Source organism: Cupressus sempervirens, chromosome 3 (assembly GCF_028749045.1).
Source record: "Cupressus sempervirens isolate cs-2001-9-10 chromosome 3, ASM2874904v1, whole genome shotgun sequence".
Lineage (NCBI taxonomy): Eukaryota > Viridiplantae > Streptophyta > Pinopsida > Cupressales > Cupressaceae > Cupressus > Cupressus sempervirens.
The window spans coordinates 310,259,642-310,331,730 of record NC_143120.1 but is presented as its reverse complement, the minus strand read 5'-3'; positions in this window follow the sequence as shown (position 1 = coordinate 310,331,730).

Genomic DNA, 72,089 nt, shown 5'->3' with positions numbered 1-72,089 from the left:
ACATGATGAGAATCTTCCTTAGCTTTGATACCATGTAAGAATTTAGCTTAGGCCAGAATTCACCCAAGAACTAAAGAACTCAACACAAGCACACAGTAGACCAAAATAGATAGAGTATGATCAGAATGACGATATTCATTCAATAATTGGTTGAGAGTACACTAGGAGTGCCTGAATATAAAGGCCTTAGGAGAGCTTCTAGAATGAATAGAAGTTAGCATCATGATATGTCATACAACTAGGCACATGTCCACCAGATATGGGTTATCCTCCATTGAGTACGGGATTAAGTGCAATGATGTGAGGATAAGCCTACAATGGTGTAGCATGAAAATCAATGGTGTAGACAACATGTGTTAAATGAGGAGTGTGGATAACTGTGTTGTCATCATGACAACTCAGTGAATGATGCATACTCCTGTGTTGTAGACACCATGTGCATAAATAGAGTTGCGTAACTCAATGAGAGTACACAAACTCCTAAGTGTCACCGAAAAAAATAAAAAAATAATGCAAAATAATTAAATAATGCATAACCTAAGTAAACTTAAGTAAGTGTAATAAGTAGATACTTATTTACACCAACAATATTGAAACTTCTTGTAGTGGCATTGAGTTGTAAGGGATTGGAGATTGTAATCAATGGATAATAGTAATATTGGACTTGATATTGGTGGACGTAGCCCAAGGACTGGGTGACCACATTGAATCTTTGTGTCTTGTGTTCTCTTTTGTGTAATCTATTATTTTATGATATTAGTTATATTTTCATGTAATTGTTATTTCTTTCTATGGTTTATCCTAACATTGGGTATCTATTTTTTAATGTGATCTTATTCAATGATCTGTAATAAATATAGAGCCTCCATGTACCATCCTTTTTCTTTGAAAGAACAATTGGGCTACCGTAGGGAGTTGCACTTGGGTAGATGTTATCTCATCATTTTCTAGAAATTACCTCCTATATACTGGTTCATTAGGCAATGGGGTTTCAGGTATCAAATCAATAGAGTGTCTAACTTGACAATGTTAGGGTACCCCTGTTGGTAACTCAAACACATTATGATATTTTGTTAAAATTTGATCCATTGATATTTTTTGTTTTGTTGTGGTGGACACCATGGAATGAGAATCACACATATTTTTCTTTTGTTCCTTAGGATAGATCATTTATAACAAAAATGTACAAATTTGGGCTATTATCCTTCTATATTTTTTTGCACTAATCAAAGATGTCAAGCATGTATGACTTACCTCTGGAATCTAGTACTTTTATCCACCTAATTTGATTGTCATACTTTGTGGCCTTGAATCATACACTTTATGACATTGATGCATGTATGGCTGCCTAAACATAATATCGCCCACATCAAGAGGAGCTACATCATAGATCACATCATCTTTGAATGATTTTAAGGAATATGAAAGAAAAAATTGCTTATTTACTTGAATTTCTTGCCCTTGTCTCACCCAAACCATAGAATATGGTTGCAAGTGTGATGTTGTCTTCAGGTTCAATATTTTTAGTCTCAGAAGATATGAAATTATTTTGACCACCACTATCAAAAATAAAATGCAAATCTTTTTAGTCTTTCTACATCCAACTTCTACATCTAGCTTTTGCATCTAGCTTTTGCATTCAACTTTGGCTTTGACTTTGACTCCTATGCCCAAATCTAGCTCCAGCATCTGGCTTCGACTCTTTCATCCATTTGTATGGTGGTAGATTTGGCTTTTGCTCCTATGACTAGTTGTAAGGTGGTTGAATCAGCTTCTTCTTTTTGGGCTAGGGCTTCTCTTGATCCTGGAGGGATTTCTCATTTGCTTGGTGCTATGGTGGTTCAACCATTTCCTATACTGATGTGGCTACCTATGAGGCTAGGATTGGTGGTTAGATTGTGCATCTAGGGTTCTGAATGCATTTGGGGCTTTGAGATACTGTGCCGATTGCAATATGTAACCCATTTAGGTTTAATTTAAAATCTTCTCTAGTTGATAAGACTTCCAACAATAAGGTTGATTACTTGGCCACTGCTACTATTTTTCACTTTAAGAGTTTTTGGCCTTCTCTATCAGATCTCCATGCATGGATTTCTTTTGTTTGGAAGCCCATCCTTTCAGAAACTACCTAGATTTACCCTTTGGCTAGGGAATTTTTTATTATGAAATTTGAATCTGTTGAAGATAAAAATGCCATTTTCAACTATGGTTTCACTTGGGAAGGGAAGTTTCCCTTGACATTTAAACCTTGGCATAAGGATTTCAATTTGTTGTCAAAATATTTTAATAAGGTCCCTTTGTGGGTTAGGCTGTTGAATCTCCCCCTTCACTTTTGGGAAGATTATGTCTTGGAGGAGGTGGGGAAAGCCCTTGGTGGTTTCACGATGATTGATATAGCTGCAGCCAATGTGATTCAAATGATGTATGCTTGCATTTTGGTTGAGGTTGACATTACTAAGGGACTCTTAGAAATGATTTCATTAGATTCTCCACTTAGATCTTGGAATATTCTTCTTGACTATGAGGGTATCCCCTTTCGCTATAGGAAATGCCACCTGACTAGTCACCTGGCTGCCAATTGCTCTTCAAGTAAATCTAGAACAAAAATGCCCCCTTCGTGGTGGAAGGGGGTCTTGGATGACCACTACACAGTCCAAAAGGTCCCCTTTGTTGGGGATGGTGACTCTCCACAAGATACTTTGGTGGTGGATTCTTTTGCTAGCTCTAATAGATCATCTTCTCTTGATATCTTGTTGAAGGATCCTCCTTTGGCTCCTTCTGTGGTGGTAGCTAGTCCATCTCTAGATTCTACTATCCTAGTTTCAGGTGTGGATTCTAATGCTGTCTCTATTAGTCTATCCCCTCCTTTGGCTCCTTCTGTGGTGACAACTAGTCCATCTCTGGATTTTTCTATCCCAATTTATGTTTTGGTTTTTGCTGTTGCCTCTATTAGTCCATCCTTTGGTGGATTCGCCTTTAGCTCCTTCTAGTGTTTCCAAGATGGTTCTTCATGAGGTTCCTTTATTGGGTGCAGTTGTTCCATCCTGGGTTTCTACTATCACTTCCTTTATTACAACCTTTTCCCTAGCTTCAGAGGTTTCAAGTATTGGCTGTGATGGTGCTAATTTTCAATGGTAGAAGGCTACTGGTGTGGTGGAGGATGGATGGACCATAGTAAAAGGAAAAAAGGTCAATCCATCCAATCCCTCTTTTGATATGGCATTACAGTCTAAAAAGAAGGGTTCAAAAGGGAAAATTTGATGTGGTTGTCCTTTTTTGGCTCTCTTGGCTTTTGGCTTGTTGTTCTTTGTAGTGTCCCCTAGAGTATCAGGAGCCTGATCAAAACCTATTTTTGTGGTAGTAGTGTTTAGTACTATATGTGTTGCCACATTGGCCACCTTTTCTTTGGTGACCTATTTCACCTTGATTTGTTGTTGTTTGGGCTTTTTATAGGGTTTTAGGCACCCTTCAAAGCCTGTTTGCAGTTTCAAGTGCCCGTTCAAAACCTGTTTGTGTGGTTGAAGGGTACTATGTTATCTATGATGCCACCCTAGTCATTGCTCTTGTTGGGTGACCTATTTCACCTTTAGACTATTGTTTTGTTGGGTTTGGGCTTCTTTGATAATTCATGATTTATAAAGGGTTTTAGGCTCCCTTCAAAAACCTATTTTCTTATCAAAAAAATGCAAAGCTTTTCCTCCTACCCACATTTGTAAATGGAATAATCTCTCTTCATCATGATGAGAAAATACCTTTGTAGTGGCCATTATGGCATATGGGTTAGCGTCAATGATTTGTTCATCCTCCTTTTATTTTTCAAAAGTTGTCACCTTAGGTTCAATAGCTTCTTCATGGGTTTCCATAATTAAATTATTTATAGTTCTACAATCTTTAGTGTTATGAGAGGGACTTTTATGGACTTCACACTACATACCCAATTCTTGCCCTATTTTCTTTACCCCCCATGTCTTCTTTGCTGGTGAATTTGGAGATTGTTCCTTGGCTATTAGTTTTCCCATTGGATTATTACCTTCACCTTTTCATTTGTTGTTCTTTGGATTTTCCCTCCTCCCTTTTTGTTTGAACTTATCAATTTTTGATGTATATTTGAAAGCACTAGATAATGTTTCTATATTCAAGAAATCCATTTAAGTCTTAATGTATCTATGAAGACCACTCTTATACTTCAAAACTTGATGTTATTTGAGTCTTTGATGCCAAGATTTTTAGAGAGAGCATGCAATATGTTGGTATACTCTTGAACTAATTGGTCTTTCTTCTATCAAAATAATTGCCATTGTGTATGTTTTTCTTCATAGGTATCCTTGGGGTAATATTCTTCTTTTATATTCTCTACAAATTATTCCCATGTGGTTTTTCCATCAAATAGCATATAAAACTGATGTCCATCCCAAGTTTCTTGGGTTTATTATGTTGTTAAGTGTACCTCCCATGCCAACTTCACATGATTCTCAACTTTGAGGAGGGTGTAGGTTATCTTGTCAATATCTGAGAAATAAATAACACAAAAGTACCTCTCAAATTTGGACAACTAGTTGTCAACAACATCTGCATCAATTTTCCCTTGAAAAGTTGGAATACCAAAATTTACTTGCACCTTATATGGGGTTTTCTCATTGAATATTGAATTGCTTGGATTGGCCCATAGATCTTTTTTTTCAAGAATCCATGAAAATTGCTACATCATTTCTTCATGTTGTTTATTTAGTTCCTCTTCCACTAGTGTTTTAAAGTATTCATCCATCCCCTCAAGTAGTTATTTTTCCATCTATGACCGTGTGTATCTCAAAAGAGAATAATTTGAGAGATCTCTCATGGCCAATCCCAACATTTGATAAGTTGACTATGTTCCATGGGACATACAAGAGAGAACAAGCTCTAATACAACTAATCTAAATTAGGAATTCAAATTCAAATACCTGGTGTAGAACCTACAGTATTGTCACTTAATTGAAAGCAATTAAAATGCAACAATAAATGTTTTTGCAATCCAAAAAGTGATCCATTCATTTCAAAAATAGAGTTTATACAAGTTTAATGGATCCCAAGGGTCACCATTATCTCTTGGAAATAAAAACAAAAAGTCCACAAGCTAATTAAATATAAAATAAACTCTAACCACTATAAAAACTACAAAACTCTATATTAAAAAATATGTCTACTTGTAGAAGTCATAACCTTATACTTGTAGCTAAAAATCACAAACCATCAGAATTTATGGAAAGATCTTGTAAAGTTCTACATTCAATTTCTAAAGTTTTAAGTATAGCTACAACTCTTGTGCATTGTCAAAGCCCAAAAATGCCTCGGAAGCCTTCGAAAATGCAAAGTACTAGAACATAGAAAATAATTAAAAAATAAGTTTTAGAATTTCCCATTATTGCTTATGAAAACATCCTTAAAATATTTATGAACTATGTTTTGATAAATATCACCTTGAGTACTTGCACAAAACTAATCTATTAAACTCTATAATTTGCCAACTAATAAATAACTGGATTCTCAATCTATAATGTCATAACTTAACCATCTTATCTTTGGTATTATTACTTTTCCATTATAACCTCTACATTAACTCCTATGGTGCATGAATTCTCATCTTTGGTATTATTACTTTTCCATTCATCTAAACATCTTGCATCTCTGAAAAATTGCATATCTAACATCTAAACAATATGATAGTGATGACATATTGACATCAATGGAAACATATCCAAATTTGGAACAAGAAGTAAGTTCATAAATAATTTAAAGATACCAAATAACAAAGTCCCAAGAGTGACAATGATCCAAATCTATGACCATAATAGAGAAAGCATAGTAAATATTGGTGATTATAGACCGATTATTTGGGTTCATCATAACCTAATAAAATAATTACTCAGGTCGACACCATTTTTATTCTAAATTGGATAGGGATTGCCTATCCATATTTTTCCTCTTATTTTTTGACTCTTACTAGTTACTTCCACAAATTGGTTATTGTCTTCATCCCTCATGATAGTGTTAGGACAAAGGGGTCAAATTTCTCATCAAGGGAATCCTCAAAAAAGGAGTCTATGTATCAAGTGGAGGGCCATTATGTTCCAAGAGTATCATCTTTGAGTTTCTATGTAATCTTTCTCTCTCCTTAGAGTGTATAAAGTAAACTACTTCACATTCTTTTTGAGGGGCATATCATTATCATGAGGGGTGAAGGCTCGGCTAAAAAACATCTTGGGAAGTAGGAGGTTCCTTTTCTTTTCCATTTGTAGAAATAACTTCATAGTCATCTTGAAATAGAGGATTAGTCAAAGAAATGTTAGAATTAGAACCAAAATTATTGCCAGGATTCTTAGTGTCATGTTGATTTTCAATAGCCATATTTAGAATATTACTAGAATTATTTATATTCATATCCATATGTTTATCAATATTTACAACGAGGTTTACCCCAAAATTAGGGTTAGAAGCCATATTCAAATTGCCTTCCTATACATTTAAAAAGACACAAATTTTCTTCTCATATGCCCATTTAATTTACATTGAAAAAATATAAATCAATTACTAAGCAAAGAAAGGCCTCGAGTATACATATCCTTATGAAATTTTAAAAAAGATTTTTTTAGGTATAACAACTATAGGACTCAAAGATATCAAAATTCTTGCATTCAAATGAGGGAGGGTAGTGCTCAATTCTTCAACTTGAAGAACCAAGGGTTTCATAATCTATGGAATAAAAGGCCAAATTTTGGGTTTAAGTCATTTTAGTTTGATCCAATTAGGAGAGGAATGAGAAACAAAATTTTCAAGATCACCCCTCGATGACCATGGGAAGGCTTGGAAGAGGGATTGACCCAAATGCTAGAAACCTTCATCAAGGAATTTTTGTTGCATGTTATGAGTTTTATGAAAAATAACAAATGGTCCTTTCTGCATCATGTTGCCAAAAATTCACAAATGTTCCCTTTTTTCCTAGAACATTTTGCAATGAGTCAATTTTATTTTTTTTGGGCTGGAAAATAATTAATATCCATACAAAAAAAAATATTGCCACATTTCTCAAATGAGATTGATCAGTTTTAATGGTGTCAATCATATCCTTGTTTGGAGAAAGTGAAACAATGTTTGGAGAAAGAAGAGGGGACTTACAAATTGTTCCCCTTTTGAGGTCCCTAGCTTTGAAGATACTTCCATCTCAACCTTCATAGATGCTAGTCCTTAGTAATTTTCTTAACACCATTGTGGAATGCTCCAAGATTGTTCTATTGAAAGTTGTAGAGGGGGGAAGTTTGTTACAAAATTCTCAGAAATGACCACTTCAAAGAATGGTTTAGGAAGTCCCTTCGCTAATATATCAATATCTTTTGAATTCTTATCATCCCCATTATTATTAGTGTTAGATTGTACTTCATTAATGATATCCATAAAAATTTCAAACAAAATAAATGTAGAGTTAGGGTTAATGTGGGAGGACCACATAGAAAGTGATTGAGACAAAGGGTCATGCATACAAGCCTAATATGAGGAGCAAAGATAAAAAAGCTACAAAAAAAAGAAGAAAAAAGAAAATAAGAACATATATAATCAAACCCCAAGGAAGGAAACTAACATGGAACAAAGACACTAAGAGTAGTAAGAATGTGCCATGTAGAGAGGAGGTACATACTCCAATACATATAATGTTGCCTTTTACCTCTCATAACTTAGCATATTGTATTATTTTTCAATACTACACACAAAAAAAAGGTCGATATAAAATCATGTCCCTAGAACCTACATGAGGATAAATTTTTTAGTGTAAAAAAATACAAAACTATTAGGTGGCTAATATGAAAAGAAATGGGGAGGAGTGATCCAATCATCCAAATTTCTACATAGATCAATAAGGGTCTAAAGTATTTATGGGACGGTATGATTCATCATCATAATTTTTTTTTCTATTCTTCTTCTCAAGTTTCATAGGCTAGTGAAATAACAAGAGTTAACTAAAAATGACTTTTGGAATCAAGCCATCCAAAAGCACCATCTAGAGCTTCCTCCTAGAGGTGGTAGCAATGTAGAGCACCAACAAGCATGAAACAACCAACCTTATTAACTATTATCCCTTCTTGTAGTTGGGGAGAATATTATGAATGTTACTTTTACATACTTTGTGTAAAAAGATTCCTTTTGAGATGATGCCACTAAGGAGTTGAGAAACCCTTATAAGAGGAGAAAAATAGAGAAACTCGAGCAATCACACAAGTTGCATTGTCTTGTTTGAGGAACATTAATAAATGATCAATATCAAGTACAATACTTGAAGATATAATATGGAATAGCTTTAGAGAACATGGAAACCAACATAACAATGAACAAATAATCAAATTTTATAGATTTTGATATATTAAAGAGAATCTCCATCCCAAAAGTATGCTAGATGTAGTTAAATTTGTAAGGGATATGAGACTAATCAAAGAGCCATGCACCATTAAAAATGACTTTGGTCTAAAGGGCTTGAAACACTATAGACCCAAGTCCAAAATTTTTGGGTTTTAGAAATTAACCAAAATAGATGCTTAAAAGACTTCAATTGCTCATGGAAAGGGGAATGATGAAAGATAATGCCCAAATGAGATGATGTAGTGCCACAAGAAGACCTTGAAAAATAACATGTTATCCAAGGTGGCTAATTAAATTCATAAAACAACTAACCATATAGTACAAAAAATGTGCTACCAAACCTAGACAATCAAACACAAAATTATCATTAGTTTTATATAGGAATCATGGGCAAGTAGGAATAGAGCTAATGCTATAAATTTATAATTTAGAATTCAATGAGTAAAATGTTGATTATTTTCAACTATCCTTAGTCTAATTTGTGTTTATGTTGTGTAATATATTAAAGTGCTTGTTGTAATAATAAAATATTTATTTTTCATATATCAAAAGTGATAGGAATAATAATTATAACATACAAGTTTATTTCTATACTGGATTATGTAAATCTTAGATCGCATTTTGTGATCCATCTTTAGGATCAGGAAGTGTGATCCAAAATATTTATATGCTAAAAATGCACACAACCAAATCCATGAACAAACTTGTATTTTTATTTCCATTGCTACACTCTCTCATCCTAAAGATGGATTATGGAGTGTGATATAAAATGTTGATGCTAAAATAACACACACAATTGAATGTAGAAACAAACTTATATTAAAAATGGATTATGGAAATCTGATAATGTTAATTTAACTTACCTAACTAATTTAGTTCCTACATCCTATTCACAAGTTAGTTTAGTTAATTTTATTTGGGCTAAATGTTGATGCTAAAATAATTCCCAACAATTGAATCAAGAAATAAACTTGTATCAAAAATGGATTGTGGAAATCTGATAACGTTAATTTTACTTACCTAACTAGTTTATCTCTTAGATTCTATTCACAAGTTAGTTTAGTTAATATTACTTGGGTTACACATATATCACTTCATGTCACATTATAAAATTAAGAGGTTCTCCTTGTTCAAACCAATCCATATTCATTCTATTTGCATTCTTTGATAGGAAATGCAATGCATTATTTTCATATTGTTCTTCTCATTTCTTTATGGTTTTCTATAAACATCTAAATCTAGGGTGTATTGATAGAGTCAAGGTCTTAATATAAATAACCTTCTTATTATGAAGATAACAAGTTTTTTTGTCAAGGGTGTAAATACTTTTTATACAAAGCTACGATCCTATGAGGTTACAAATAAGGGACCTCATCCCCAATAAATATTCAACAATCACAAGCCAACAAAGTTTGAACCTTGATGGCAAGAGAAGCATCAACACAATTTAACCATCACAACTTATGAATACTATCAACCTTCAAGTTTGAACATGACAAGAGAAGCATCAATACAATTTAACTATCACAACTTATGAATACTATCAACCTTCTTATTAATATGATAGTCAATTAGTTTAGGATGATTGTATTTGTTTGCTTTACCAAAAAAAAGTTACTTGGTCCATGAAAACATGTTTTATCTATATACCAAGATCCTTGAGGGGATATAAATGACATGATGGAAGTTATCTTCCTATGAACCTTATGATAAACTAATTCTAATAACAAAATTGTCGATTGATTGGGAGAATTACATGTGCTTTTAAAGCTTTTTAACAATTAAAAAGAAATCACATTGACTAACATAATTGTTGATAAGTTCTAATATAATGATCAATTAGTTGAAATGAATATATTTTGAGTGACCTTCGCTACACAATACTAAAGATTTTAGTAGTTAAAAATGAGTAATGAGCATTGGTGACATCCCCTATTCTATATATGAAAACTTTAACAAACATCTCCTATTATTAGTTCCTGCAATGAACTTACATAATCCTTTAGTTCAAAAGTAATGAATAAAAACTTTCTATCAACCAATAAAATTAAAGAATTTTTGAATTTAAACTTCTTTCTAAAGTTTTCATTTTTTTCTATATTTATTAAAATAGAAAAATATTAATTTTATAGATCCTTATTATTTCCAAAAAAAATAAAAAATAAAAAATGCAAAAAAATTTAGAAAACAAACATTGATGGAAGTCTAAAAGCCACAAAATCTTTATATTAAAACTGTGTCCCATCAATATGTTGACATGGAAATGATAATATCAAATGATTACTATACCGAGGACAAGGAATTGTCCATAAATATTCCTTCATGATAATGGATGTTAAACGATTGAAATCCCAAGCCACTAAACCCAAATTACCTGCCACGATTAAGCTTCTACTTGCAGGGTTAATGGAGTCTGCGTAGGAAACTAAAATGCCGCAGCATCATGCAACAAGAGTTGCCATCTTAAATATTTTATAATTAATCATTAAAGTCTTATATAGTTGTTTACAAATTGCTTAAGCATGCTTTATAATTAGTATTATTTAAAAATTAATAATTCTTCATGGCTACTAAGGACAAACCGAAATGAAGGACCATGACATAGAGTGAGAGCTAGGGGAGAGGACCCAATAGTTGAGCGGGGTTCAATAGTCGATCACCCTATTGTGAACATAGAGTCCAATCTTCCAACATATTTTTACTATATATTGTAATTAATTGATCTATTTGTAAATATAAAAAATTCTAAATGTTGATAAAAAATATACCAATATTTGAACACATGAAAACTTATAAATGTTATAAAATAAATAAATAAATGAATTCATTAATGAGTGAAATAAATAACTTTTTGTTTCAAACAAAATATCATAGCTATCTAATATGTGTGTGTCACTTAAAACATAATATGCTCACTTAAATAAACATTGATATCTTAGTGTAAACATACTATTCTTATGTGTACAACTATTGGGGTAGCAATGTATATGCATAAAGTAAACCATATCAATAATATGTATCATCACAAATATAAAAGGTGAATACCAATAAATGCCTTGTATTTTCTTATGAAATGTGTGAGATTGTGAGAAAAAATTAGTGTTCAACTAATGGTCCCTTTGTGTTGGATATATGTTGTATTTTATATAATAATGTGTTATTTTTATAACAACAAATAATTTTTTTGTGTTAAAGTATGTGTCTTTTTGTGTTATTTATAAAATTTATATATAACAAATATTTATGATTAATAATAACTATTTGGTCCATTTAAGTTGCATATATGTTACATTTCATATAGTTATACAATATTCTATTAACAGCAAATGATAATTTTAAATTCAATTAGTAGAGATTTTTAGATTAAGCTTTGGTCGAATGTTCAAAAAGTCATTTTTTAGACACATTTCACTAGGTGCACTATTTTAACGAGTTGCATGATGAGTCACACCTTCAAACCTTAGTTGTAGGTAGTTCAATGTCCATTTTACATTTAAAAAAAAAATGAAGGTCTTACGACATCCCATGTAGCGGCTACATGTTGACGAAGTTAGCTATCACGACTATTGGTTCCTCTCCCCTAATGGTAAAGGAAAAATATATGTGAGCGTTTCTTTAAACAATAAAAAAATTAATAAAGAAAATATCAATTCATTCTATATATTTGTTTATTCATTTTCATTATTCTTTCGACAAAAAAGACTTTTTACTATAATTATTATTTTATCAAAAAAATTATAATTTATCTTTTATCTCTGTTTATTTATTTAAAAAATTTAATTATATTTAAAATTCTAATTATTAATATAATATTTTCTTAGATTTATAATTGGATTAGACTTTATATCTTGTATTAAAATATGTCAAAACATGTAAATATTTAATTTTCTAATTTCTTATAAAATATCATTTATTTTCTTATTTTTCGATAAATTTCATTTTATTTTTACTTGCTTGACTTAATTTAAAAATAATAATATTTTTTTCATATAACTTATTTTATATTTTTCATATTTTACTTGCCCTCAATATTAATTTGAATAAATTAGACCCTATTCTTGATTTGGTTCAACAAAAAAATAAGTTTTTATATTTGTTGTTTTACGAATGTTGAATCACATATTTATAAGTGTGTTTAATATCCATATGCTCATATTTGATTTTGCATTGAGTTTCATGTAACCAATCATTGATAAAACTCACAAAATAACCAAATTTAATCACACGAATTCTCATTCACAAATTCTTGATTTAAACTTAAACGTCGAGTCATTCAATTATGTGATTTTATGTAAGTTAGTTCAATAAGTAAAATTATGTGATTTTATGTAAGTTAGTTCAATAAGTAAAATTAATTGATGTCATTAATTGTCCTTATTCTATCATCTTAATGAATTTTGTTATTCTTTTAAATTAATGGTTGGTTGACATAATGACAAAACTGTGATTTTATGTAAGTTAGTTCAATGAATAAAATCAATTGATGTCCTAAGTTGTCTTTATTCTATCATTAAGCCGATAGGCTTCTCTTATGGAGTGAAGGCTCCAAAATTGATTTATTCCTTGTCTCACGCCCAGTCACCTGTCTCAGATAAAAAATATAAATTTTTTTTTAATGCCGACTTGGTGGCATTTTTGAATATGTTGTTTAATATAGTGGCTATGATGTGGAGTTTTTATCAAGAAACCATTTTAATTTGATAAATTCTTCAAAGATACAATCTCTATCTCTTGTCAGCTCCTGAGAGAAATGCTCTAAGTATACAACTGTGACAATTGTGAATTTGGATTGTCAGTGATTAATTGTGCCGACCTGGTGGCATTTCAAATTGATTGACCAGAGAAGAGTGATATTGCATTTTAAAAAATTTAATCACCGACTCAATCTTGCTTTATAATTAATGCATTGCCAAAGTATAAATGGAACCCACTGTAGTAATACGATACATCAATTCTTCTGAGTTTCTGCCAAAAGGAAAGGAAAATTAAAAAGAAATGGCATGCATTAAAATGTTCTCTATCTTACCATTTTTTTTGCCTTGGAAAATCTGTTTATGAAATGCACTCAAATTTTCTCTTTTTCCACCAATGACTTTTGCGAATACGAGATAATGTCGCATCTGTTGATTTGATCTAGGAACCACAAAGCCAGATCCAGTTAAATAGTGTTTGTAGTGTGCTTTTAAAATGTGTAGTTGAAACTCTTTTGGTCTTGCTAAATAATTTCTTATGTAATTACTCATAAATATTGTTGTCTTTATCGTTTAATACATTGGATAAGATGTGGAGTTTTTATTAAGAGTTCATTTTAATTGGATTACTTCTTAATAGATACAGTCTCAATATAAATGACATTAAGGAATCCAAATTTGTTTAGGAAACTATTACATATCATAATAAAAAAAATGTGGACAAAAGCTTGAAGAAGATTTGTAATAAAATGACTACTATTAGAGGTGGTGTTTACTCTCTACTTATGTTACATGTGTCATGCCAATAGTATTTTGCATTCAAGTATGAAGGCCTGGATGACATGTGGAGAACAGAAGTCTGTGGAGAAAAAGTATAACTAGCCCCCCCTTCTATGGATATAGATGCAACATTTCATCAAAAGCTCTTCATTACCTTTTGAATTCATCTACATTCATAGGTATTTATTTACTTGTATTTCAATGTTTTGCGATTTTGTTTTTACTTGAATTTCTTGTTGTAGTTATGATAGTTTGAGGATGCTTTTCCATAACTATTTTTCTACCTAATTGTTTTTTAGCTCTGTGTGCTGTTGTTGTAGCCAACCAACAATCTATCACCTTACCATGGAACGTTGTGTTCTTGCTATTATATGTTGATTTATCAGCTATGACTTCTCGATGTCTTTGATCTAATTTCCAAGAAAATAAAGGTATTTATTAAATTTGTAGCTATTATTTTTAGATTCAGACATTTTGTGCATATCTTGAATATATTTTAGTCCATCCACATACTAGACTACCGCTTGCCCTCCTTCACTCTTTATGATTTTGTTCAATTTTGAAGCTCACTATTTTCTCTATACTTTGTCCTTACTATTAATAAGCAATAAATTTTTTTGAAGTTTTTTTTGATCGAGGGCAAAATGTATATTCTTAGACACTCTTGCATAAGTTCATTTCCCTTTATTTTAGGATTATGTACCTTTTCGTACCTTAGAACTACCTATAGATTTAATTATGAGACAATGCTATTAATTTGGGGGATGTTTTCTATCTTTTTTCAATTTCAAATTTCTTTCCTCTTTTAATCTAGTTAAGTATTGTGGTTGTCTTTAAAATTCGAAGTACCCACTTATACTCTAGAATTTTGCTTCTTTAATACTTAACCGTGATCCAAAAAAACTATTGTACTGAAGGCATCTGCTCCTGCAAGTTAGATTTCAAAAAAATACGAATTCAGACAAATATGATAAATTTTAGTGCAAAAATTGTATATCTATTTTAGACATTGCAGAGTACACGATAACATTTTATAGTCATTCTGGACATGTAGCAAATAGAAGAATGTGTTATACAGTATTTAGATATCATACATAATAAAATATAGGTGTAACCATAATAGATATGGAAGAGGATTAAAAAATAACCATTTAAATAGGTCAAATATCAATAATAATAATAATAAATACATAAACAAATACTTTTTTAATCTTTTAAACAATTTTAAACTCAAGGCTCTAAAGAGGAATACATGTAGAGTTGATGTTCTTGTACGGATTGTCTTCATAAAACCTAAGGTTAGGAAGGTATGGCCTCTTTTTTATCATATGTTTATGGACATTAGAATAATCATATGTGATATTTTTGTATCTTTTTAATATGAAAAAACAATTATCTAAAAAAAAACCTTTTAATTCATTAATAATATTTTCTACGCAAAAAACTACTTGCTATTAAGTTAATAAATATAGTATTGGTGTTGTTGAGGTGTGAAAAGGAATAGAGATTATTTAGTTATGGGTTGAGGATGTCTTGATAGGAAGAAAGGTTGGTTAGGCATGCAAATCTTCATATTCTATGTTCAATAAGTTTTTATAATATCAACACTTCATTATGTAGATAACAAAAAATTAATCTTAATAATGATATTTTAACATTCTTGTATGTTCTTTTTCCATAACTAGATATAGAATTTAATCAATTTATTTATATTTTTTATGATTATCCATATATTGCACTCCATAAACCCAAAACAATGTATAGTTCGTATTACATCATATATTTAACATTTCAACTATTTTATAGGTCATGGCACATTATCCTCTTCAAGACTAGATTATAGATATATCAAGTAGCAAGTCTGAAGTATTCCACTTTTGTCAACTGCCTCAAACTCATCCATCGACTACCAAGGGTTTCCAAAAATAGAGATTGAGTATTATGCAAGTTCGCTTAATCTTGCTTGTGATATAAATGTTGAAAAACTGAAAGTAATAAGTGGGTGTACATGTGATGTCAAAGAATGTGAAGTTTTCGCTATATACGATATGCTTGAGAATTTTCATGCCAATTATGTTAAATTTGTTGGATTTTATACTTACCTGAGGGAAATGCATGTTGATGAATTTTATCATCAAGGCAATGATCTAGTCATTCATTATGCATTCCAGGACTACCTCAACCACACTTAGCAATGTGTTATGGATGTAATATAATATGCTTTACCCTATGCAGACTTGAAATAGACATTGGACATTGAAGAACTCATGACATAGTTTGGTTATTCACTTTTAAAAGTTGTCATTATTTTGGTCTAGAAGATGACCCTATTTCTCTTCTTACACCTTCTATAAAATCTCTGTACTCAGTTCATAAAGAAGGTATATCGATTATTAGAAACTCTTGGTAAAGAGTGTCATAAATAAATTATTTCCAAATATATTGAAAAAAATTCTACTCTATCAAATTTTGTCTTTATTTTTATACACTTTCTTTTTGACCAATAGGCCAAGGCCATCCTAGAACTAGATTTCATTACCAAAACAACCTAAATGACTAGATTCTATCAATATAGAAGAATAATTGGATGCTGTTGTTAACTTTCTTTCAAATTAAATTATAATATTATAATATATTATGTTGCATTTCTAAATTTAAAAAAATAGAAACTAAATCTTACTCTTCATATAATCCTATATGTTTTTTATAATACAATACACTATATTCAAATAGTCATATTATTATTTTTAAAATAATTTTGTTTAAGCTCATAAATTTTTTCATATCATATTTTTAAATTTTTTTTGCAATTATTTACAACTTTATCCTTCCCTTATTGTAAATCCTCCATAATAAAATTGGTCTACTAAAATAAATGCAATCTTTACTATTACTTATTAGACCATTCAAATTAATAGTCTTTACACCTCATTTTTTTCAACCATTCAAATAAATAGTTTTACCTTTTATTTTGTCATAATTATATGTTCTTAGTGGTTGTTCTATAATTTGTTTCATTTAAATCTTTACTTTTTTATAAAAAAATTACACTAGTGCATTAGTGATATGTTAATGTAAATTTATTCCATGCAAAATCTAGATATTTAGTAATAATTTTAATTGATGCTATGACAATTTCTTTGCTTTTACATTATTTCTTAACTAACAAATATTAATAAGCTAAATCACCATAGCCCAATTTCCACTACTGTGCATCTATTTACTTCAATTATTCAACTTCGTTTTCCCTCTTTTCGTATTTATAGGATTTATTGTAGTTACCATTTACAAGTTCTACATCATACTCTTATCCACTTGTTGCCTGAAGGTGCATCTTTCTATCTTTTTCTATATTTTTCCTTACAACTTATGTTAGCCCAACTTTTAACTTCTTTTTTATACATGTTTGCACAAGGAATATGTCCAATCATTTTTTATCCATGTTATTTTATATATGACAACCTAATAGTTTTCTATTATCTTTGCTTTAATAGTCTTATACTTCTACAATAGTGTGCTTCTGGTTCTATGTATATTACAAACATCTTATCCTTACATTACGTTCTTTGTTTCCATGCACCTTAGTCTTGAAAACATTTTGTTTCTCTTTCTATTCTAAACAATTCTTAGCACCTCTCCTCTAATAATAGTTTCACTATGAAACCATTTATTTATGGCTTTGTCTCTCACACAAGATGTTATTACACTTCTCAATAGTGACAACCTAGACACACATCTATTTCTTTAAGTGTTTTTGCTTGCACCAATTGGTTATACAATTCAATCAACAACTAGATAAAAGTTAGAGCTCTCTGATGGGGTCCACTTACAAAAAGCTACCTTGCCAAACAAGTATACTAGCCTTGTCACAATAGGAAAAATTCAAAAGGGCACTATAATCCAACTTACTACATTGACTATTCCTACCATTTGTTCCTCAAGATAAGCCACCTATTGTATATTCTTTCTGACAATACACCATTTTCATTGTTCCATCCAAGTACAATAAATACTTAATATACATATCTTCTCTTTTTTGTAGGTGGATTGTAGTTTCCAAACTATTGGTCTCCTCCACGACGCATGCAATAATTGGTCACCTCACCTTCTTCTTCAAAGAACTCGAGAAACTTGTAGATTGGGAACGACCTTCTTCATATACATTGACAAATTGAAAAGAACTTCTCACATCCATTCCACCAACTCCTCCAACATTGATATTTGGCTTGCATGCATCTCTACTGAAAAAACCTCCCCCACTACTATTTCTCCTATTCGAAGCTTGAATCCATTCCAACCAAAATGGATGATACAAGGTCATGTTACTACAAAGAAAGAGATCCACCACTTCAACAACAACAAAGGAAATGGGTACATGTTTAGCTTTGATATGATTGATAGTGAAAGAATTGAAGTTCATATGACTTGCTTCAATGTAATAACAAACCTCCATTTCTAACATATTCAACTTGGAATTGTTTATACATTGTCTCGTGGTACTATCAAATCTATGATTTTTTTATATAATAAGCTTAATAGTGATATAGAAATCAGATTGATTGATAATTCCAAGGTCAATTGTTGTGAAGATGATCACTTAATTCCAACACTATATTTCTCATTTATGCACATTCTAGATATCATGTCTCAAAATGTTAATTCTTCTCTTGATCTCATTGGAATCGTTATATGTGTTGATCCTTCCTCTATAATAAAATGCAAAAGTGATGTAACTAGGGTCCTTAGGCACAATATCAAACTTATCGATATGTCTTTGTCCACTATATTTATAACTTTGTGGGGTAAAACCAATCAAAAGGAAGGCAACAAATTGCAAGAAATGTACCATCTACAAAAAGGTTATTGTTCTTACTATAAAAAATGGCTGTGTCATTGAATATAATGGTAAGGTGGCAAATACATTGAAAACATCAAAATTGTTTATCAATCCTAATATCAATGAGACAAATCAACTATTATCTTGGTTTGCATCAAATGGGCTAGAAATCCTCTTATCCCAAAAAGACCTTGTAGGGCCATCCACCATCTTAAAGAAAAATACCATCTCATCTATCACTAAAGGACCTTCACACACATTACAACTAGTACAATGAATTGTTAGGGCAACCTTGGTTTTCATTAAGACCACAACTACTTGTTATCTACCTTGTTCCAATGAAATTGGAGGGAAACAATGTAAAACAAGAATAGAAAAAAATGTTGATAGACATTGGACTTGTTCAAAGTGTCTAGCTACTTTTCTTGGATGTAACCATAGATACATTCTTCAAGTCAAGATTAAAGACCCCATAAATGGACTTTGGGCAACTTCTTTTGATGAGGCTACAACTAAACTTGTTGGGATGCCTACAAAGGAACTATATATGCTACAATTTAACCATGATAATGAACATTCTGTTGAGTGTGTTATTAAAAATCTACAATACCATCAATTCCATTTTACCCTTTCAAACCACATGGAAACATACAACAATGAAATACGTTTGAAATCTATTGGAAATAATCAAGACTAGCTAGGTTACTAAGAGGGGAGGGGTGAATCAGTAACCTCAAAGGTATAAAAAATTCAACACTTAACAATATAAATCATTCACAATTAATTAAACTACTCTACTGCATGCATGCGAAACTGAAAGATAAACATTCATGATACATGAACACAGAATTTGGTGACCCAGAAATCTTCCAAATAGAAAGTAAAACTAGGGTGGGGATGATACCCAAAAAACTTCAATACTGCAATATAAAGTTGGTCGGTTAAGGCTTACATTGACCACTTCTGATGATTTTCCATGTTAAGAGAAATTTGGACTACTAGATCCACCTTGTTAGAGGTTTTACAAACATACAATGAAGCATGCACTAACTTGATTGTTGATTAGATCCTTGAAGTACATATCACCTCTTGTGATAGATATAACTTTACTACTGCTTATAAACCTTGTTGAATACTCTGCTCTATTGCTGATTTGCATTCACTCTTCTCAAAACATTGCTTCATGCTACTTACATCCACTTTTTTATTCCTTAATTCATTGGTATGATACAATACATCACACACACGAGCGCATGCACTCGCACACACACACACACACATATACCATTTCAATATTTACAATTACAAGGTCAACTAAGACACAAGTAAACAAAATATTACTGAGTTGGCCAATAGTAGAAACTCAGGTTCTGTAAGCTGACTTGGTGAACTTTTGATACTCAACATCCACTGCATTACTTGACATCATCATGCACTCGGTAGAAGTAGAGGCTCGATCCATACTAATCACACAATGTAGCTTCGAACTCAGTGACCATTGGAGACTCAGTAGATATAGTGTAACTTAGTGGAAACTAATTACTATGTTTACCTTGGTTGAACTCAGTAAACACTACTCATCCATCACTTGGTTGACATTGGCTTCACATCATAGTGACTAATGACTTGGTAAATACTGCGAAGCTTGATAACCACTAACTGTTGGTCTAGACACTCTGTTTTCACTCGATAGCTTCTGGAAAGCTCAATGTGAATTATGAAACTTGGTTATCACTAGATTGCTCAGAAAATACTGGAGATTAAATGATGAGCTCAGTAACCATACAGAGTTGAATAAGTGTTGTTACTAATGAAAAATATAACTTAATGCCAAAAATCTACCCCTTTAGCATTAGTGACAAAAACACTTATAAGCCAAGACTTATGTACATTGACATACTGATTTTTGATTTTTCAAAATTTATCTTTGTAATGTTTGCACATATCTCCCCCATACATAAGACAATATATACATAGTCTCTCTCCATTTTATTTTGTACATATATCAATCTATTCTTTGCCCCTTTGTCTCTCCACAAAACATCTCTTACTCCCTTTTTGACAATAATACCAAAGAGTTATATAATTTATTCATACAAAGACACCAAAATGTGAGAGAATCTCAAAATGTAGCTTGAGAATAAGAGCTAATGTCTTGTCCCAGTTGTCTTGCAAAAATTTGCAAGTATGAAGAGCTAATTGAACTTCTATCGAGAGCTGTATCATATGTTCTACAACTGAAAGATTATTATCCTGGACCAATGAATTTGAATATGCAATATGCTTTTGCATTGTGTCCATGATTGGAAGGATCATGTTTTGGATGTCTATCAATGTGGATCTGATCCTTGCTTCCTCTCTCAGTATTTCTTGCATATCTAATAGAAATCTCACCTTAATGTGATGTGCTGAGCTTGAGCTGGGGTCAAGCTGCAACCTTTGAGCACTGGCCTTCATATCTTCATCAATCTTTTTCAATTTCTCTTTTACCTCCTTAGTGAACTCAGTAACATCACATGGCTTAGCAAAAAGTGATGTTACATTTGTAAAAGAATTTTCAATGTTAGCCAAAATGGAGCATAGTTCTACCTAATTTATGGCAATGTGCTTAAGCACTTTATTATCAAACTTTTTCTCTGCCTTTTCAATTAACTTTTTCTGTTCGGTAGAATCCTCATTAAACTTGTGCATTGCCTCTTGTAACTGCAACAAAATGTTTTGAGATGAATCCACATCAACACCTATGGCCTCTATTAGTATATTCTTTGCACTTTCAATTATTCTAAATTCCCCGTCCCTTTCATCTCTTAACTGCTTTTTCCTTGCCTTCTGTTCCAAAAGTTGGCTAACCAATCTCTTTTTTTCCACTGTAGTAGTATCAAGATCCAACTTAGGAATTAAAATCTCTTTGTCCAAGTCTATATCTTCATTAATTTCTTTCCTAGTAATCAAAATTTTAAGTGGTGTCCTTGGTTCTACTTCTGATATTACTGCCTTGGACTTAGGAACGAAAATAATTATAGAGATAGTTGGACTAGCTGAAAAAAATTGAATAGGTCCAACTGAAGAAATACTTGTAGGAGTGCTAAAAGAATCCAAAATTGATGTACTATCCAAAATTGAAGTAATAACAGGTGGAGTGCTGACTGAAGTACTTACTAGAACAAAAATTGGTGCAAGCAAAGCTGTAGTAGATAAAACTGTAGAATATGATGTTGAACTTACTACACATGTTGTTGATGAAGTTCCTAACTTAGGAGCTATAGAAGAGAATTGAAACTCGGTGGATGAAGTGGTAGAAACTTCCATTAGTGATACCTAGATCTGAGAGGTAGCAAAGGGTGAGTGAGTAGATGATATATCTGTTGATGTTACAATCACACTTGCTTAAGCTGTCTCCATGCTAGATGATGTAGCAGTCTTTGGTGGAGAGTGAGGAAGGGAGGCTATAACTTGTGTAGCTATCCTCACTAGATCATTTTCTTCATCTTCTTCCTTATCTTCCTCAACAACTTCTTCCTCTTTTTCTTCTTCATCATCCTTCAATACTTGATAATCCTCAGCATCAAAAGTGACACATGGTGTATTATCTTCTTCATCATCACTATCATCATCATCATCCTTGATCTCAACTGGGTCTTCACTTCGCTTATGCAAATGATAAACATTTTTCCATATATCTGTAGCATCTTTAACTACATGCTCAATATCTTTCACCAAAATCAAACAAGTATGAAATCTCATCATCATTTTCTCTTCATTTTTCTTCATTGCTTCCTTAACTTCTACATTAGTAAGATTTGGTAACAACTATCTCAAAGATTGCTCAAATATGTCCTTGACAGTTTGAGTAGAAGATTCCCATCTTGGTTTCAACCTTTCTAATAATTCATTAGAAATCTGTAGGGTAATTTGATCTGGGGAATATTTCCATTTTCCCATCTTTGACAGCACTAGCTACTCAATCTGCATCTATCCTGGTTTCAAATTTTAATGCCTTGAAGTTTGTAATACCATCACCTTCTTCTAATTGGTTCAATCTCTCTTGGAAGGTGAGAGTGGGCTTAATAAGCACAATTTCACTGCATCCTTTCTTCTTAGATCTCCTGGTAAACACATTTATGGATGCCTTGGGTGGCTTGGTTATAATCACCTTGCCTTTCTTTCTTACATGCTCTTCCTCCTTTTCTGATTCCTACTCTTCATCCTTTGATTCTTCTTCATCCTCTCCTTTTCCCTCAGTAAGCATAAGAGGGGCACTTGCAGTTTTTAGCTTTGCTATCTTCCTCTTACCTTTGTTTACCACCTAAGGTAACTTGATCTCAAGCTCTATTCTAGTTTTTGCTTCTTCATAGGTTCCAAAGACAGGTAGCCTTGGGTCTACTGGCTCATTGACTAGGGCTTCAATAATGTCTTTTATCTCATCAATGTTAACCTCATGTGGAAGAGGTTTCACCCATGCAACTCTAGGCTTGACTGCCTGGATATAAAATTTATCACAATCAACCATGAAGCATACATCATCTTTATAATCTTAAACTAGTTTAGGAGGAATCTGGAACTTGTTGTTCATCTTCTCCTTGAAAACTTCAAAATAATTATCCATAATACTTTCAAAATTTTTACCCATTTTGCTATGAATTCATTAATTTGATACAAAATGGGAGTATCATTCCTCCATACAACTAAACCTTTGGATGGGAAAAACTTTTGAACATAAAAGAAAAGACAAGTTAGCAAAGAATCGAATTTACAAGGGTTGTTCTTTGATGTCCTAATGCTATCCATGTTCTTGTTTAGCTATTTCAACAATAAATCTAACATATCAAATTCTAGGTTCTTCTTCACAACCTTGTATGCCAAATCAATAGCCTTGCATGACACACTATTCAATTGACTGGAGCTATATATCTTATATGAAATGATGTGAATACCAAACCTAAGTTCCATGTCAGATACATTATAGATCTTCAATCCTCTACTATCCCACTTGGCTAGGGTTTTCTTCTGAAGCTCTTCCTAACCTAGGGTTTTGGTTGTTTTAGTCTTGTTGAGCATCGGGAGTCCCATGATCTTATGAATCATTTTCTTCATGATCAACACAGGCTAATCTAACCATAACTAACCATTATGCACATAACTCAGAATGTGCCTAATCCACTTCACTTGGAAATTTCTTGGTAGATGCGGGATATGGGTTAAACCTTTGACCTCTAGATTCTTATGCTTGAGTTTTAAAGATCCATCAACAAAAATTTCTCCTAGGGCACTATCCATCTGTAGGCTTCCAATTTCTTGCACATCACACTTAAAATGAGTGCGAATATCATTAATAAGGAGTACCTTTGGAGGAATTTTCAATTGAGCTCCATTCGGGTCAAGTGACTTTGCAATTACTGGTACCAACTTTAAATTTGGTGCTTTCCATTCCATGTCTTTCACCAACATCTTGGAACCTCTTTTTTCCTTGTTGCTACTGCTACTTTTGGATGCCATGGTTGCTCGGTAAATGAGAAAATTCTTCAAATTTTTTTTTTGCAAATTTGCTTGAGATTGTTTGGATGTACTGTAAATCACTCTACTCTGGGTATATTGAAGTTGTGGTGAAAAATGAAGTCAAATTTTATCCTTTTTGATGAAAATTCTTCATTAATGCTTGGTGCCATAATGACATAGTGTGTGAAAGACTATCATCCACTCACTGTGCTCGGTAAAAGCTTGTAACTCGGTGATCGAACAAAATTTTTATTACTCCCAACCTAGCTCGGTAGAGTCTATGACCAACCTTGCTTGGTATGACCTGATCTTACTCAGTGAATACTAATATCTTGTGATTCCTCTATATCTAAAATACTAATTTGGATCTTTTTCTTTCCATTCATTGGAACTACTTGAGATATGACTTGAAGATACAGTTCCAGTTCTTTCTTTAAGAATCTAATTGGAAATGGTGGAGTCACCTACTTCTTGAGTGACATGACCATCATTTGAACTAGTTTGCTTGGTAGATTTGGGAATCCACTGTTGTGTCATCTACTTCTTGATGTTATCAACTTTAGCTTTCTTTTCATCTTCAAATCTACCTATGTTCATGCAATTTTTAGCTATATGACCAAGTTCAGTGCATGTATAACATCTTATTGTTGTATCCTTCTTTCTCAAGTGATGTCTTGCATAGTTTATGCCAATGTGTCCATATTCTCCCCAATAATGACATCTACACCAAGTATTGTAGTCCTAACCAAATATTGCCTTTACAAGTTGTTCAGCTAGATCGAATGGTTTAGATCTATATTCAGATGCCTTATGACCTTGTTTTTTGCATTTGTGACATTTACCTTCAAATCTTGGCTTCTCCTTACATTCATTAGCTTTATCACCATGCTGATTGTAGTTGTAGCACTTTCCATTGAAATTTTCCTTTCCATTGCTCCAACATTTTTTTGATGTATGAGCTATCGTACCATAGTGACTACAAGTAGGTCTTTGATTCCTTTGAGCACCTTGTTTGGAAGATTCACCTTCTTCATTATATCCAAGTCTTGCTTTACCTTTTTGCCTATATAGATTTTGCTCACTTTGTTGATTTAGTTGATCCATGTTTGCTTGGGATTTCATTATCATTTCATTGAGTTGCTTCTCAGAATTTAGATCAACTTTCAATCTTTCATTGATTTGTCTTTTAGTGCTTAAATCATTTCTTAGCCTTTCATTTTCAGATCTCAGACTCATGATTTCCTCATTTGCATTGGAGAGCTAATTGATAAGACTTTCTTGCTAAAGGGATTGATTTTGAGTTTCATTATTTCTTGTCTCCAAGTCTTCATTTGCCTTATTCCTTTGTTCCAAGATTTCACACAATCTTATTGACTGAATTTCCTATTCTCTTTTCAATTTTCTTACCTGTTCTTGTAGAGAGCCATTCTTTTCTAGGAGTTCTATGATTGTCTCATTTGCTTCATCTGAACTACTTGAGAGAAAAAAGTCTTCAATCTTTTCTTCAACATACTAGTGATCATTCATTTGTTTTGCAAGTTCCTTCCTTCTTTTTAGGGATTTGGAAAGATGCTCTTTTTCTTCCTTGAGTTGAGCTATGGCCATCTCCAGATCTAGCTTTTCATTATCAATAGCTTTGTCAAGTTTGAATATCTCCATTGTCTTTTGATCTTTGCTCAAGCTGCCAAACTTTATCCTAAGAACCAAAAAGCTTTGATACCAATTGTTGGAAATAATCAAGACTAGCTAGGTTACTAAGAGAGGAGGGGTGAATCAGTAACCTCAAAACTTTAAACTAATTCAGCCCTTAACAATATAAATCATTCACCATTAATTGATCTCCTCTGCTACATGCATGAGAAACTGAAAGATAAACATTCATGACACATGAACACATAATTTGGTGACCTAGAAACCTTCCAAATAGAAAGTAAAATTGGGGTGGGGATGATACCCACAAAACTTCAATACTGTAGTATAAAGTTGGCTGGTTAAAGCTTACATTGACCACTTCTAATGATTTTCCCTATTAAGAGCAATTTGGACTACTAGATCTAACTTGTTAGAGGTTTTACAAACATACAATGAAGTATGCACTAACTTGATTGCTGATTAGATCCTTGAAGTATAGATCACCTCTTGTGATAGATTTAGCTTTAATGCTCCTTATTGACCTTGCTGAATACTCTACTCTACTACTAATTCACATTCACTCTTCTCAAAATAGTGCTTCATGCTACTTACATCCACTTTTTTTATTCCTTGATTCATTGGTATGATACAATACATCACACACACACACACACACACACACACACACACACACACGCGCGCGCGCGCACGCACACGCACACACACACGCACACACACATGCACACACACACGCACATGCACATGCACACGCACACACGCACGTACACGCACACACACACACACACATGCACACGCACATGCACACACACACACATGCACACACACACGCACATGCACACGCACACACAGACACAAAAACACAGATATATATATATATATATATATATACCATTCCAATATTTATAATTACATGGTTGGCTAAGACAAAAGTAAACACAATATTACTATGTTGGCCAAATAGTAGAAACTTGGGTTCTACAAGCTGACTTGGTGAACTTCTAATACTCAGTGTCCATTGTATTAGTCAACATCATCATGCACTTAGTAGAAGTAGAGGCTCAATCCATTCTAATCACACAATGTAGCTTCAAACTCGGTGACAATTGGAGACTCGGTAGATATAGTGTAACTCGGTGGAAACTAATTACTATGTTTACCTTGCTTGAACTCGATAAACATTGCTCATCCATCACTCGTTGACACTGGCTTCACATCATAGTGACTAATGACTCAGTAAATACTGTGAAGCTTAGTAACCACTAACTTCTCGATGATAACTACTAGTCTACACACTGTCTATTTTCACTCGGTAGCTTCTGGAATGCTCGATGTGAACTGTGAAACCTGGTTATCATTGGATTGGTTGACAAATGCTAGAGACTAAATGATGAGCTTGGTAACCATACAGAGTTGAATAAGTGTTGTCACTAATGATAAATATAACTTAATGCCAATAGAAATCAACTATTGTTGATGTGACACAATTCGGTTTTACTAATGAAATCAACTTTTTGTTACAAGTTATACCTTCATTTTGTCTTTCGAGTGATACCTAGCACCTCTATCCTAAAAACCTTTATATGTACCTCCTCACTTATTTTTTCTTCCTTACTATCTTTATTTTTTCCACTTCTTTGTCTTCTATCTATGTACAGGGTTTCAAGGCCCCTTCAAAACTTGTTACATACTCTAGATCTATAGAGAACACTTTCTTTATGGTTTTATTAAAGCATCTAATAAAACTACTACTTGTCTTGTATACAATTGTGCAATTAATTTTTTTTTAATATGCACACTTTTAAGTCCACACTCTTTGGCATTGTTAATATTCATACTATTTATGTTTAACTTTATGATGTTTCTTTCTTGGTGGCTTACAATTAGATAATGTAATATAGAAATCTATTCATTGTACATCCACATAGATTAGTACTATAATATTTATCCTACAATTCTCTTTTTTTTCTTTTTTCATGTAAATCGTTAATTACACAATATTCCTTGTAACACAATATAACTCACTATTAAAATAACTATTATTTCTGTTGATACCATACCTTCTTCTACACTTGTATATTTTATCAAGAATTAAAGTTATTGCTCACTTCTTTTGTCTCTTTTATGGACTACAAAAAATGAACTCAAATCCACATGATTCAGATGGACAACCTAATTTGACTAGCCCTGTTGATCTTTGATCTTGTGAAAGAAATCAGTTGTATTATGCTAGCCATAGAACAAAAATCAATATGCATCGTACTTTAAATTGTGCATCTTCCTCCCACACCCCTCTTCTACATACATTTCAGTCTTGCTCCCACCCTTCTACTACCTCCCCACATTAGTTGGCCATTCCAACTATTCCAATAGTTCTTCCTACACAAACCCCTCCACCTCCACTTTCAATTGTACAAACTTTTAACAACCTTTCACTCTTCAATAGCCTCTATCAAGTACAATCTTATAAGAGAAGTCACTTGTATTATGCTCATCATAAAGAGGAAATAAGTGCTCGTTGAAAACTCCAGTGCATGCAACCGCTCCACCAACCATCAAGTCAACTAAATAGTCTGTCTCTACAATCTTTTCCAACAACCTTTGCAAGCTCTTCATGTACACACATTCAAACACACCTTCCACAACATAGGTCTCCCTATCCACTCTCACTTACCCACATGGATTTGAGTGTGTCCTCTTCCTTCTTAGATACAACTAGGTAATTTAGAACTATGCTAGATGCATTGGCCAACTTATGCACATGTCATTATATGTAATAAGCACTACTTGGGTATGCTTGTTCCCTCCTTAAACAAAGGCCTAGCTTGTAGGAGATACATTGTTGAGAAAGATCTTCATCACTTCTCACTTGCAAACAATATGGACCCACTTGAATGACCAAACATTCTTAAAGTTCTCGCACAAGTAGAAGAGATGGTCATTTCATGTGTTAATCCAATCTTACAAGTAACACATGGCCATGGCAAACAATACAAATATAGTGGTCATACAATCATCTTTCCCAAAGATATAAAACACATTGCAAAAATATTGCCACAACGGTTTCAAGAATTGGATAGTTTAATAATACGTATGCTTAATTTACATGGGAAGGTTTATGATTGTTATGTGTGTAAAATTCATGTTCATAATGCACTCCAATACAAAATCAAACATGACACTTACTACAATGATGTGCTAATCAATGAGACCACATTATCGCTACTTCTAGATGCTACTACCAACCTCACTAGAATGCTTGGTTCATTTCATGTCGGACATGAAGAGCCACATTTAGACAAAAAATACCTTGAAAAAGAACCTATTGACTATGAACATTTCATACAAAATTCAACCTCATTTATGGTTAGTCTACCAAACAAACAACATGAGTTGCAAATCATTAAGGAATCTTTGCACCTTGACCATGAACCAAACAACATACTCAATTGGCCCCATGTTAGTTAGATGCCTATTAATGAGTACACCACTGAGGTATTTTTTGATATGGCATTGCCAACCCTATTCCCAAATGGAACTACATAACCCATGCAAGCCCAGGAAAGAGATGTGTGACTTCATGAATATGCTCTGCACCTTATACGCTTCCATGATGATAGCTTTAGTCAACACCCACACTTTAAATACTTCCTCCTTAACCTTATGATGCACCATTGTAGCCAAGCTCTAGAATCAATGTTTATTAAATGAAAAATTGGTGATAATATACCTTTAACTATAGAGAACCTTCACTCCCACTTAACAAACCTGCCTGATTGTCAATTAGCTGAAGAGCTAATGCATTTTGGATCCACCTTGCAAGGTACATTCTCATACTAGAATAAACATTGTACAAATCTAATAGATTTGATTACCCAAGTAGGTCCCCCACATTGTTCTTCACTTTGAGTGCAATTGACACAAAATGACCCAACCTACATGTTGTTCTTTCCCCAAATATAGCATTTACAACTTAAACAACAAAAAATGCATATATAATATCATTAGGAACCCCCATTCAACAAAATTATACCTACATCAACATTTCACTATCTTTTATGAAGAGGTCATTGAGAAACTAATGAGTGCAGTCAATTATTGGTATTGTTAGGAGTGGGAAATTGACGGTCTGCTCATATTCATGGGTTCATTTGGATAAAAAATGCACCTAATATGGATACATTAGATTGGTGTAACCCTATCAAAGTAAAAACTACTAAAGAGTTCTTCAACCAATATGCTACTGCTTGGAACCCTTGATCCAAATGTGATATTGACAGTGTTATTCATAGGGCCCCAACTAACAATCTACGATTGCTCAACACACGTGCAATATATGCTACTAATCCACATGTTGACTATGAAAAATTGATTAATTATGTTCAATGACACATCAATTGCACTGAGTGGACTTGCCTATAGAAAAAAGGCCACCAAGTAGAATGCAGGTAGAAAGAACCTTGGAAAGAATGTGATGATTCATAGTTGCTATCTGATGATTCAGGTTGCAAGTCATATGAGCCTGCATGCAATGATGATAGGGTTAACATACATAATCCACATATGCTCTCTATATGGAGGGAAAACATTGATTGCCAACCTATCACCTCATGACTTCTTGTTCTTAGATACATTGCCAAATATGCTTCTAAAGAAGATAAAAATATGAGAAATTTGTTAATATGCTATCAAGGATTTGTTATATACTAACCAACAAGATAATGTTCCCAAAGAATACCAAAAATTCATGGCTGAAATTATTTCTGAGTGCAACATCAATGCACATGAAACATTCCACATGCTACAAAAACTTCCTCTTGTCATGTGCAATTGAGATTTGATATCGCTCAATGTCAGCAAAAAAATATTTCATCACATTAAACCAACTGCTGATGTACATGAGATACAATCTACCTACATAAAAGCCTACATAAAGTGCCCCACATACTTAGAGTTACTTTCACTTAAAGATTAAACAAGATCTTATACATATTTAGCCAATCGTAAAGGGTGCAAATGACATCCTAGAGATGACAAAACAATTGTCCAAGACTTCCCAAAATTTTATATGGTTCCACATGAAGAGTCAGACAATTTTGAACTATTCTTTTGGAGTGAACTTGTTTTGTAAAAACATTTCCACTTTGTCACTATAGATATTGGTCTTTCCAAAGAAGAAATCATTTCTCATTGGAAGGCCATGTCATTGCTGAAATACAATGTCTGGTATATTGATTGCCAAGACGAAACTGAAAATGACTTGGTAGAAGATAATGAAAGTGAGGACGAGCTATCTCTACAAGACCCACCATAATTTCATGAGTGGGAATATCTTTCTTATATGTCCCTTTCCAGTAATTTGAACTTCAACGAACTTGACTTGTTGGGAAAACATGATTTTGACAACAACTACAATTGGGAAGGTCACAATGTTCCTTCACAATTGCATGAAGATGAAAACTTATTTTTTCATAGAACTAAGATGGTTCAATAGTCAATTAACCCCCCAACACATGAGTTAAATCACAACTACAAGTTGTCACCTAAGTAACAATTAGGCCTTTCACTAATTTTAGACCATTCCATTGCCAATTATTATATTGAACCTTTGTACATGCTCTTGCAAGGCTTCTCCTATAGAGCGAAGGCTCCAAAATTGATTTATTCCTTGTCTCACACCTAGTCACATGTCTCACATCAAAAATATAATTTTTTTTTAATGATAACTTGGTGGCATTTTCAAATATGTTGTTTAATATGGTGGCTAAGATGTGGAGTTTTTATCAAGAAACCATTTTAATTTGATAAAATCTTCAAAGATATAGTCTCTATCTCTTGTCAACTCCTGAGAGAAATGCTCTAAGTATGTAGCTATGATAGTTGTGAATCTGGGCTATTGGCGATTAATTGTACCGACTGGTGGCATTTCGAATTGATTAACAAGAGAAGAGTGATATTGCATTTAAAAAAAAATCACCGACTCAAGCTTTCTTTATAATTAATGCATTGCCAAAGTATAAATGGAACCCATGATACAGTAATAGGATACATCAATTCTTTTGAGTTTTTGCCAAAAGGAAAGGAAAAATAAAAAGCAATGGCATGCATTAAAATCTTCTCTATCTTACCATTTTTTTTCACCTTGGCAAAATTGTTTATGAAATACACTTAGATTTTCTCTTTTTCCATCAATGACTTTTGTGAATATGAGATAATGTTGCTTCCATTGATTCAATCTAGGAATTACAAAGCTAGATCTAGTTAAATAGTGTTTGCAGTGTGCTTTCAAAATACGTAATTGAAACTCTTTTGGTCTTGCTAAATCATTTCTTATGTAATTTCCCATAAATATTTTTGTCTTTGTTGTTTAATACATTGGATAAGATGTGGAGTTTTTATTAAGAGTTCATTTTAATTGGATTACTTCTTAATAGATACTGTCTCAATCTGAATGACATCAAGGAATCCAAATTTGTTTAGGAAACTATTACATAACATAATTAAAAAAAAGTGGACAAAAGCTTGAAGAATATATGTAATAAAATGACTACTATTAGAGGTGGTGTTTACTCTTTACTTATGTTACATGTGTGATGCCAATTGTATTTTGCGTTCAAGTATGAAGACCTGGATGACACATGGACAATATAAGTCCACAGAGAAAAACTATAACTAGCCTCCCCTTCTATGGATATAGATCAGAAGCTCTTCATTACCTTTTGAATTCATCTACATTTATAGGTATTTATTTACTTATATTTCAATATTTTGTGATTTTATTTTTAATTGAATTTCTTGTCATAGTTTTGATAGTTTGAGGATGCGTTTCCGTAACTATTTTTCTTCTTAATTGTTTTTCAACTCTGTGTGCTGTTGTTGTAGCTAGCAAATAGTCTATCACCTTACCGTAGAATGCTGTGTTCTTGCTATTATATGTTGATTTATTAGTTGTGACTTTGTTGGTTTGATTTTTGCAAGATATCTTTCCCCATTTTCTAAAAAAATCAGAATTGAATTTGTCAAGTGGAGACTAGGGTTTTTGTTTTAATCCTGCAAAATTTTGGTAGCATTTGAATTTTCTTGTCAAAGCCCTAGGTCTCATTTCCTTTTAAATTTTATCCTGGCACGAAAGTTTAAAAAAGGGATAAGCGAATATTCTTTTCCTGCCTGCTTTGAGGTCTTTGTTGAGTCCTTTTGAAAGGGTTTTATCCTGTCATTGGATCTTATTTAAATCTACGGTTGTCGTATACTCACTATAGCAAGATGCTCAAAGATTATGCATAGTGAGGTAGTGACCATCAGAGAACTATGTTGTGATACCAAAAAATGAAGTCCAGCGCTAAAAAATGTGTGTTAATATGAAAACATTCTGATCATGTGCTATGTCCTAGGCTTGTTAGTATTAAGAAGAAGCACGTGGAAAAACTCACAAATGGTGTCATCAGAGTTCAAGTTTCTCTGGCAACTCGCTAAGTCACTATCAAAAAATCCATGTGAATTGCTGGTGGTGATATAGTGAGTGCTTAGATTTTGCAAAAGGTAGTGTTCTTTTAAAGGTTGATGTGACCGCAAAAATTCTCATGCAGTCTTATAAATATGCACGACTACCTTCTCTAACACCAATTTTAATTGGCGAAGTCTCAATCAATGTGTCTTTGTTTTCCATCACCAGAATTGTGAATCCATTGGAGGTCGCTATATCGCTAGCTACAAAATCACTAATTCTCCAGTAGTGATGTAGCGAGGGCCTAGTCATTGCAAAATATGATGTTCTTTTAAAATAAGGATCGATTTTGAGGATCCCAAAGAAAATATTGTGCCATCTTTGCTTTTATTTCTGTGCAAGTTGTGTCGCTCGTAATTTTATTTCCCAGCCTAGGTTTTTGATGGTTACCAAAAAGTTACTGTAGCACTAGCTAGATATTGGTAATTTTGCTGGTGGTGATGTAGCGACCTGCCTGAAAGTAACAAACACGAAAAACCCAAGGATGTGTGATGTCATTGGAATTTAAATAATATATATGTGTGCTAGCATGTTAATCCAGCTTAGTGACAACAGTACTTGGACCCACTCCCCATGTATAAAACATGCAAAGAATTTCGATCGTTAGATCAAAATTGAATCAACAGTCCTCACTATCTTGTTATGGAGAGTTGCAAGTTGTTTACTCTATGTGACATAGCGAGTATGGGACCCACCATCCTTCAAGGTACTTTGTGTTGTTTCTCTACCTTTGATTTGGTCTTGGATCAATGGTGCTCGTTAACTCGCTATGGAAAGATGTGCAAAGATTATGTATAGCGAGTTAGTGAACGAGGGACCCACCATTGTTCTCTTAAAAGTTGTTTCAAATATTTGCCAAATGATTAGAATAAAATCAGTGGTTATCGCTAGCTTGCTATAGAAAGATGCTCGACAGTTATGTATGGCAAGGTAGCGAGTTGATGACACGTGTCCTTAGTTATCTGTGGGCCCAGTTTGAAATGCCAGCATTAGAGGAAATGTTAGAAAAAGTGATTGAAATGATAAAATATAATAAAATGAAATAGCATGAAATAATAGATTTAATCCAAGAGAGAAAAAAGAGTTTTACCATACAAATGATATAAGATCAATGGAGCAATACCAAAGAGGAAGCAACACAAGAGACAAGAATTTGATAAGGGGAAAGCAAAGAAAACCCCTTGTGAGTATTATGAATGAGGAAAAAGCCTAAGAATGAGAGAAAGAGAGAGAAGAAATACAACAAAATAGCTCATTTACAATAGCATCAAAAACTTGATGTGAATAATGGAGACTAGATGAAAATGAGAGAGAGAAGCACCTCTTTTAAAGAGATGAGAAAGGAGTTGCATGTCTTTGCATGTGTAACTCCCATTTCTATGAATGCCACATTCATAAAAGGTGTGTGCAAAGTGTCAAGTTCCTCTTAAGGAGGAATATCTATTTTCCTTATTAAAGGAAATACAAAAAAGAGTTGTCCTCACAAGTGGACAATAGGACAAGAATGATATGTCCTTTACATGTGGACTAGAGGACAAATAAATAATACATAAGGGATACCTTGGTTTATCCCAATAAATAAATAAATACAACCAAGGAAAGATTATTAATTCTAATAGGAAAGGTACAGATGGAGGTAGTTTATTGGTTTGACTGCCAATGTGTTAAGAAGAAAAGTGAGTCAACCTAGTTTTCATTCCTGGATCCTAGGATTTTTCAAGGATCAACGATGAAAATTTAAAAAGAAGTGCGATGCCACTCTATTTTTCTATTTTGTGCATTTATGATGAATGAAAGCTTCATGTGTGGGAGAAATAGAGTATAATATATGAAGTTTTCATTAGTTCTAGTCCCACGCAAACAAAGATTTCACATTTTCTGAGCACAAGAGCCTATTGATCATATTGTGTTTAGCCTGGTATGAGTGTGAACTAATTCTTCATCTATTCGAGAGAAACTATAGAGGTTCAAGGAAAGATAAGTCTGGAAAGTCAAGTAAGTACTCATATATAATCTTTGTAACTTTCTAGTTCCTATTATTACAACCAAGATGCCTCCAAAGAAAGTGTTTTCTAGGCAAGTTAATTATATGGATAGGAATGTTCATGATAATTTGTTAGAATCACTCCTAGCATCCACCACTAAACCTGCACAAGTTAAAAAATTGATTTCCTTAAACCCTAGGCTCAAAATTGCTAATGGCTTATATGACAAGGGGATCTAGGTTAGGGATGCAACAACTACCCAAACTAGTCTTGTCTTGTTTAAAAAGTGGTTTTTAGAAAGGAATTTGTTTGCCCCACTTGCTAATGTTTGGAATTTTTATTTGAGAAAGCTAGTAGTTCCAAGTGTTTTCATGGATTATGATTTTCTTGAAGCCATTGCCGAGAATTATGACCAAGCTATTAGGGTGGTGAGAAGAAATGATGGCATGCCTCTAATTTCAATTAGTCCTGAAGAAATTAGAGAGATTTTTCACCTAGAACCATTGTCAAATTACCATGTGTTAATCAATCTGCCAGGATTAGAGAATGAATACAAAGCAAAGAAGGATGTAATTAGGGGAGGTGCACTAAGGGCACACATTGGTACAATAGGAACTCTACTATTAATTACTATAGCATCTAGAGAACCTTTTAAGAAGAGTCTTTTCACCTCCCAAGCTATAGAGATATACAGGACCTTGTGTCGTGTTTTTGGTAAAGATAAACAAGATTTCATGCCCGTTGGCCTTATGTATATGATGGTTCAAATTACTTCTTTCGATGTAGATGTTATCTTTGATTTTGCTTCCTATTTGGCTGAAGAAATTCATACTGGTTTAGTTGGAATTGCAAAAGGGAAGGTGGAGAAAACTTTTGGCCACTATTCTCTATTGATGCATATGTTCTTGTTCAAGGGGGTGACATATTTTGGTAATGAGATGGAATTGAACAGAGAGGAGAATGGGGAAGCATTGCCAGTCCAGTTGTGGAGTGCAGATATGACCTAGGATGCAAATAATGCCAGTTTTGTCAAATTTGATAGGTATTTTGCTTCTAAATTGAGATGTCTCATATTAAGAGACAATCCCAGAATCCCTAAGGTATTAATGGACCTCCTCAGACCTATGGGCAAACCCCATAACTTGAAAGTTTCACACAATTGGGGAGATATCATTCCTTACCTTGTTTCTATAGTTTTCAAAATCTATGGTTTTAAAGGACGTCTTATTGTCTTGCCTTACCAAGTACCTTTGAAGGTAAGAATGGCTAAAGTTTTGTGGCAATTAGGAGGAGTAGAAGAAGTGTTTCTATTGAAAAGGCAACTAGGGTCAATTTTCCCCACCTGCATAGTGGCCCATTAGTTTGTGATTATAAAAGGGGGTTGGATCTTTTTGCATAAAATTTTGGATTAGTATATGATGGCTGTCTCTCATCCCAATTTTTGTGATTTTGAGGGATCTTTTAATTAGACCTTGAGGCATAGAATTAAGCTGGGATAGGTTAAACATGATTCATATTTTATAGAGGACATTATAAGGAATGAATTCTCATTGTAGGAATAGGAAACTAAGAAGGAAAATTGGAGAGTTTATTCCTGAGTCTTAGAATTCATTCATTGTTTTGATTAGAAATATAGTCCTTTAGATAATGCTAATACAAAGGCTGACAAAATAGATAAGCTCATGAGTAACTTCCCTGAAATAATGGAAGCTATGAATGAGAAGAAATAATTTTTTATTGATTCTTATCCAGATAAGGCCAGAGAAGTCATGAGGAGGTTGGCTTTCACTCCTAATATAGGAGCTGGTCAAATAGTTGTACAAAAGAAGCCTGGTTACACTATAATTCAAAATAAAAGGGCTTGTGTAGATAAAAGCTAGCAAATAATGGGATCCACTAGTATAGCCCTAGAGGAGAGACTTGATGAGCCTAGTCCCAAGAGGCATCAGGTAATGAAAGAGGAGAGGCCTCAAGTTGAGGAATATTCACCCACTCAATCCCCTTTGAGGATTGGAGAAGAATAGCTCACAGGTGAGCAAATTGAGGAGATGGGATCACAGGGAGGTATTTTTATTACTCAAGAAAAATTGGATGATGGTAACCCTCCAAAGCCTCCTCTACCAAGTTTCAACCTAAGAATAGTTGACTATAGAGGCAGGGAATTGGACCCTGTGTTAGAATAGGCTAGTCATCAATTTTTGGTTGATGACAGTTTTGTAAAATCTAGGGCTTTTCAGTAGTTTTCCTAGAGGGAAACCATAAATATTTTTGAGGAAAAATGTAAAAGGTTGAAAATAGAGCATCCATAAATGGATGAAGCTTCCATCTAGAACCAAACAAAAGAAGAAATGATAAAATAATTTTAGAATATAAGCCCTGAGAATGGAAGACAAATGGTAAAGGCATCTAACATTTTATTGTTGCCAAATTGGGATGTTGCTGATGCCTTAGTTTTCAGTTCTATTTCAAATAAACTGACTTTAAAAGATCAAAATAAAGGGGATTTCCAAGGCACTACATTCATTGAAGATCAAGCTGCATTGGTCAGTTGGTCATTGAGAAGAGGATCTAGAGCCCCCTCATCACAACCAGATGAGTCTGGATTGATGGGAAACATAATTGTGAGAAGAGTTGTTGATACCTCACATGTGTAGGCAACACATTGGAATGTGGATTATTCCAAGTTTCTTTTGGCCATTGCAAAAAGGGAAGAAAAGAAAATGATTGAGTTATAGAGAAAATATGAGGCAGTTGTGGATGCCTACAATAAAGAGGTAAAAAACAAAATTGAGCTTGAGAACAAGCTATTGGGAAAATCCACTAGGCCTAGAATAACATACCCTCATCCCCCAGTTGAACCCTTTAAATCCACCCTCATAGAAATACCAGATACACCCCAAAGGCCACAGTACTACACTACTGAGGATTTTGAAGAAGAAAAGGGTAAACTATGGGCCTTATATGTAGAATTGGAGGCAAAATATGAAGATAAATTAAGAAAAGCTCTCACATATTTGGGGGACAAAGTTGAATGACCACTAATCCATGATCAGTTGGCTACGATGATCAGTATCTAGGAGGAGTTGAAAGCCAATGATGAGGCTTTAAAGCCTATCATAAATAAATGGGTGAAAAGGGAGAAAGAAATGACACTTTTGTGTTTCTCTGTCATAAATAATTCTTATGATCAAATTGAAAAAACCTTTGATATTGTTTCTGATCTTGCTGATTTTGACAATAAAAGGATTCATTTAAAAAGAATAATAGTAGGCTACTTGAAGAAGTACAAGAGCCAAAAATTTAGTTTGTTTCCTCATGCCCTAGATAAGAAAAATAATTTGAAAAGCAAGGATGAATGGGCTAAGGAGCTTGATGATTTGTTTTGTTTAAGAATGAATCAAGCTACCAATGAAATAGGGCATGTGTGGTGGGCCACAACAACTGAAGAAATAGTGAAAGCCCAAATATTCTTTGATTCTTTGAAATTTTTTTTTTTTGCTATTGATAATGAGGTTGAGTATGTGGTCAAAAGGAAGAGTGATATTTTGCAATTCAATTGGCCAGATGACACACTGTTTGACAAGTGGATGGCAGAAATAGCTCCTGGTGAATAGTTGGAGGAAATAGAAACTAACAGTGATGAGGTGCAGGGTGATGAGATCCAAATTATTGACACCATCACTACACAAGGCCAATAGGGAGAAGAAGACAAGAATAATTAGTGACTTTCAGTTGCAGGCCCAGGCCCACAGGATGCTGATACAACTGAAGAAGAGGAAAAGGTAGAAGTTACTCCCACCATACAAGATAAAGATGGTGAAAAGTCACAAGTGGAGATTAATGTACAATCATCAGAACAAACTTCATTGTTGGTTGGCTTGGTAGTTGCATGCAAAGAGGGATTAGAATAGTAGCCAAATCAACAACAATAGAGGATGTGACAGAAGCAGACCCACCAAAAGGAATGTTTGATCCAGACATCTCCTATTACCCACATTTTTGTCATTTTATGATAGGTTTATGTAATTATCTTTTGTAAAGGACACCTATCATTTTCTCTTAGCCTGAAGCTTGTTGCATCTCACACTATATAAGTGAGATTCCAGGGCTAGAGAATGGTCCAATTTCTAATGTTTTCTAGGTGATATACTTAGTTTGTTTTCAGTCTAATGTTTGGAGCAAGTTTATGATGTATTTTCTCTATTAGTTCCTGAGAATACATGAATATAGAATGATCTCTATGTTTCTTCCTAAGGTTATTCTGACTTTACTTCAAATGTATACAATTTTCAAGGAAAATGAATATAAATTATTAGTTGTCTCCATATCAGTTCTTTTTGAATTTTGTCTCCTTTTAGTTACTTGGTCATCATGATATTGTATGAGTAAAGGCTTGTGCAATTGAATGCAATCCAATTAGGTTGTATATCTATTCATCACTGCTATTAGTTCAATGGATTAAGTAAAAGCTTTGATAAATTTTATAAGGTTGCTACAGTAGTAGGAAGAATTTTTGAATGATGAATTCTGATAAGAATTACTAATAATATTTTTTGTCAGGCAACAAATTAGATCTATGGATTTGTAGTAGACTTTGAACCCCAATGGATTAGGCACTGGTCAAACTAATTTCAGCTAAAAGAGAAATATGTCATAAATGGTTTTCAAATGAAGAATTATAATCAATTTTACTTTTATTTCCTAAAGATCTTCAAAATTGGCGTGTACTTGTATGCATGGAATGTTTTAGCTTCAATTAGCCACTATTGCTGAGAACATGTGCAGATCTATAGAAGAATTTTGGCCAGATCTGTTATATGGGATGTGTTTATAAAATTGTCAAAGAATTATGCACGTATTTGAGGATATCAAATGAGAATTAGAATGAAACTAAAATAATTCTCATACAATGTTTTCCAGTCTTGAATCATCCCTAGGTATACCCACCCTGGTTTTGTAGAGCCTAAAGAGTAGAAAATCACTCATAGTTTTGTTGAAGTTGGGTCCAAATGAGTTGCACATATAATTGTTAATAGGAATTGGCTAATCCTTAGATTGTGTGAGTGATATCATTTTGGTATTGAGCATTTTGTTGCTTAGTAGTTTTAAAACACCAACAGACTTCTCGAGGTCTTTGATCCAATCTCAAAGCAAATAAAGGTATTTATTAAATTTGCAGCTATTATTTTTAGATTCAAACATTTTGTGCATATCTTGAATATATTTTAGTTCATCCACATACTAGACTACCACTTGCCCTCGTTCACTTTTTATGATTTTGTTTAATTTTGAAGCTCACTTTTTTTTGTATAGTTTATCCTTACTATTAATAAGCGATAATTTTTTTTGAAGTTTTTTTAATCGAGGGCAAAATGTATATTCTTAGACACTCTTGCGTAAGTTCATTTCCCTTTATTGTAGAGCTCTATAACTTTTTATACCTTAGAACTGCTTGCAAATTCAATTATGAGACAATGATATTAATTTGGGGGATGATTTTCATCTTTTTTTAAATTTCAAATTGCTTTCCTCTTTTAATCTAGTTAAGTACTGAGGTTGTCTTTAAAATCTAAAATACCCACTTATACTCTAGAATTTTGCTTCTTTAATACTTAACTATGATCCAAAAAAAAACTACTATATTGAAGGCATCTGCTCCTGCAAGTCAGATTTCATAAAAATATAAACTTAGAAAAATATAATGAATTTTAGTGCAAAAATTGTATATCTATTTTAGACATTGCAGAGCACATGATAACATTTTATAGTCCTTCTGGACATGTAGAAAATAGAAGAATGTGTTATACAATATTAGATATCATACAGAATAAAATATAGTTGTAACCATAATAGATATGGCAGAGGATTAAAAGATAACCATTTAAATAGTTCAAATATCAATAATAATAATAAATACATAAATAAATTTTGTTATATCTTTTAAATAGTTTTAAACTTAGGGCTCTAAAGAGGAATACATGTAGAGTTGATGTTCTTGTACTGATTGTCTTCATAAAACCTAAGGTTAGGAAGGTATGGCCTCTTGTTTATCATATGTTTATGGACATTAGAATAATCATATGTGATATTTTTGTATCTTTTTAATATGAAAAAACTATTATACAAAAAAACCTTTTAATTTATTAATAATATTTTCTATGCCAAAAACTACTTACTATTAAGTTAACTTATATAGTATTGGCATTGTTGAGGTGTGAAAAGGAATAGAGATTATTTAGTTATGGATTGAGGATGTCTTGATAGGAAGAAAGGTTGGTTAGGCATGTAGATCTTCATATCCTATGTTCAATAAGTTTTTATAATATCAACACTTGATTATGTAGATAACAAAAAATTAATCTCAATAATGATATTTTAACATTTTTGTATGTTATTTTTCCATAACTATATATAAAATTTAATAAATTTATTTATATTTTTATAATTATCCATATATTGCACTCCATCAACCCACAACAATGTACAATTTGCATTCCATCATATATTTAACATTTCAACTATTTTATAGGTCATGTCACATTATCTACTTCAAAACCAGATTATAGATATATCAAGTAGCAAGTCTGAAATAAGTATTCCACTTTTTTCAACTGCCTCAAACTCATCCATCAACTACCAAGGGTTTCTAGAAACAGAGATTGAACATTACACAAGTTCACTTAATCTTGCTTGTGATATAAATGTTGAACAACTGAAAGTAATAAGTGGGTGTACATGTGATGTCAAAGAATGCAAAGTTTTTACTATATACGATATGCTTGAGAATTTTCATGCCAATTATGTTAAATTTGTTGGATTTTATACTCACCTGAGGGAAATGCATGCTGATGAATTTTATCGTCAAGGCAATGCTGTAGTCATTCATCGTGTATTCCAAGACTACCTCAACTACACTTAGCAATGCGTTATGGATTTAATATAATATGCTTTAACCTATGTAGACTTGAAATAGACATTGGACATTGAAGAACTCATGACATAGTTTGGTTATTCACTTTTTGGTTATTCACTTTTAAAAGTTGTCATTATTTTGGTCTAGAAGATGGCCCTATTCCTCTTCTTACACCTTCTATAACATCTATGTGTACTCAATTCATAAAGAAGGTATATAAATTATTAGAAACTCTTGATAAAAAATGTCATAAATAAATTATTTCCAAATATATTGAAAACAAATTCTACTCTATCAAATGTTGTCTTTATTTTTATACAGTTTCTTTTTGACCAATAGGCCAAGGCCATTCTGGAACAAGATTTCATTACCTAAACAACCTAAATGACTAGATTCTATCAATATAGAAGAATATTGGCATGTTGTTGTTAACTTTAAGAAAAAATTTAAATTGTAATATTATAACATATTATATTGCATTTCTAAATTTACAAAATTAGAAACTAAATGTTACTCTTCATATAATACTATATGTTTTTTATAATACAATACACTATATTCAAATAGTCATATTATTATTTTTAAAATAATTTTGTCTAAGCTCATAAGTTTTTTCATATCATATTTTATTTTTATTTTTTAGCAATTATTTACAACTTTATCCCTCCCACATTGTAAAACCTCCATAATAAAATTGGTCTAATGAAATAAATACAATCTTTACTATTACTTATTAGACCATTCAAACTAATATTTTTTACACCTCATTTTTTTCAACCATTCAAATGAATAATTTTACCTTTTATTTTGTCATAATTCTATGTTCTTTGTGGTTGTTCTATAATTTGTTTAATTTAAATCTTTATTTTTTTATAAAAAAATTGCACCAGTACATTAGCGATATGTTAATGTAAATTTATTCCATGCAAAATTTGGATATTTAGTAATCATTTTAATTGATGCTATGACAATTTCTTTGCTTTTACATTATTTCTTTACTGACAAATACTATAAGCTAAATTACCATAGCCTAAGTTCCACAATTGTGCATCCATTTACTTCTATTATCCAACTTCATTTTCCCTCTTTCCATATTTATAGGATTTACTATAGCTACCATTTAAAAGTTCTACATCATACTCTTATCTACTTGTTCCCTGAAGGTGCATTTTTCTATCTTTTTCTGTATTTTTCCTTACAACTTATGTTAGCCCAACTTTTAACTTCTTTTTTATACATGTCTGCACAAGGAATATGTCCAATCATTTTTTATCCATGTTATTTTATATATGACAACTTAATATTTTTCTATTGCCTTTGCTTTAATAGTCTTATACTTCTACAATAGTGTGCTTTTGTTTCTATGTATATTACAAACATCTTATCCTTACATTACGTTCTTTGTTTCCATGCACCTTAGTCTTGAAAATATTGTGTTTCTCTTTCTATTCTAAATAATGTTTAACACCTCTCCACTAATAATAGGTTCACTATGAAACCATTTAGTTATGGCTTCATCTCTCACACACGATGCTATTACACTTCTCAATAGTGATAACCTAGATGTGCATCTATTTCTTTAAGTGTTTTCGCTTGCACCAATTGGTTATACAATTCAATCAACAACTAGATACAAGTTAGAGCTCTCTAATGGGGTCCACTTACAAAAAGCTACCTTGCCAAGCAAGTATACTGGCCTTGTTACAATAAGACAAATTGAAAAGGGCACTATAATCCGACTTACTGCATTTTCTATTGATACCATTTGTTCCTCAACGTAAGCCACCTATTGAATATTCTTTCTTACAATACACCATTTTCATTGTTCCATCCAAGTACAATAAATACTCAGTATACATATCTTCTCTTTTTAGTAGGTGAATTGTAGTCTCCAAACTATTGGTCTCCTCCATGATACATGCAATAATTGGTGACCTAGCCTTCTACTTCAAAGAACCTGAGAAACTTGTAGATCGGGAATAACCTTCTTCATATACATTGACAAATGAAACAGAACTTCTCACATCTATTCCACCAACTCTTGCAATGTTGATGTTTGGCTTGCATGCATCCCTACTGAAAAAATCTCCACCCACTACTATTTCTCATGTTCGAAGCTTGAATCCATTCCAACCACAATGGATGATACAAGGTCATGTTACTGCAAAGAAAGAGATCCACCACTTCAACAACAACAAAGGAAATGGGAACATGTTTAGTTTTGATATGATTGATAGTGAAAGAACTAAAGTATGTATCACTTGCTTCAACGTAATAGTAGATCTCCATTTCCAACATATTCAACCTAGAAGTGTCTATACATTGTCTTGTGGTACCATCAAATCTGTGATTTTTTAATATAATAAGCTTAATAGTGACATAGAAATCATATTGATTGATGATTCCATGGTTAGTCATTGTGAAGATGATCGCTTAATTCCAACACTATATTTCTCATTTACACACATTCTAGATATCATGTCTCAAAATGTTAATTCTTCTCTTGATCTCATTGGAATCGTTATATTTGTTGATCCTTCCTGTATAATAAAATGCAAATGTGATGTAACTAAGTTCCTTAGGCATAGTATCAAACTTATAGATATTTTTTTTCCACTATATTTGTAACTTTGTGGGGTAAAACCACTCAAAAGGAAGGCAACAAACTGCAAGAAATGTACCATCTACAAAAAGGTTATTGTTCTTGCTATAAAAAATGGTTGCATCGTTGAATACGATGGTAAGGTGGTGAATACATTGGTAGCATCAAAATTGTTTATCAATTGTGCTATCAATGAGACAAATCAACTATTATCTTGGTTTGCATCAAATGGGCCAAAAATCCTCCTACCCCAAAAAGACCTTGTAGGGCCATCCACTATCTTAAATAAAAATACCATCTCATCTATCATTGAATAACCTACATGCACATTACATCCAGTACAATGCATTGTTAGGGAAATCTTGGTTTTCATTAAGCTCAAAACTACCTGCTATCCACCTTGTCCCGATGAAATTGGAGGGAAACAATGCAAAAAATGAGTAGAACAAAATGTTGATAGACATTGGTCTTGTTCAAAGTGTCTAGCTACCTTCCTTGAATGAAACTATAGATACATTCTTCAAGTCAAGATTGAAGACCTCATAGGTGGACTTTGGGTAACTTCTTTTGATGAGGCTACAACTAAACTTGTTGGGATGCCTATAAAGGAAATATATATGCTACAATTTTACCATGATAATGAACATTCTATTGAGTGTGTTATTAAAAATCTACAATACCATCAATTCAATTTTACCCTTTCAAACCACATGGAAACATACAACAATGAAACACATTTGAAATTTACTATTGTTGATGTGACACAATTTGGTTTTACTGATGAAATCAACTTTTTGTTACAAGTTATACCTTCATTTTGTCTTTCGAGTGCTACCTAGCACCTCTATCCTAAAAACCTTTATATGTACCTCCTTACTTATTTTTTCTTCCTTCCTCTCTTTATTTTTTCTACTTCTTTGTCTTCTATCTATGTATAGGGTTTCAAGGCCCCTTTAGAACTTGTTACCTACTCTAGATTTGTAGAGAAAACTTTCTTTATGGTTTCATTAAAGCATCTAATAAAACTACTAGTCTTGTATACAATTGTGCAATTCAATTTTTTTAATATGCACACTTTTAAGTCCACACTCTTTGGCGTTGTTAATATTCATACTATTTATGTTTAGCTTTATGATGTTTCTTTCTTGGTGGCTTAGAATTAGATAATGTAATATTAAAATCTATTCATTGTACATCCACATAGATTAGTAATATAATATTTATCCTATAATTCTCATTTTTTTTCATGTAAATTGTTAATTACACAAGATTCCTTGTAAGACAATATAACTCACTATTAAAATAACTATTAATTCTGTTGATACCATACCTTCTTCTACACTTGTATATTTTATCAAGAATGAAAGTTATTGCTCACTTCATTTGTCTCTTTTATGTACTACAAAAAATGAACTAAAATCTACATGATTCAGATGGATAACCTAATTTGACTAGCCCCGTTAATCTTTGATCTCGTGAAAGAAGTTGGTTGTATTATGCTAGCCATAGAGCTAAAATCAATACATGTCATACTTTAAATTGTGCATATTCCTCCCACACCCCTCTTCTACATACATTTCAATCTTGCTTCCAACCTTCTACTACCTCCCTACATCAATTGGCCATTCTAACCATTCCAATATTTCTTCCTAGACAAACCCCTCCACCTCCACTTTCAATTGTACAAACTTTTAACAACCTTTCACTCTTCAATAGCCCTGATCAAGTACACTCTCATAAGAGAAGCCGCTTGTATTATGCTCATCATAAAGAGGAAATAAGTGCTTGCCAAAAAACCCAATACATGTAACCGCTCCACCAACCATTAGGTCAACTGAACAGTCTATCTCTGCAATCTTTTCCAACCATCTTGTCAAGCTCTTCATGTACAGCCATTCAAACACACCTTCCACAACATAGGTCTCCCTATCCACTCTCATTTACCCACATGGATTTGAGTGTGTCCTTTTTCTTCTTAGATACAACTAAGTCATTTAGAACAAGGCTAGATGCATTGGCCAGCTTATGCACATGTCATATATGTAATGAGAACTACTCGGGTATGCTTGTTCACTCCTCAAACAAAGGCCTAGCTTGTAGGAGATACATTGTTGAGAAAGATCTTCATCACTTCTGACTTGTGAACAATATGTACCCACTTGAACAACCAAACATTCTTAAAGTTCTCACACAAGTAGAAGAGATGGTCATTGCACATGTTAATCTAATCTTACAAGTAACACATGCCCATGGTAGACAATACAAATATAGTGGTCATACAATCAACTTTTCCCAATATATAAAACTCATTGCAAAAATATTGTCACATAGGCTTCAAGAATTGGATATTTTAATAATACATAGGCTTAATTCACACGGGAAGGCTTATGATTGTTATGTGTGTAAAATTCATGTTCACAATGCACTCAAATACAAAATCAAATATGACCCTTACTACAATGATGTGCTATTCAATGAGACCACATTATCACTACTTCCAGATACTACTACTGACCTCACTAAAATGCTTCATACATTTCATGTCAAACATAAAGAGCTACATTCAAACAACAATGAACTTGAAAAAGTACCTATTGACCACAAACATTTCAGACAAAATTTGACCTCATTTATGGTCAATCTACCAAAAAAACAACATGAGTTGCATATCATTAAGGAATCTTTACACCTTGACCATGAACCAAACACCATAGTCAATTGGTCCCATGTTATTTTGATGCCTATTAATGAGTACACCATTGAGGAATTGTTTGATATGGCATTTCCAACCCTATTCCCAAATGGACCTACATAACCCATGCAAGCTTAGGCAAGAGATGCACTACTTCATGAATATTCTCTACACCTTATGTGCTTCCATGATGATAGGTTCAGTCAACACCCACACTTTACATACTTCATCCTTAACCTTATGATGCACCATCATAGCCAAGCTCTAGCATCAATGTTTATTAAATGCAAAATTGATGATAATATACGTTTAACTATAGAAAACCTTCACCCCCACTTAACAAACCTACCTAATTGTCAATTAGCTGAAGAGCTAATGCATTTTGGATTAATTTTGCAAGGTACATGATCATACTAGAATAAACATCATTCAAATCTAATAGATTTGATTACCCAAATAGGTCCCCCACATTGTTCTTCACTTTGAGTGCAATTGACACAAAATGACCCAACGTACATGTTGTTCTTTCCCCAATTGTAGAATTTACAACCTAAACAACAAACAATGCATATATAATATCATTAGGAATCCCCATTCAACAACATTATACTTACATCAACATTTCACTATCTTTCGTGAAGAGGTCATTAAAAAACTAATGGGTGCAGTCAATTATTGATACTATTATGAGTCAAAAAATAAAGGGTCTTCTCACATTCATGGGTTACCCTATCAAAGTAAAAAATGCCAAAGAGTTCTTTGATCAATATGTCAATGCTTGGAACCCTTGATCTAAATGTGATATATGGACAGTGTTATTCATAGGGCCCCAACTGACAATCCATGCTTTCTCAACACACATGCAATATATGCTACTAATCCACACATTGACTATGAAGAATTGATTAATCATGTTCAATGACACACCAAATGCACCAAGTGGACTTGCCTATGAGAAAAAGGCCACCAAGTAGAATGCAATTATAAAGTACCTTGGAAAGAATGTGATGATTCACAGTTGCTATCTGACAATTCAGGTTGCAAGTCATATGAGCTCACATGCAATGATGATAGGGTTAACATACATAATCCACATATGCTCTCTATATGGAGGGAAAACATTGATTGACAACCTATCACCTCATGACTTCTTGTTCTCAGATACATTTCCAAATACGGTTCTAAATCAGATAAAAATATGAGAATTGTGTTAATATGCTATCAAGGATTTGTTATATGCTAACCAACAAGATAATGTCATCAAAGCATACCAAAAATTCATGGATGAAGTTATTCCTGAGCACGAAATTAGTACATAAGAAACATGCCACATGCTACAAAAACTTCCTCTTGTCATGTGCAATTGAGATTTGATATCGCTCAATGTCAACAAAAAATATTTCATCACATTAAACCAACTGCTGATGGACATGAGATACAATCTACCCACATACAAGCCTACATAAAGTGCCCCACATCCTTAGAGATACTTTCACTCATAGATTCAACAAGATCTTACACATATTTGACCAATCGTAAAGGGTGCAAACGACATCCTAGAGATGACAAAGCAATTTTCCAAGTCTTCCCAAAATTTTATATGGTTCCACTTGAAGAGTCTGACAATTTTGAACTATTCTTTTGGAGTGAGCTCCTTTTGTATAGACATTTCCACTCTATCACAATAGATATTGTTCTTTCCAAAGAAGAAATCATTTCTCACTGGAAGACCATGTCATTGCTGAAATCCAATGTCTGGCATATTGATCACCAAGATGAAACTGAAAATGACTTGGGAGAAGATAATGAAAGTGAGGATGCTATCTCTACAAGACCCACCACAATTTCATGAGTGGGAACATCTTTCTCATATGTCCCTTTCCAATAATTTGAACTTTAATGAACTTGACTTGTTGTGAAAACATGATTTTGACAACAAATACAATTGGGAAGGTCAAAATGTTCCTTCACAATTGCAAGAAAATGCAAACCAATTTGTTTATAGAACTAGGATGGTTCAATAGTCAATTCACCCCCCAACACATGAGTTAAATCACAACTACAAGTTGTCAACTAAGCAACAGTTGAGCCTTTCACTAATTTTAGACCATTCCATTGCCAATTGTTATATTGAACCTTTGTACATGCTCTTGCAAGGCACAAATGGGAATGAACAAGTCATATCTAATTAATTGCATATAGACGTCTCTCCAAAATAATTCCCCAAATGGCTTAACTCGTATCCTTGTTCTTACTCCAATAGGAATTGCCACATTTAATATACATGAAATAACTATACATGCAACCCTTAAGATACCAATTAAAGAAATGAAACCACTATAAGGAAAAATGTTAACAACTTTCCAAGAAGACGTGAAAAATATCAAATATATTATGATCGATGAGATGAGTTTCATGGGCCCAAAATTTCTATTGAAAATTGATTCTAGGTTATGTGAGGCATTTCCCCACTAACAACACATTTGTTTTGGGGGTCTATGTATAATTCTTATTGGAGACCTCACACAACTTCCACCTATTATGGAAAAACCTATCTATGTAGCACACACAATAGCTCAAAATATTTGGCTCAAGTTTACTTTCATTGTAACATTACAAATAATTTTAAGGCAAGATGGTGGTGACCCAACACAAATAAAATTTCATCATGCATTACAAATTATGCACAATGCAGAACCATTTGAGGATGATTAGAAATTACTAGTGATGCGCACAAACAAACACCTACCACCAAATGAGCAAGCAAACTTTAACCAAGCAATACATTTGTTTGCCACGATTGAACTAGTTTCTTTACATAATAAAAAAAAACTCAAAAAACTAAATACACCTATTGCACTGTGTGTAGTTATAAATACACAATGCAAATATGTTGAAACTTATATAGATGACTATCTCTCACAAGAAGTTCATCTATGTAAATTCCAATGTGTCATGCTTACCACAAACTTATGGATACAAGCTGGTCTTGTAAATGGATCTCTTGGTGAAGTAAAGGACATTGTATATGCCCCATCCTCTAAGCCTCCTAAGTTTCCAACATATGTTATTGTCACATTTGATACCTACAATGGCCCACCATGGGATGTCAACAACCCAAAAACTATACAAATCCATCCAATTACTTGAAGCAACTATACCCAACTACCACTAACCACTACATGGTTTATTACTATACACAAATCACAAGGCCTCACCCTAGAGTGAGCCACAATTGATATAGGAAAAATTGAAAGGCAAGGCCTCACCTTTACAACCATCTCTAGGGTCAAGTGCATGCAAGGCCTTTGAATTGAACCTACCTTCTTTTTTGAGTGCTTTTGAAAAATGAAAAAACCCTACAATATTATTAGAAAGAAACAAGAAGCTCGATTGTTCTTGCTCTCACTTTGATACAATACTTTTTTGTATTCACTCCCTCTCTTCTATACACTTTTCCTTTCTTAAATTATCTAAACCAAGAATGTCATTTGTGTAATACCCCAAAATTGGCTCATTGCCATTATCACCAATTCTGGTCTATTTCTAATCAATCCTAAGACCTATCCTAATAGGCAATTCTTATTCTGCTACTTGCTATTTGACTTAATTGTCAGATGCAAAAAAACCTAATCTGCATTCATCATGCTCATTATTTAATTCCTAAGTATTGACTCATATTAGTCACATTAAACCTATTGATTAATATTTAATTTAATTATTAAGTATTTGTACTTTAATTAAATTAAATTATACCTTAAGGCTAATGTACTATAGAATTAAATTTATTTAATTTAATAAATATGACTATTTTAATTAATTAAATGAAATTATTTAATTAAATGGAGAACTTATTTCTAATTAATTAAATGAAATTATTTAATTACATGAGAAGTTATTCCTAATTAATTAAATAAAGTTATTTAATTAAATAAGAAAAGTGTCTCTAATTAATTAAATAGAATTATTTAATTAAATGAAAAAGGTAATTATGAGAGCATATCTCATTTCATTAAATTAAATATCTCTCCAAAATCTCTCTTCAGTTCAAAAAAGGAAATTCCTAGTTCACTACTGATACAATTAGAAGTGACTCAGATTACTTACTCTCACACTGAAGTCTATGTGAGTTGACTGACTCTTACACTCAGATCTAAGCCAGTTAACTCCATTTGATTTGGGAATCTTCCTTTATGACTAAACTTCATCTTCAATCCTGACCGTTGATTGAAATCAATCTCAACAATTGATGGATTCAAGAAAAATCTATTTAAGAGACCTTCATTTCCTCATTACAGAGGTTGAATTGAATTGCTATCGAATTGCTGCTGGATTGTGCATTCATTTGAGCTCACTACTTTCATAAGCTATTCATTTTCTAGTTTAATCTCATTTACTGCAATATGCATATGATTAAATTAGTTTCCTTTACTAGTTTGCATATGCATATTGACTTTTGATGTTTTCATAGGTTTTAGTTTTTTCTAAGCTATTTTATGGGTATAAAAAAGAACAAAAAAAGTTAATTTTTGATTTTCCCATAGTTAAGCTCCTGTTTTCACTAATGTGTTTTTTTCTGAAGCATCTTCATTTTGGTTTTTCTGATTTTTTTGTAGCTTAACCATTGTCTGCAGGACGTTTGACGAAGACTCCTTTATACAAACTCTCTAAACATGAACTGACCCTTTGTTTGCAGAACGTTGTCAAAGATACGTTTGTCGAAGACCATTTTTAAAACCTACAAAACATTATGTCTTCTTTTCTTTCTTTCCAAACTAGATTAATTAGGGGCTTGTGAACCTCCTAGGGTGCAAGATAGAAGAATAGGGGATTATGCTCTTCACCACTTGGAGGTCATGACCAAGGGTGAATCAGAAACCTAGACGCTTCTGAAAGATGACATTCTGAAGAAGGCAAGTAGCTTGTTGGTTCTCCAAAGCTTTTTCTCTTCTATGATAAGACAATGATTTCCTTTAAGGGAATCAAAATCTTTAAGGAAGAATGAGTTTGGATTGATTAAGCCAAGTTGGTAATTAACTTGTTTTGCGTGTTTGGGTGAGAAAGTAAGGTAGAGGAGTATGCTCTTTCCCCTTGGGGGAAATCAAAAACTTTGACCCTTATGATCAAATCACCAGTCTGAGTCAATCCTTTAGAGGGCCTGCTGGAGTGATCCAACCTCCGGGAACGACCCAAGTGAGCACACTCCTTTTTGTTGGAGATTCCAACTCACTATAATCAAGATGCTTTGTAGAGTGAAAGACTCCAAAGCCGAATTAATTTCTTCCCCTTGATTCTTGATATCACATATCAAGGGGAAGCTCTATCTGTGCACTAGTCGACGTCGGCCCCTAGCTTGCTAAGTAAGTAGTGTGCACTTTCAGATGTTGGTGTGGGCTATTGGTCTCAACTCCGCTCGTGGAGCCACCAAAAATTAATACAAATGGAAGCCAATTAAAAACCTCTTAGTTAGAAGCTACCTGGTTCACCTCTGAAAGGATGCATAATCTTTGTGCAAGGAGGGGGAAGAATCTCTCCTATAGAACTCACCATAGGCATGCTACTGGATGTATGAAGGTGGTATACGCGCTCGTCCCCTACCACAAGGGCACTTGTTCAATGTATACTATTAAGTTCTTTGAAAATAAAAAAAACACGGGCGCCCTCTAGGGGGTGACACAACTGTGTGAGGTACACGCATGCGCATAAGATGTGGGGCAAATGTTTTGGCTTCTCTACCATTTTTTATTTCTAGGGATAAAGTGTGTTTGTTATCGAGTCCTAAACATGTCCAAACTTTCTCAAACAAACTGAAAGTCAAGACTCCCCTATCCCTCTGAGATGCTTTGCCTTCAGTTGGATTGTATTCGACTACTGCTTGCTTCCCGTGTCTTGTTGAAAACACTTGCCTTGTTCAAAACCAAATTTTGTTTAAACACTTGAAAATGAACCTTGCTATCTATCTAAAATCTACCAAATGAATCAACAATCTGTCCAAAACTATCTAAAATCTTCAAAGTCTTTTAAAATCTAGTTCAGTTGTCAGTCTAGTTTCCATTTTTGCACACAGTTTGCAAACTTTTGTGCGAGTACTTGTTGTCCTATCACTTCTTCATGCAACATTGTCCAAGTTCTCATGCAAATAGTTGCACATCTCCATGCGAGATCTTTATGCTATCCAAATTAACCTTGCACTACTTCATGTAGTCTAGAGCACATCCTTGTGTGAAATCTTTATGCTATCCTAAGTCTTTGCATGGCCCTGCGTACTTTCTCATGTGCCTCTTAGAGGATGTTCACGTGAGATCTTGAGTTTGAATTATCAAGTTAGTTTTTTAGAGCTATTTGTGCTCTGTACCAAGTCTGTTTCTTGCATCAGTTTACTGCTTCTCTGCCTAAAAATAGTCTCAAATAGTGGCATCCCACTTAGCTAATGACTTGTGATCCATACTTTAACTAGTCTTGTCTCTTAGTTATCTTGCTCTTGTCCTTTAGTGCTTGTTGTACTCTGTGTCATGATAGTCATAATCTTTGGCTATTCTAGCCTTCAAATCAAACTATTCATGTCTTAGTATTCAACACTCTTATCTTGTCCCATTGAGACTAAGTTCTAGTGTGGTCCTTGTCTAAGCTTTTTCTTTTTGTCATTGTCTATGACTGTGGCAATTTGACTTATGATCTAAAACTTAGATGTCACTACTTGAAACATAGTACATCACAATGGCTAACAACAAATGCACTAAATCCAATATTCCTATTGAGGAAGAAAAGCTACCTATTGCAAACATGAAGCAAAAAATCCAATCAATGAGTGCTCAACTTCAAAGACTAAAGGAGGAAGATGAAACATCATTGAAAAAATTCTACTTGAAATAAATTTTCCCTTCCTCCTATGATAACCAAAAATCACATTCTTGTGATCTTGAATCCAAGACATTTGAGAACACTTCATAAACAGCTAAGAAATCTAGAAATATCTTTGAAGAAAAACCTTGGGAACCTAAACCAAAGCTTGATTTCACACCTTTGGGAAAATATTATGAATTAACCTTGGAAGAACTTCTTGAAGAAAAACTCATTACTTTACCTAAGCTCACTTTTGTAGGAGTTTCCTTTATGAGTAACTATTGTGCCTATCATAGACATAATTTCCATAAAACTTTGCATTGTAAGGAGCTGAAAAACAAGATCCAAGATCTCTTTGACAATGGCATAATTAAAAAATCTAAGGTCTCATATACTAAAGATTCTACTCTCAAGAAGGATCAACATCATGAAACCAAGTCTAGTAATGGTTTAAATGTGACACTTACTTCTTCCAACATGCATTCACCTTCTAAAGTGTCCAATCTTTCCAACACATATTCACCAAAAGAACTCACTACTCCCCCAGTTGACTATGTGTACCCTCAAGGACTGCCTTTAAAGGAAACTCAAGCTAATCTTGACTTAGCTGCAAACCTCTCCCATAATACTCAAACCAAAGATCCAAAACCTCCATGTGTTGCTTCTCCTATTATCCACACTCCAACTATCCCTCCATTGTCCCTTCAAGAGCTTGTTATAGAGACTCTAGAAATATATTCAAATACAGATTCAAATACTCCCTCATCCTCAGAATTGGTTTCATGTCAAGAGGACTACTTAAATGATGAAGAAACAAGTGTTGATCAAGACCAAGATTCCTTCATCCCCTTTCAAGTCTTCCAAGATCTCATGCCTCCATCTCAAGAGCCACATAGCCCTCCATCTCCCATATCATTCACCTCTACTAAGCAGGATCAAGATATTCCTTCCACCATCCTTAAGGAGATTACAAAAGACCAAGAGAAGGATACTTTTTCTATGTTACCTAAAATTCCTTTTGAAGAGAAAAGTGTTCCCTCGCTCTCTTATTCTACCTCGCTACATTCACTTCCAAACTATGCTAAAGCTTTAAATACTCCTATCAAAGGTATTGTTCCTATAATAGTTACTCATAAATCTATTAATGGCTTTGGTCATGTTGCTCACTCTAAAGATGTTGATATCCATACTCATGGTCCATTCACATCTTCTAAATCTATCCTTGGTCCCTATCCATCTAATCTAAAACCTTCAAGTCTTCCATCCATATTGGGACTTTATGTTCCTATATCTCCTACTTCCACTCTTAGTTCATTACACATTCATCCTACCCTACCCCAAGATCAACAAAGATGCACATACTTGAACTCTTCACATCCACCTTTCCATCTAAACCAGTCATATTGGCCTCATTCATCCACAAGTCCCGAGTCCTTTGGAAGCAATTTGGATGATCAACTCAAATACAAGTGCATGAATCCATCCTCAAAAGTTCACTATGTCTCTAATCGACATGTGAATGTCAAGAAGAAAAAAACAAAAAAGAGACCGCAAAGGTCCACTATTCAAAGAGCTCAACCAAAGAAAGTATGGGTTCTTAAATCTATTATTGAAGAAATGCATTCCAAAGCATCTAATGAAAAATCAAAAGCTATATGGATTCCCAAGTCGCTTTTGAAGGACTTGAATATTGAAAACAAATCAAAGTTGACATTCAAGCTTCCAAAGGTTTCCACTCCATCTCCTTCCCAACATCTTCCTAAAAAGGTTTCAAAACCTTCTACTCCACCCCCCTCCAAAATGGCTTTGCTACCTCATACATCTAAGCCTCAATCTATTTCATCCATATTTCCTCCATCATTCCACTACCCTTCAAGGTGTGTGTTAATGTTGATCTTGCCCACTTTTTATTCTACCCTTGTACATCCCTTTCAATACCCTATCCACTCCACCTTCTATCCTCCACCTTTTATCCTTCCATCCCATTTATCTCATCCATAACCTAAACCTTGTCCTCCATATACCTTTTCTACTATCTCCCTCCATTACCTTATCAACATCTTTGAGCGTACCTTGATATGGCCTTGACTTATCATAACTTATCTTTCTTATAGGAGTGCTATTTCATTTGAGAAAGGCTTGAATTCTTTCCAAAAACTCTTAAAATCCAAAAAAGAAAAAAGAAAAAAAAAACTAAGAAACAATGCCTCGGTGAAAACCTGGAAATAGGTACCTTGGTAGCAAAAGTAAAGATAAATAAATCCGTCTTATGGTGAAAACCACTTCTTGTGGCACCTTGGACAAGTACCATGATGAAAACCTGGTAAATAGGCATCATGTGTAATTCTTCTATCCATGACATCCTATCATGATCTTGCTTATCCTTCAAATGTCCTCATTCCCAAAGTCCTCATCACTCATAACCTCCATAACAAACTTTGTTATCCTATTCAGTTAACCCTTTGGTCTTGATCAATGAAAGAAAGAAGAAAACTCAGTTCTTAGCAATCTCTTGACATGGTCGCTTTCTTTGATAACTTACATGATACTGTTCATTACACCATGAGCTTATATTGTTATACTTTTCCCTAGCTTGGGTAATCTTGTGAATTCTTTCCTTGAGGGTAACATTCACCACTTCATACTCCTTGCCTTTCCATCTCTGCTTATCCACTTGCTTGCTACTAATTCTCATCCTACACCTTGCTAGACACTGGAACAAAATCAAGGTAATCCTTCTTGAGAGCTGGTAATCTCTGAAAAAATCTAAAAATCTAAAAAAATCTTGAAAAAAATTGTTACCCTGGTGAAAACCTAGCAATAGGCACCTTGGTAACACCAAAGAAATTGAAAAAATAAAAAATACAAAAAAAATTCAAAAAAAGAAAAATACAAAAAAATTGGAAAAATAGAAAAGGTGCCATTGGTGAAAACCTGGAAATAGGCATCATGGTAGCAAAAAAAAGAGAATTCTGCCAAGAAGGTGAAAACCTGGTAAACAGGCGCCTCTTGTTCCCAATGCTCCATCTTGCAATGCACCTTCACGCTTTGTGTATAGTCACTTTCATGCTTTCACTTTCCTGCTTTTCTTGCTTTCTGCTCATGTATCCATGGATTGAGTCTTGTTACAACTCAAAGGGCATTCCCCTTCAGTGTCACTCCTTTTCAAGATTCTCCTTATAGAATCTCCTTCTTGATAGTCACCAGTGGTCCTCACTATGTCTGCCTACTGTCGCTAGTGTCACTACTTTCAATATTCTCCTCATAGAATCTCCTTCGTGATAGTCACCAGTGCTCCTCAGTACATCTGCCTACTGTCGCTAGTGTCACTCTCTTCGAGATTCTCCTCATAGAATCTCCTTCGCGACAGTCACCAGTGGTCCTCACTGTGTCTGCCTACTATTGCTAGTGTCACTATATTTTCAAGATTCTCCTCATAAAATCTTTTTTGCAACAGTCACTAGCTATTTTAGTTGTGTTTGCCTACTATTGCTTCAGTCACATCTCTAGATTCCTTTATGGAATATTTCTCTTGCGTCAGTCACCAGTCATTCTGGCTGTGTCTGTCTACTGTCGCTCAATCCTCCTAGGTTCTTCATCATGAATTTTTCTCTTTCACCTCAGTCACTAGTGGTCCTCACTGCGTCTGCCTACTGTCGCTAGTGTCACTCTCTTTTCAAGATTCTCATCATAGAATCTTTTTTGCAATAGTCACCAGCTATTTTAGTTGTGTCTACCTACTGTTGCTTTAGTCACATCTCTAAATTCCTTTATGGAAGATTTCTCTTGCATCAGTCACCAATTGTTTTGGCTGTGTCTGTCTACTGTCACTCAGTCCTCCTAGGTTCTTCATCATGAAGTTTCCTCTTTGACCTCAGTCACCATTCATTCTGACTATGTCTGCCTACTATTGTCACCCTACTAAAGAGATTTCTTTCAAACATGTTCTGGACACTAACACTTGACATTAATCCCATGACAAATATTGAACTCAAAAATGAGATACTTGTTTGGATATGTTGAGCATTTTTCTTTGTTTGTTTTGTTTTGTTTTATCATGTCTCCTCAAGCAACTTGATGATGTCATCTTTGACTAAAGAAGTAATGACTGGGGGCATGATCTTTTCTTTTCTTTCTGTCTGTGGTTTAGTTCCAATAAGTTGATATATTCCTATAAAAGGGGTGTCCACTATAAGAGCCTCCATCTCGTATTAGATGGCCATGTGTACCTCGACTCCTTTTATTAGAATAGGTCAATAACATTGGTTCTTTTCCTTTTTTGTTGGAGTGAACTCTTCATGCTACAGTAAATACTGATACTCGTCTTGCTAAGTGAATGTACGGGTCACTGCGAGTATATCTAGCACACTTCTGTCTCAGGTTACGAATGCAAGGGTCGTTGCGAACAGAATAAATATTGAATCCTTAGCATAAGAGGGATCTCCCATGTGTTTGGTGTGTCTTTCATACAAGCAACATTCTGGTCATCCTAGCATTTATGCTTTGATGCTTATGTTAACTTGCTATATTAAAAGGGACAAATGTTCTGGTCATTCTGGCTTCTTGTGCCTCGAATGCTTACATTCAATCCCGACAAACCAATAATGTATGTTATATTCATATTTCCACGATTGCAATGTCAATGGAAATTGTATGACCTACAAGCTTTGTTCTATATCCGGTGATGATTAAATATTGAGGCTCGGTAACCAGACCTAGGGTTGCATTTAACGTAGTTTCACATTTCATTCTTCACTTGCATAAGTATGCAATTCGATGTTCATTCTTTTCCTACCCTTTGTGATGAAGGATTGGGGGCATCTTCATACATATCAGGTTTCTCCATAGTTGCACAAGTGTTTGGTTCGTCGATTCGTGCTCTTCAATGGAATACCTATCAATGTCAAGCAAAAACATGCAACACTACGTGAGATATCAGTCCATACATATGCATTCTATCAAAGTAAAACATACATAATCATTTACATCAAAGTAAAACAAACACAGACAATGACGTGTACACATGGATACTTGGCTCAAGATCTTGTATATATATATCAAAAGAATGGATCAGTACAAAAATGAGCGCTACTCGAGTGCAATTGATAAAAAATGGTACAAAATGGTTCTGGCACACCAATCGATACATAGCCAGAGATCAAAATTAGAGTCAGGCATAGAGCGTCTAACCCTATCTTGTGCCATCACCTCCAGGAGGAGAAAGAGTAGTAGGTGGCAGCAGCGGCGGTGGCATATTTGGTCTGACAGGAGGTTGTGCGCCTCCAGACTCTCAGGCATACTGAGAAAAGCATTGACCTGAAGTGTCTCATCAGGTATTGCACTCATCTATGCAGCATAGTAGTACATTGCCCAAGCCATCTGAAACCATATCTCATCCTATGCCAGCTCCAATCTCCGCTCTGCAGTCTCCATGTGCTCCCTCTGTCGATCTACCTCCCATTGTCACTCCACCAGCTGTGCATCCTAGATTACCACTGAAATCTGTAGGTCCCCCAACTGCTGGGAGGCCTGACAGATCCACTCTCAATACTATCATATTGTGTCCTACACCCTAGTTGTTGATTGATCTAGCATATCCTCATCTAGCATCTCTAGTGCCTATCACTATGGAGGTGCCTACAGTTGTGATGGTTGTGCTTGCGGCTGTGGTGGCACCTGCTACTATGGAGCCTCCTGTTGTGGGGCCTCCTCCTCTATCCTCTGCCTACGGTGCTGACTCTATCTAGTCCCACTACCCCTGCCACCTGGGTCTGATCCCATCTAATGTGGGGGAATTTGCATCTGTTGTACTCAGTGCTAGACTCGTGGCTACTGTTGTGGCTGACCTACCGACTGTGGCTATGCCTGTTGCTGCTGGAACATCTGCCTCTATCCCTACCCTACCATCCCCACTAGATCTATAAAACATGGGAATGGATGGCTGATAAAAAATGCCCGATATGTAGGCGTCGTCTCGGCATCAACTACCTCTGGCAGGTAGTCCCACTACATTGCAACTAGGCTAGGAATATCTATCATGGACCACCCTGAATCCATTCATGCTAGCCATCCCTGATCAACATCCTTCTGCACCCTAGCATAGGTACAGAACTTAGTGGAAATGTCTTGTGGTCAGCCATACTGCCGCCACACTTGTGAGATCACAAATCTCTCAATAATAGATGTTGTCCTACCCGCCAGAGGTCAAGAAATGAACATCCATGGTAACTCTCTGGGGGCATCATCCTAGTCCTCTATCTCTCACCAAGGTCACCATACAATAGACACCAGGTCATTAAGACGTATCCTCCATTGCCTTGTCTTACCCAAGAGGATCTGGTTAATGTGCCCTCGATATCTACATATATAGGGCTCCATGGGCTCTTGAACATCCTCAAAAATTGGCCTACATAAGGGAAGATGCTCCCAGGCCCAGTTCTGCAACACATATACTCCAGCTGCCATGGTCTTCTTCTCGTGGAAGATGACCTCATGCATCTAATGGAAAAAGTGAGCCAACATGCACTAACCCCACCCAAAGATCTCAGGTGCCTCCAACATCCTGCGAAGTATGGCACCACATCCATACTCCAAACCATGTTGTCCTTTGTTAGAACATAAGAAACAACTCAAAAATAAAGCTAGCATAGATGCCAACATGTGCGTCGGTCCATAAGTGTGCATTAGCTCATCCCAGCTGATGGCTCTACCTCTCCGTAACTCTCTCCTAAAAATAATGGATAGTGCCTTTGTCCTTGCTCGGGGCACTATATCATAAATGACCTGGGCACCGTGAAATGGGATCCTCAAGATCCTCCAAATTTCCTCTGGGGTGATCATCATCTCACCCATTGGCAAATGAAATGTGTTCATCTTCGAATGGAAACACTCTACCAATGCAGTGAGAAGGCCATGATTCACCATCACGGCTGGAATCTAGCACAAAGAAGACAAACCCAATCGGGCAATGTATGCCCAATCAACATCATCAATACTACACGATAACTCCCCATAGGGTGGGTAATGAGACCTGAATGCGACATCACCAAAAACCTCTTGCACGCACAATAACAAACAACAAAAGAAACAATCAGCATCAAGTCGAAACAGTACATCAAAACAAATTATAATGTAATTTTTGAGCACCAAAATAAACCTTTTAAACATGACTATCACAAGATTTCACGCGAAGTTCATAAAATCTCACGGGAAGTTCTCATAATTTCGTGCAAAACCATTCTTTCTTCACACGAAGAATCACATCATTGCACAAGAAAAGAACTGTTCACACGAAAAAAGAGATTCTCACATGAGAAATGAATCACCTCGCGCGAAGAATCTCGTTCTTCGGGCGAGACATAGTGCCTCCCATGTGAAGAAAGAAAATCTTCGCACGAAAAAAGATAAGTCTCATGTGAAGATTGATTGGACAATCTTAAAACATGCTAAAATGTGCAATAAATGACATCAAAATGCATGAAAGCAAAAGTACGAAGGAAGGGACTCGATGACTCACCGGTGGTCCATAGTCTGCTATGTGACTGTGATGTTTGGAGCACTCAAATTGATGATGTCTCATTTAACTACCATGTCTCTCTCAGAGCTCAAATCAATAGAAGAAAAAAAGCACAAATGAATTGAAAATGACCCCTTGGGTCCTTATATAACTGTTGACCAAATTTTTCAAAGTGCTCAGATTTGCGCAAAAATCACCCCCTGGCTAATTGGACCGTTCTGAATCCATTTTCGGGATCAAATTCAAAATCTAACATACCTAAGAGCCTAAAAAATGTGTTTAAATTTTTTTTGGACTGATGCAACCGAATGCTTGTGCCACCCAAATCTCTCTGATACTTTGTGATTCTTAGAATCCTTTCAACTCTATATTCTTCATATTTTCAAAATTCATTTTGAAAATCTTCAACTCTAGTCAACTTTGCTCAATTCTAGTCAACTAATGGTCAAACTTGGTCTTTGAACCTTGCAATCATTACATTACAACTTTGAATTTTCTTTAGATCATTCTGATCTCTTCTACATTCTAATACATCTCAGATTTTTTCTGTATCTATTGATATACTGCTTCACATAAAATTTCTAGTGTGTCATCTTTCGATTTTTCTCTCGAGGGGGTAGGATGATTACATCATTGAATCTAAATTTCAAATTAATTTGAATCTTCATCGCTCGGGGCATCTTGTTCCTATCTTATGTCCTCGTCACTTGGGGCATCTCATCACTCAGGACATCTTGCTCCCTTCTATTTGGCATCTTTTCTTATCTTTTCATTAATTGATCAACCTTATAATAGCTCTTCTTAGAGTTTGATGGACAGGTATTAGGACAGTCTAAACCCTGATTCTTGATGATCAAGCCTCATTCTGGGGATGATTCTACGACTCATGATTGGACCTTGTTATCTTTTTTTTTTTTTCAAATTCAGGTATCTAGGTGTTCTATCTGGATCCTTGAAGGTTAAGCTTTGTTCTGAAGATAATCTTCTAAATGCTTTCGAATTTAGGTATCTAGGTGTTCTATCTGGATCCTTGAAGGTTAAGCTCTGTTCTGGAGAAAATCTTCTACATGCTTTCAAATTCAGGTATCTAGGTGTTCTATCTAGATCCTTGAAGGTTAAGCTCCGTTCTGGAGATAATCTTCTAAATGCTTTCAATTTCAGGTATCTAGGTGTTCTATCTAGATCCTTGAAGGTTATACTCCATGCTAGAGATAGTCTTCTAAATGCTTATCAATTTTAGGTATCTAGACATTCTATTTGGATCCTTGAAGGTTATGCTCCATTTTGGAGATAGTATTTTAAATGCTATCAACCTTAGGTATCTAAGTGTTCAACTTGGATCCCTTAGGCTTAAGCTCTGTTCTAGAGATGGTCCTTAAAAGCTTATCAATTGGTCTCCATGTCATCAATTTTGGAACCAATCTCATCTTCGCATCATGCTTTTTGATTTTCTTTGAATTGAATGTGTTGCTCGCACATTCATTCAAAGAGGGGCAAAATGTAATACCCCAAAATTGGCTCATTGCCATGATCACCAATTCTGGTCTATTTCTGATCAATCCTAAGACCTATCCTAATAGGCAATTCTTATTCTACTACTCGCTATTTGACTTAATTGTCAGATGCAAAAAACCTTAATCTACATTCATCATGCTCATTATTTAATTCCTAAGTATTGACTCATATTAGTCACATTAAACCTATTGATTAATATTTAATTTAATTATTAAGTATTTGTACTTTAATTAAATTAAATTATACCTTAAGGCTAATGTACTATGGAATTAAATTTATTTAATATAATAAATATGCCTATTTTAATTAATTAAATGGAGAACTTATTTCTAATTAATTAAACAAAATTATTTAATTAAATGGGAAGTTATTCCTAATTAATTAAATGAAGTTATTTAATTAAATAAGAAAAGTGTCTCTAATTAATTAAATAGAATTATTTAATTAAATGAAAAAGGTAATTATGAGATCATATCTCATTTTATTAAATTAAATATCTCTCCAAAATCTCTCTTCAGTTCAAAAAAGGAAATTCCCAGTTCACTGCTGATCAAATTAGAAGTGACTCAGATTACTTACTCTCACACTGAAGTCTATCTGAGTTGACTCACTCTTACACTCAGATCTGAGCCAGTTAACTCCCTTTGATTTGGGAATCTTCCTTTATGACTGAACTTCATCTTCAATCTTGACCGTTGATTGAAATCAATCTCAATCGTTGATGGATTCCAGGAAAGTCTATTTAAGAGACCTTCATTTTCTCATTACAGAGGTTGAATTGAATTGCTATCGAATTGTTGCTGGATTGTGCATTCATTTGAGCTCACTACTTTCATAAGCTATTCATTTTCTAGTTTAATCTCATTTAGTGTAATATGCATATGATTAAATTAGTTTCCTTTACTTGTTCTTAGATTAGATGCATATCTCATCATAGATTACATTGCACATTCATCTAGACTAGCTGCATTTCTTTAAATCCTTCATTCTTAGAGGGTCTGGCTGCCTAAGTCTCATCTTTGAGGATATTAAATAGGAAAAATCCCTTTAGATAGGAGGCAACAGGTCGCACTGTCGGGTGTCTTGGGTAAACAATACCATGTTTATCCCAAGATGACTTCGCAGGTAATGACCACGTTGAAGTGTCTATGAGGTTCAGAGGCCCACAATTCATAGGAACAATTTGTTTGTTAACAATTTTATCTACTTCTCTTTTATAGGTTCACTAGTTGCAGCAAAGAGATGAAAAAGTCATTTTGACTTGTCCTATAGAAGATTAACTAATGTTCTCCAAATATTTGCATTGCTCAAATTTTATGGTATATCCTACAAGTTTTACCCATAGAAAAACATTGTATCATCAAATTTAACACACTTACTTTAACTCACATACAATGCTTCTATCAAATATTATGCATGCTTCTAACGACAATTTATAATTATATTGTAAAATACTATTAAGCTTTGCAATTACCTTCGTTTTTAAGCACTTTCATCAAACATTATGCATGATTGTAATGGCAATTTACTATTATGTTTCAAACTACTATTTAGGTTCTAAAATACCATTGTTATTAAGAACTTTAGGACCACCCTAGCCATTATTGTTTCATGATGAAAAATCATATATATCATATGAAAAACATGTTTAACCCTTTACTGATCTATGCAATTTCAGACAATGATACTATTCATAAAATACACTATCGGCTTATCCCTTGAACTTCTTATAGGTACAAGTGCTAGTCTTAATGAATTTTGTTACTCTTGGTTGACATGATGACAAAAATGTACCTCAATCTTTTTCAAGATAGATCAATTTTGTTTCTTGCAACTGATAAAAGTTAATTTAATGGAGTTGGTCTTCATGAAATTAATGCCCTCCATAACATGTGCCATTTTGCTTTGACTTCACAATAAAATGTATAGCTTGACTCAATTCTTACTCCATAACACATCACACAAGACAAAATTTTGGGGCTTTCGCCCTTGTTAGTCCCTTCCTATATATGGGCATGAAACTAATGTTTCCAGTGGCCACATCCAATTAATTTTTCTACATAGACTTAGTAAATTTCTAAAGTTGAAAAGTAGTTTTATTTTAATATTAATTTTTTATAATCAAATTCTTTTTTTCATTCGCTACTACCAATTTTGGAAGGGGTATTATTGATTTATTGAACTCAAAATTCCCAAAAATAAAGTTTCTGGAAACTTGTCTGAGACATTAAGAAACTTCTAGAACTTTCTCAACAATTCAATCTTCCAATTCAATTGTCTAGACACATCTTTGTATTGTGTGCGGCTTTTTCTTGAATAATTATAGAGTGCTGGTATATTTGTATTTTTGTAAGTACTAATAAATCTGGTTTTAGCCATTTTAGGATGTTTGCAAAAAAGCATTTGCTCATATTTGTAGGAGCAATAAAATGTCTGTATTGCATAAGGTATCCTAACTCTAAGTAGTAGTAGTACACATGTACAAATATGAAATATCTATAACCTGCTCCTGATTAATCTAACCAAAGCTCCTGCTTTGATTGGGGAGTACACAAATGCATTGCAATTCAAGTGGGAATCTACACCTTTATGAAATTCTTTGAGAAAGGGGTTTAGTGACAATTGGCTTTGGCACACATATTATGGCAAGTGATAAAGCTAGTGCACACATCTGGCATCAAACTTTGGTTGCTTTCCAATGACATACACTTCAAAACATACGACTATAATTATTTTTATTGATTTACTAATACTTTGTATGGTTTTTCTAAAATATACATTTGGTTGTAGTTTATTTTATTCCCAATATCCTATTTATTTTTATCATCTATTTGACATTAATATACAGGGAGAGTAATAATATCAAACTTTTATATCTTAATCAAACATTTTCTCTTATTGTTATTGTTATTATTCTAATTAGTGCAACAAAGTATTACATTTTAAAATGGATTTAGATCATTTTATCTAATATATTTATATTGTAAAAACTAAGCATCTCCATTTGATTGTGTGCAAAGTTTTATATCAATATTTCAAATCTACTCAGTCTTCCGTCATTTTAGTAAGAAGAGCTCAAACAACAAAAGAAAAAATAATTACTTAGAAAGCTAGCATTCAAATAATGTTAAATATATTATTAGCATATTTTTGAAAAAGTCTAAACTAGTGTAAGTATAGTAGAGTTTAATGAACTAAATAAGTATAGTTATAATTGTAAAATAAAAAAATTATTTATTTTTGTTTTATTATTTTTTAGATAAATCATATATAAAATAAAATGCATCTACACTTTATCTTAAAATACATTTAAAATCGAATTGTAGATATTAAAAATAAAATCTAGATGTAATGTAATTTTCATTTTTGACCAATAAATATAATCTTTTTATTTTACTTTCCATGTTTTCTATGCAAAATTTCTAACTTTATGGACTAATAGGTTAACATATGTAACAACTTCAACCGGTTATAACTTCATCAAACACCAAATTCTTTTCTAATTCAGTTGTTTGACATTTCGTCAAACATTTGCAAGCAAGCTTTGATACCACTATAATATCCTGTACAATTTTGATTTTTATTTCCTGATTAACTTGAAAATCTTGTCAAACACTTTGCACGTAAGGGATACACACACACACACACACACACACACACACACACACACACACACACACACACACACACACACACACACACACACACACACACACACATATATATATATGCCAAACTTTAATTAATACGCTTGCAAAACTCCAAAGAACCAACAACAAATGCTTTTTTTTTTTTTTTTTGAAACATAGAGCATTAACTATAAATCAAAAAATATGCATCTACAACAAAGCAACAAATTTTGATGTAAAACTCTAATATAAATCATATTACAAACGATTTCTAAATTCTTACACATGCCCTAAAATATTTAAATCTATCCTCCATGCAATACAAATGAAATAGATAAGAGCGTGGAAAACTGCTCAAGGATTTTTTGTGTAGCAAGTTCCTATAGCATGCAATGATGACACTATAGAAAATTACTGTAGTAGATCACTATAGCAGTGATACTGTAGCAAGTTATTGTGGCAACATTACTACAACAAGTTATTGTAGTGGCGTTACTATAGAAATGATATTGTAGCAAGTTATTGTAGGAATATCCAACTTATTTCTTCAATCTTACTCCATGAATCTAGCCCTAAGCAATATATCTAACACAATGAAAAGACTGATTTATCTTCTCCAACAACTGCAACCCCTTGAAGGATATTTCACCAATATGATCAAATAGAACACCTATATGATGTCCTCCCAATACCAAATTCACTGGGTATTTTATCAATTCAAATGGAGGCACACAAAAGAACTTTGTTCTCTAGTGAAAAATGTTAAAACCCTTGGCTTCACACAACTCATCAAATGTAAATGAGAATAATCAGATGATAAGAAAAGAGCCTCTCTTGCCCCCTTTATTCTTTCCTTGTGGGAGTTCACTTATTTTTCTCCCTAATGTGGGATAGAATATGTTCTCATATTTTTACTTTATTATAATATTATAATATTAAATTATAATATTTTTGCTTTATTATAATATTATAATATGAAATTATGCCCCATGACAAAGGGCCCTTGGTCTACTGGTGAAGTTGAAAGGCTCACAAAGATCCCACTAGGGATCAAGTCTTGTCGAGTGCAAGGCCCCCAACATCTAAAAGGGATGAGGCTGGGATTGTGCCCCAACCAAATTTGGTAGAATGGTTACCCCTCAGTCCTTGGTTCTTAACCAAAGAGGCTAGGCGAAAAAGTTGACCTCCATCAAAAAGAAAATTTGTATGCCCCATCATAAAGTGCCAATCCCCAATAAAACCCTCTAACCACCATATTAGCCTATGAGGATCACAATAATAGGATAATCCCTAAAATTCTGATGCTGGCAAAAATGGGGACATTATAGTCCTCATTCCTTAAGATTGCTTCTCCTCAAGAAATATAGCAACACATCGAACTCCAACCTCCATCTAGATCCAAAATGAAGTAGTACATGACACTCCTGTCAATAATGAACCAACTACATACCACAAATATAATCAAGACCAACAACATAACCTACAATATAACAATCAAAACCTATGCTAATGATGTAGGAGTCAGAATATCACCAGAAGAAAACCCCACAAGAAATATCTTCATCCTTGTTCCCACCCATATAATATATACTGGATTGGAATCTTGACCAACAGTCCCTTGAAGAGACATAGCTATAGGAGAGCCATATGCATTCATGCCAATTGTATCAACAATAGATGTAGCCACATCAAAATCTGTGGACACAAGAACATTATCAAATACCGCAACACAAAATTGAATCTTTATAGATGGTCAAAGCTGAGCCCAACTCCACTCAAGTGAGTGATCAACATCAATCTCAAACAACAGATTGTTATAAGACAATGTTGCATCCATTTTGAACATAGGACTATCCATGAAGTGAACATCAACACTTTGTTGATCGATAGTATAACATGACTCTATCACTACATCACTCACCTCATCAACAATAACAAGTGTACTATCGTTAGAGCATACATCTAAAACTAGATGCATACTACTAAACTCCTCATTGGATGGCTCAACTGACACAAAAGTGGTTGTTGATATGACAGTATCCTTGCATACTTCTACTCCCACTATTGCTACATTGCCATCAAATACATGATCTTGGGAACTCATGCCAACAACTACATCATTTCACTTAACCTAACATGAATTCTCATCACATTCCACCTTAATTGTGCCCAACTCATGTAGTCTCTTGTAAGAAATGTCCCAAAAATTTGAAGCCACAATTGTATCATCACATTTCTCTCTTTTAAAATGTAATATCATGCTCTACTCAAATCTCAGATTCAAAATTAGTTTGGTCATCAATTTATGATTTTTATTCATCTCATTCACTAGCACATCCAACTATTTCACAATACCCTATATCTTAGAATCTCCATCCCTTGGTAGAGATGTACACCCTCTGTGGTTATAATGAATACTAAACCTCTTGTCACCATCCATAATGTTGAAAGTCAAGTCCTCTACTTGTGGGTCAAAAGAAAAGTGATGAGCACTCCTTACAATGTAATGCTGATAAAAACTCCCAATCTCTATCTAGGGCTCATCATCATCAAACTTGGAATCAGAAGATGGCTCCAATCTATGACTTTGAACTATTGGTCAAACACATTCATGGGAAACCCTCTCAGCAATCCCAACCACAAAATCCCTATTGGGAAGCATTGTAGTTAAGGTCTCTACAATCTTCCTCACTAATCTTTGTATAGCACATGAGCCTCAAATGAGAGTACCCTCAGATATATAGTTTGAAACCTCCCACAAATCTAAGCTCTCTAGCAAATACTCCATGAATGAATTAGTATGGTAGAAATTATTTGTGGAAGCATCAATTTTCTCCCCCATAATCCATAACTGATCCCTCTAAAAATGTGAAAATGCTAACTGTCCAATGCTACTAGTTGTATGAAAAGAAGAAATAGATTCACTTCCAGAAGAAGGAAACAAATCACCATGATAGTTCATCTTCGCTGATGCTCTCACCTACTTTGTACATACTACACTCATATTCTAGACGAATGTGTTCACCACATCATTACATCCCTCATCCTTAACTATAGAAGCAAACTCACCACTAACCACAATATGTAACTGAATAGGGTCTGGGGTTGGTGTTGAATGTACCCATTCCAACTCCATGGTAACTGCATCCAACTATGACTATGACTCCTGAAGAGCCAACTAAGTATACTAAAGAGAGTCCATAGTTATCTCAAGCTCCCAAGTGAGCTCAACCACCTCCTCCTATTTCCCTAACAATGTCTCATAGTAGGTGCTACCCCACTCCAGAAGGTAATCCCTGTCAACAACTAACTAAGAGTAACTATGCTTCAAGATCCTAACAACCTCTCAAAGTGCACGAACCTCTATCAGGGAAAGACTACTATTACCATGCTCATCTGACACTGGAGCACCCCAACAAGATGTAGCTAGCATTTGATGAATAGCATCATAATTATCAAGAGATGAAGAAATGACACTATCACTCACCTTCAGCTGATAAGTCACATGATGCCTTTGTAACCTCTGAATCCTATGCAAGATCTGTGTCTCACTAACTGCATTATGATAGGAAACTGAATCATAACTGCACACCATAAGATCACTCATATGTGTGCTATCATCCTCACACAATTCTACATCTAGCATACAATTACCATGTAATTCAACCAACTCCTCATCCGAAGAATGAAAGCCCTCGTAGTATTAATCTCCCCACATGTCTTGGCTTGCAAGTCAATAGTAAGATACTATAAACATTGATGTTGGGACTCATCCAAAACCTCCTCAGAGAGTCATCACCCAATATCTGACAAGGGATGTCATAGCTAGTGCAACTCATAGTATCATCAAACAAATCATTAGAGGTGTCCATACTATCTTCATCCTCATCACCTAATAGAGCCTCAATTGCCATCACCTGACTCTAAACACATGACTCTACACCAAGCTATCAATCAATAATACTAGAGCATGAGCCCACATCTATTGACTCTGTTGAAACACAAATATCATAGCTGAGTGACTTTATACATGCCTCAGTCCCACTTGAGGAATCAACTACATCCTACACTAGAGAAACTCTATGATAGATGAGATACAACTCTCCAATAACAACTCCCTCCTCAAGAGAGTCTGAATAGTTTGTGACAATGACATCATCAACTACGTTTGAACTAACTATAGCGACTACTTTGGGAGCCTCAACTTGCTGAAGCTCAGTGCTGCTATCCACCAAGGGCACTAACACATCCACATGTCCCTCTGAAATAAGTCCATCATCAACATTGTCGATAGGACTAGCTAGTGTCATATTGAATACAGGTACATCTACATCATGGACACATGTTGGGGAAAACTCAAGCTTCCTTCCCTACAACCTTGATCTCGGCCTTCTAAAGAAAGAAACCATATACCTCACTACCATCTCAACTATTTATGGATTTGACAAGCTCTTTGCCAACCTTTGTTTATGAAGCTTAAGTTTCTCCATACTTTCCTGCAAAGCATTCTTTTTCATGCTAACTTCATCATTACTCCTTCGACTTCTAGAACTATGAGTACCCATATGTCTATCCATTGCTAGAAAATGCTAGAGTGTTGCTCACCCCACATGTAATAACAAATTTGAAAATAAAATAACTTTCCCACCCCACAAGATGGTAGGAAATTGATACCGATGGGTGATCCCACAATAGTGGGTACCACTTTTGTGGCACAAACAAAATCTACAATGCTAAAAAAATTCAAATTTCGGGGGTCCATGCAAACCCTAGGGTTTGTAGGAACCCATACATTATGTTTGCGCGAACCCTATTTCAATATATGTTTGTGTGAACATAATTTATGGATTCATGCAAACCCTAAGGTTCACACGAATCTCTAAAATCTTTTTTTTGCCTTGCAATTGGTATCTTTTTTGATAGACATGTTCACGTGAATGTTTGTTCACACAAACATGGGGTATATGTTCTTGGGAACATAGTGTTCGCACGAACATGTATTTTTAAAAAAAAATTCTTTTTCAGAAAAAAAAGAAAAAAAAGGGCTTTTT